General features: G+C 43.5%; 1 protein-coding gene and 1 pseudogene across 1 annotated transcript; both read right to left on the bottom strand.

Moving 5' to 3' along the window:
- Window positions 1-26,221: 26,221 nt before the first annotated feature.
- On the bottom strand, window positions 26,222-53,811 carry LOC142709506 (placenta-specific gene 8 protein-like). Its single transcript, XM_075848483.1, has 3 exons — window positions 53,700-53,811; window positions 26,641-26,819; window positions 26,222-26,553 (listed from the first exon to the last, which is right to left on the bottom strand). The coding sequence occupies exons 1-3, from the start codon at window positions 53,809-53,811 to the stop codon at window positions 26,371-26,373; spliced, it is 474 nt and encodes a 157-aa protein (XP_075704598.1). The 3' UTR covers window positions 26,222-26,370.
- On the bottom strand, window positions 50,461-53,149 carry LOC142709507 (uncharacterized; annotated as a pseudogene).
- Window positions 53,812-63,163: the final 9,352 nt, after the last annotated feature.

Raw genomic sequence — 63,163 nt, 5'->3', positions numbered from 1 at the left:
CCTGGACCGCTTCTGATGACGTCATCAAGGATTTTAAACCAAGCCAGGGGTCACACTCATTGTCTGGCGTGTGAGGTACAAACTGATCCTGGCTCCTGTGCGACTTCTTGTTCCTGATCCTCAGCCATGTTTCCAAGCTATTCTCCTGCCTTATCCGTGAGATACCACGCCTGGAGTTCTGCTACTGATCCTGACTACACCTGACTACGCTCCTGCCTTACCCGTGAGATACCACGCCTGGAGTTCTGCTACTGATCCTGACTACACCTGACTACGCTCCTGCCTTACCCGTGAGATACCACGACTGGAGTTCTGCTACTGATCCTGACTACACCTGACTCCGCTCCTGCCTTACCCGTGAGATACCACGCCTGGAGTTCTGCTACTGATCCTGACTACACCTGACTCCGCTCCTGCCTTACCCGTGAGATACCACGCCTGGAGTTCTGCTACTGATCCTGACTACACCTGACTACGCTCCTGCCTTACCCGTGAGATACCACGACTGGAGTTCTGCTACTGATCCTGACTACGCTCCTGCCTTACCCATGAGATACCACGCCTGGAGTTCTGCTACTGATCCTGACTACACCTGACTCCGCTCCTGCCTTACCCGTGAGATACCACGCCTGGAGTTCTGCTGCTGATCCTGACTACACCTGACTCCGCTCCTGCCTTACCTGTGAGATACCACGCCTGGAGTTCTGTTACTGATCCTGACTACACCTGACTACGCTCCTGCCTTACCCGTGAGATACCACGCCTGGAGTTCTGCTACTGATCCTGACTACACCTGACTACGCTCCTGCCTTACCCGTGAGATACCACGACTGGAGTTCTGCTACTAATCCTGACTACACCTGACTACGCTCCTGCCTTACCCGTGAGATACCACGCCTGGAGCTCTGCTGCTGATCCTGACTACACCTGACTCCACTCCTGCCTTACCCGTCAGATACCACGGCTGGAGTTCTGCTACTGATCCTGACTACACCTGACTACGTTCCTGCCTTACCCGTGAGATACCACGCCTGGAGTTCTGCTACTAATCCTGACTACACCTGACTCCGCTCCTGCCTTACCCGTGAGATACCACGCCTGGAGTTCTGTTACTGATCCTGACTACACCTGACTACGCTCCTGCCTTACCCGTGAGATACCACGCCTGGAGTTCTGCTACTGATCCTGACTACACCTGACTACGCTCCTGCCTTACCCGTGAGATACCACGCCTGGAGTTCTGCTACCGATCCTGACTACACCTGACTATGCTCCTGCCTTACCCGTGAGATACCACGCCTGGAGTTCTGCTACTAATCCTGACTACACCTGACTCCGCTCCTGCCTTACCCGTGAGATACCACGCCTGGAGTTCTGCTACTGATCCTGACTTCACCTGACTACGCTCCTGCCTTACCCGTGAGATACCACGCCTGGAGTTCTGCTACTAATCCTGACTACACCTGACTCCGCTCCTGCCTTACCCCGTGAGATACCACGCCTGGAGTTCTGCTGCTGATCCTGACTACACCTGACTACGCTCCTGCCTTACCCGTGAGATACCACGACTGGAGTTCTGCTGCTGATCCTGACTACACCTGACTACGCTCCTGCCTTACCCGTGAGATACCACGACTGGAGTTCTGCTACTAATCCTGACTACACCTGACTCCGCTCCTGCCTTACCCGTGAGATACCACGCCTGGAGTTTTGCTACTGATCCTGACTACACCTGACTATGCTCCTGCCTTACCCGTGAGATACCACGCCTGGAGTTCTGCTACTAATCCTGACTACACCTGACTCCGCTCCTGCCTTACCCGTGAGATACCACGCCTGGAGTTCTGCTACTGATCCTGACTACACCTGACTACGCTCCTGCCTTACCCGTGAGATACCACGACTGGAGTTCTGCTGCTGATCCTGACTACACCTGACTACGCTCCTGCCTTACCCGTGAGATACCACGACTGGAGTTCTGCTGCTGATCCTGACTACACCTGACTACGCTCCTGCCTTACCCGTGAGATACCACGACTGGAGTTCTGCTACTGATCCTGACTACACCTGACTACGCTCCTGCCTTATCCGTGAAATACCACGCCTGGAGTTCTGCTACTGATCCTCAGCCATGTTTCCAAGCTATTCTCCTGCCTTACCCTCTGGATACCACGCCTGGAGCTCTGCTGCTGATCCTGACTACACCTGACTACGCTCCTGCCTTACCCGTGAGATACCACGCCTGGAGTTCTGCTACTGATCCTGACTACACCTGACTACGCTCCTGCCTTACCCGTGAGATACCACGCCTGGAGTTCTGCTACTGATCCTGACTACACCTGACTCCGCTCCTGCCTTACCCGTGAGATACCACGCCTGGAGTTCTGCTACTGATCCTGACTACACCTGACTACGCTCCTGCCTTACCCGTGAGATACCACGCCTGGAGTTCTGCTACTGATCCTGACTACACCTGACTATGCTCCTGCCTTACCCGTGAGATACCACGCCTGGAGTTCTGCTACTAATCCTGACTACACCTGACTCCGCTCCTGCCTTACCCGTGAGATACCACGCCTGGAGTTCTGCTACTGATCCTGACTACACCTGACTACGCTCCTGCCTTTCCCGTGAGATACCACGACTGGAGTTCTGCTACTAATCCTGACTACACCTGACTCCGCTCCTGCCTTACCCGTGAGATACCACGCCTGGAGTTCTACTACTGATCCTGACTACACCTGACTACGTTCCTGCCTTACCCGTGAGATACCACGCCTGGAGTTCTGCTACTGATCCTGACTACACCTGACTACGCTCCTGCCTTACCCGTGAGATACCACGACTGGAGTTCTGCTGCTGATCCTGACTACACCTGACTACGCTCCTGCCTTACCCGTGAGATACCACGACTGGAGTTCTGCTGCTGATCCTGACTACACCTGACTACGCTCCTGCCTTACCCGTGAGATACCACGACTGGAGTTCTGCTGCTGATCCTGACTACGCTCCTGCCTTACCCGTGAGATACCACGACTGGAGTTCTGCTACTGATCCTGACTACGCTCCTGCCTTATCCGTGAAATACCACGCCTGGAGTTCTGCTACTGATCCTCAGCCATGTTTCCAAGCTATTCTCCTGCCTTACCCTCTGGATACCACGCCTGGAGCTCTGCTGCTGATCCTGACTACACCTGACTACGCTCCTGCCTTACCCGTGAGATACCACGCCTGGAGTTCTGCTACTGATCCTGACTACACCTGACTACGCTCCTGCCTTACCCGTGAGATACCACGCCTGGAGTTCTGCTACTGATCCTGACTACGCTCCTGCCTTACCCGTGAGATACCACGCCTGGAGTTCTGCTACTGATCCTGACTACACCTGACTATGCTCCTGCCTTACCCTCTGGATACCACGCCTGGAGTTCTGCTACTGATCCTGACTACACCTGACTCCGCTCCTGCCTTACCCGTGAGATACCACGCCTGGAGCTCTGCTGCTGATCCTGACTACACCTGACTACGCTCCTGCCTTACCTGTGAGATACCACGACTGGAGTTCTGCTGCTGATCCTGACTACACCTGACTACGCTCCTGCCTTACCCGTGAGATACCACGACTGGAGTTCTGCTGCTGATCCTGACTACACCTGACTACGCTCCTGCCTTACCCGTGAGATACCACGACTGGAGTTCTGCTACTAATCCTGACTACACCTGACTCCGCTCCTGCCTTACCCGTGAGATACCACGCCTGGAGTTCTGCTACTGATCCTGACTACACCTGACTACGTTCCTGCCTTACCCGTGAGATACCACGCCTGGAGTTCTGCTACTAATCCTGACTACACCTGACTCCGCTCCTGCCTTACCCGTGAGATACCACGCCTGGAGTTCTGCTACTGATCCTGACTACACCTGACTACGCTCCTGCCTTACCCGTGAGATACCACGCCTGGAGTTCTGCTACTGATCCTGACTACACCTGACTACTCTCCTGCCTTACCCGTGAGATACCACGCCTGGAGTTCTGCTACTGATCCTGACTACACCTGACTATGCTCCTGCCTTACCCGTGAGATACCACGCCTGGAGTTCTGCTACTAATCCTGACTACACCTGACTCCGCTCCTGCCTTACCCGTGAGATACCACGCCTGGAGTTCTGCTACTGATCCTGACTACACCTGACTATGCTCCTGCCTTACCCGTGAGATACCACGCCTGGAGTTCTGCTACTAATCCTGACTACACCTGACTCCGCTCCTGCCTTACCTGTGAGATACCACGCCTGGAGTTCTGCTACTGATCCTGACTACACCTGACTATGCTCCTGCCTTACCCGTAAGATACCACGCCTGGAGTTCTGCTACTGATCCTGACTACACTCCTGCCTTACCCTTGAGATACCACGACTGGAGTTCTGCTACTAATCCTGACTACACCTGACTCCGCTCCTGCCTTACCCGTGAGATACCACGCCTGGAGTTCTGCTACTGATCCTGGATCCTGACTACACCTGACTACGTTCCTGCCTTACCCGTGAGATACCACGCCTGGAGTTCTGCTACTAATCCTGACTACACCTGACTCCGCTCCTGCCTTACCCGTGAGATACCACGCCTGGAGTTCTGCTACTGATCCTGACTACACCTGACTACGCTCCTGCCTTACCCGTGAGATACCACGCCTGGAGTTCTGCTACTAATCCTGACTACACCTGACTCCGCTCCTGCCTTACCCGTGAGATACCACGCCTGGAGTTCTGCTACTGATCCTGACTACACCTGACTATGCTCCTGCCTTACCCGTGAGATACCATGCCTGGAGTTCTGCTACTGATCCTGACTACACTCCTGCCTTACCCTTGAGATACCACGACTGGAGTTCTGCTACTGATCCTGACTACACCTGACTACGCTCCTGCCTTATCCGTGAAATACCACGCCTGGAGTTCTGCTACTGATCCTCAGCCATGTTTCCAAGCTATTCTCCTGCCTTACCCTCTGGATACCACGCCTGGAGCTCTGCTGCTGATCCTGACTACACCTGACTACGCTCCTGCCTTACCCGTGAGATACCACGCCTGGAGTTCTGCTACTGATCCTGACTACACCTGACTGCGCTCCTGCCTTACCCGTGAGATACCACGCCTGGAGTTCTGCTACTGATCCTGACTACACCTGACTACGCTCCTGCCTTACCCGTGAGATACCACGCCTGGAGTTCTGCTACTGATCCTGACTACACCTGACTATGCTCCTGCCTTACCCTCTGGATACCACGCCTGGAGTTCTGCTACTGATCCTGACTACACCTGACTACGCTCCTGCCTTACCCGTGAGATACCACGACTGGAGTTCTGCTACTAATCCTGACTACACCTGACTACGCTCCTGCCTTACCCGTGAGATACCACGCCTGGAGTTCTGCTACTGATCCTGACTACACCTGACTATGCTCCTGCCTTACCCGTGAGATACCACGCCTGGAGTTCTGCTACTGATCCTGACTACACTCCTGCCTTACCCTTGAGATACCACGACTGGAGTTCTGCTACTGATCCTGACTACACCTGACTACGCTCCTGCCTTACCCGTGAGATACCACGCCTGGAGTTCTGCTACTGATCCTGACTACACCTGACTACGCTCCGTCCTTACCCGTGAGATACCACGCCTGGAGTTCTGCTACTGATCCTGACTACACCTGACTATGCTCCTGCCTTACCCTCTGGATACCACGCCTGGAGTTCTGCTACTGATCCTGACTACACCTGACTACGCTCCTGCCTTACCCGTGAGATAACACGACTGGAGTTCTGCTACTGATCCTGACTACACTCCTGCCTTACCCTTGAGATACCACGACTGGAGTTCTGCTACTGATCCTGACTACACCTGACTACGCTCCTGCCTTACCCGTGAGATACTACGACTGGAGTTCTGCTACTGATCCTGACTACACCTGACTACGCTCCTGCCTTACCCGTGAGATACCACGCCTGGAGTTCTGCTACTGATCCTGACTACACCTGACTACGCTCCTGCCTTACCCGTGAGATACCACGCCTGGAGTTCTGCTACTAATCCTGACTACACCTGACTATGCTCCTGCCTTACCCGTGAGATACCACGCCTGGAGTTCTGCTACTGATCCTGACTATGCTCCTGCCTTACCCTCTGGATACCATGACTGGAGTTCTGCTACTGATCCTGACTACACCTGACTCCGCTCCTGCCTTACCCGTGAGATACCACGCCTGGAGTTCTGCTACTGATCCTGACTACACCTGACTACGCTCCTGCCTTACCCGTGAGATACCACGCCTGGAGTTCTGCTACTGATCCTGACTACACCTGACTCCGCTCCTGCCTTACCCGTGAGATACCACGCCTGGAGTTCTGCTACTGATCCTGACTACACCTGACTACGCTCCTGCCTTACCCGTGAGATACCACGACTGGAGTTCTGCTACTGATCCAGACTACACCTGACTCCGCTCCTGCCTTACCCGTGAGATACCACGCCTGGAGTTCTGCTACTGATCCTGACTACACCTGACTATGCTCCTGCCTTACCCGTGAGATACCACGCCTGGAGTTATGCTACTGATCCTGACTACACCTGACTATGCTCCTGCCTTACCCGTGAGATACCACGCCTGGAGTTCTGCTACTGATCCTGACTACACTCCTGCCTTACCCTTGAGATACCACGACTGGAGTTCTGCTACTGATCCTGACTACACCTGACTACGCTCCTGCCTTACCCGTGAGATACCACGCCTGGAGTTCTGCTACTGATCCTGACTACACCTGACTACGCTCCGTCCTTACCCGTGAGATACCACGCCTGGAGTTCTGCTACTGATCCTGACTACACCTGACTATGCTCCTGCCTTACCCTCTGGATACCACGCCTGGAGTTCTGCTACTGATCCTGACTACACCTGACTACGCTCCTGCCTTACCCGTGAGATACCACGACTGGAGTTCTGCTACTGATCCTGACTACACTCCTGCCTTACCCTTGAGATACCACGACTGGAGTTCTGCTACTGATCCTGACTACACCTGACTACGCTCCTGCCTTACCCGTGAGATACCACGACTGGAGTTCTGCTACTGATCCTGACTACACCTGACTACGCTCCTGCCTTACCCGTGAGATACCACGCCTGGAGTTCTGCTACTGATCCTGACTACACCTGACTACGCTCCTGCCTTACCCGTGAGATACCACGCCTGGAGTTCTGCTACTGATCCTGACTACGTTCCTGCCTTATCCGTGAAATACCACGACAGGAGTTCTGCTACTAATCCTATACTAATACATAATCATAATCAACCCTCACCACCACCATTACCATCACCACCATAATCATCATCATCATCATCATCACCATTGTCATCACAATTACCACCTAAGTTACTGCCCCATAGGTGTGGCTTGCCTCCGTGAGGTGAAGACGTGCCACAGGGAGCTCCGCTGGGGAAGATCTTTATCCTCCTCCATCCTCTCTCCTAGTTCCCTCCCAGCAGTGACAGCTTTCCCTCCGCATTCCCGCTACTGCGGGGGACATTTTGAGCCCTTTCTTGCCCGGATCTGCTAACCGGGAGTTTCGGGCCTAGTACCACAGCTGGATCCCCGGCCTAAATTTGTGGCTGGAGCCGGATGGCAGCTCCTTCTGGCCAGACCGGAGTAGTGCATTACACTGCAGCTGAGGCCTCTGAGAAAGGCCCACAAGCGTCTGCCCTGGTGCAAGCGGAAGCCAGACCACAGTGAGCCCGCTGCAGGAGCCAGCGCTCCAGAGAACACAGCTGCCATTTTAAGAAAGGTATTCCTGATGGTCCCATCTTTCCTCTGCATCTCTTCGTTGGCTGTGCACTAGTCTGAGTTATCTCTCTGCTCTTACATAATCCTGCTGATTGGAGTAATCCCACAATGGCCCCCTCCAAACAGTCTAAAATTACGGACAAAATAGATAAATCCACTGGTCCAGCATCCCGGCCCCGCACATCGCGGTCTTCTGAGCCCTCCACCTCTCCTTCCTGTTGAGTCCAAGAAACGTTTGCGAGAGAAACATATGGTGTATTCTATAGTTTACCCCGCGAAACTCAGATGGGTGCACAAAGGCTCCGCAATGTTCCTGGGAAAACCGGAGGTGGTCTTTGCCCGGATAGAACGTCATGGACTCTGATTCCTCTACTCTTGTGGCATCGTATCTCCCTATACTGCAAGGAAAAATCCTCAAAGGAAGTGACTCCGTATCGTGGAACATGTTCCTGACTTTGCTCTTCTGTCAAGACTTGGATTTCCCTCAATGAGGTCTCCAGCTGTGGTGGGTGTCAGGAGATATACTCCGACTTGGATATATTGCCGGGACACCTTTGTCTTCCATGTTGTTGCTCTGTTGAGCCTGTTAAGTATCTTTACTGCCCCTCAGGGGAAGTTGTCCCCTTTCACTAACCATTTAACTATACCCTGTAGTTCTGTTTTTTGCTACATGCTGTATATGGGAATCAAGTCTCGAGTTGGGTAGGGTTGGGTTTCATTGTTTAGGGATTTCATACTTGTCTGCTTATTAATATTTGCTTTATCTGACCATGTGGACTGGTGATCTGGTCTCGGGGAGCGCTGGAGTTGATAATTCCCAAAGGGGGCGCAACTTATACATCCAACCCCTGTCTATTGGTATCTTCCAGATCTGTACTGTATTTAATATCACTCATGGAGACGCTCCGCCATCTTGGAATTACCTCCTGGAACGTGAGAGGACTTAATGACCAATTTATAAGGTCCTTCGTTTTTAATTTTCTCTCTAACTCGGTTCCAAACTTCGAGCTCTGACACGGCCATGGTCAGGTATGGTTATCCTGCCTCTGATTCCAGTTACTCCTGTGGGGTCTCGTTACTGGTCCACAAGACTTTACAATGTGAGGTTACAAGTGTTAAGACGGATCCTCGGGAGAGATTAATTGTGACGCCATGTCACATCCTTTATCATTGGTAATGTCTATAATCCTCCGGCCGCTGTCCTATTACTCACGGAAATAATGAGGCCGATGACTGAATTTGGCCTTGCTCCGCTCTGCTACTCCGGGATTTCAACCGTTTGCTGCGCTCTGAATTAGATAAACTGGGGGGAGTCCCGGGGTGTGGTCCCCTTTGGCTAATTGGGCTGCAATTTATAATTTACGGGAAATTTGGAGGACTCGTCACCCTCATTCATTAGCTTATACGTGCCATTCACCCACTTATAGGTCCTTTTCCAGAATCGACCTGGCATTTGGGAATCATGCTTATTAGTATATGTGGTGGGTGCACAGTACCTTCCCCGAGGTATCTCAGACCACTCTCCCCTCATGATCACTCTTGGGTTCCCTGAAGTTGGAAAATATGGTGATTGAGTCCCCAATGGCTCTACTGCATTGAGGTCGCAACTTCCTTAGAACAAGAAATGACTGGTTTCTGGAATACTAACCCAGGATCGACTGATGGCTATCTGGTATGGGATGCCTTCACGGGTGGTTATTCGAGCAATATCCTCACATAGGAAGGGTCTACCTAAATAACGTATAGGATTGGAGACTGAACAGGTTGTAGCGGAGGAAGAACATCTCAGAACCACTCGGTCTTTACTACGTTCACAGCAAAGCAACGGGAATATGACCTTCTACTTACTGAGCTCATCAGGAAAAAAACATATTCCCAACAGAGGGTTTTTGAGCAGGGGGATAAGAATGGCCTCTTGTTGGCCTACTTGGCAAGAGAGGACACCACGCCGAATCCTATTTTACGATAAATGCAAGAAAGAACAAATGGGATCTATGTCGGCGCTGCTGCGTGGTGTGGACAAGGTACAGATCCAGAAGACCAGTTTATGTAAACTGTTTTATTGCTATATTTGCAACACGTTTCAACGCCGAACTGGCGTTTTCGTCAGGCATAAGGGGTACAGAAAGAAAGATACATGTTTATATACACACATGAGGCCATCTGGTTTGGGCCAGTTCAGACTGATCAATTAGGTAAAAAAACGTGAAAAAACTCGGGCGGGTCAAAGTTCAAAGGGAAGGATCTATTACAATAGCAGTTAGTAAAAGTTTTAATATGAACACATAACTAAACAAATAAAAGTCTATACGTAATAAAAGTCGTGGTGTCACGTCAGAGAATGATTTTGGAGCGATATAAAGGGGTGGATAAAAACGTTGTGTCGTGTCTAAGGGACAGCAACGTTTGGTTGCTTGAATCGTTAGTTGGTGTCATCGGGAGAGGAAGGTGAGCAAGTCATATCTGGTTTTTATTATTGTTTGTTAAGTCATAAGGATGTTAGTTATGTTTGAGAAGTGAACGGTTCTATCTGGTGGTTTTTGCTGTTTACACGTTGCCAAGGAGACCAACTATGTTACGGAGGCCGATGCGGTCCAAAAGGAAATGGAACGCATGGTGAACCGCATAACGCGAGGGATCGCTGGGCTGCTCAGAAGGGACAGTGAACAGGGAGAGTATCTGCCAAAAAGAAGAGAGGGACGGGGGGTGAGTATAAATGAAGAACCATAAGTGGATATAGACAAAATGCCTTGGTTAGTATGATGATATGTTCAATGTAAATATTAGTTTGACGGAACACAGAACAATATTAAAGGGTAAGGATGACTTTGTTAAGGTGGTCGGAACAGCGCCTATATTCTTGAATGAATGCATGACTTATGGATTTACTTTAAAAGTGAGAGTTTTTATCAAAAAGCGTTAAGTGTATTTGGTTTTGTGTGTGAAGAAACCGCAAATGTAACAATGGTTTATTATATAGATGTTACTGGAAGGCAAGGATGAAGATTAACTGAATATTAGAATGCTGTTAGGGGATGCGGAGAGAATTATGATGTCTTGATTTGCGTTCTAGTAGTTTATGGGGATATCATAGTTCAATATACAGACCGTTTACTTGATCTGTGTAGCGTTATAGTTGTTGAATTTTTATATAGATTCGCGTGGGTGCAGAAGGGGTTGGTTGTTGGATATTTTTCAATGTTGGGGTTGGTCAAACAGTTAGTCCAAAGATGACTCTGTGATGTCATTCAGACCCAAAGGGTGTAATGTATTCATTTTAAAAATCCAGTCGTTTTCCCTTTGTTTTAATTTGCTGAATCTGTTTGGGACGTCAAAATGAATATGTTCAATGGGTGTGATTTTGATTTTGTTAAATTGGCAATCATGTACCTGAGAGAAATGACGGGATATACTGTGTTTGAGGTAACCGGTGTTTACATTGAACCGATGGTTGTTAACTCGGGTTCTTAGACATTGGGTGGATCTTCCGATGTACTGCAACTGGCACGGGCACTCCATTAGGTAGATGACGTACGAGCTGCCACAGTTGAGGAGAGTTTGAATTGTGAATGTTTCGTTGGTGACTGTGGACGTGTAGTTATATTTTTTGTGGCTGATGGAATTGCAACAAAGGCAGCGTGAGTGTCCACATTTATAGGACCCTTTGAGGTTGGAGAGAAAGTTTGCTTGGGGTGTTGGATGTTTCTTTACTCTGCTGGGGGCCAGAATGTTTTTGAGGGTTAAAGACCGTCTGAATGTGATGTTTGGTTTATCTGATAATGTGTCTTTTAGGTGCGGATCATTTTTTAGGATGTGCCAATGTTTGGAAAGGATGTTCCTAATCGTTTTATTACCTCTGTTGTAGGTGGTGATGAAGTTGAGATTAGAGTTGGTAGAGCCTGATTTGGGTTTCTTGAGGGGGGGGGGTTAAACAGGACTTTTGTGTGAGTTCTGAAGCTTTTGATCGTGCGCCTTTTATGAGATTGGTGGGAAAACATTTGTCTTTGAATCTTTTTTCAAGGACTAGGCACTCCTTGTTGAAGTCTTTGTCGGTGCTGCAATTTTTCCTTCTCCTCCTGAACTGCCCAAAAGGTATATTTTTGAGCCAGGGGCGGTAGTGGGCACTTCTGAAGTCAATGTAGCTGTTAACGTCTACTAATTTGAAATGTGTTTTCGTTATGAATTTATTGCTGTCGTTGTCGTAGCTAATGGTGAGATCTAAAAAGTCTATAGAGGTGGGGGAGAATGTATGTGTGAATGATAGGTCATAGTTGTTTTTATTTAGGGTTTCGATGAAACGGACGGCTTCCTCCTCGGTGCCATTCCATATTATAAACAGGTCATCGATGTACCGTTTATATAGCAGTATGTTATTTTTGTAGGGGTGTTCACCATGGATGTGTGTCTTTTCGAAGGATCCCATATATAAGTTTGCATAGGAGGGTGCAAAGCGGGTGCCCATTGCACACCCTTTGATCTGATGGTAAAAACTGCTGTTGAAACTGAAAATATTGTGTTTGAGAATGAAATCGATACAGTTGGTTAGGAAATCTACCTGAGGTTCAGGGATGGTGTTATTTGAGGAAAGGAATGAGTGGGCTACTTCTATGCCCCTATTGTGAGTGATGTTACTGTACAGTGCGGTTACGTCCGCTGTCAGGAAACAGATTGGGGATGTCGATGAATCAAAGTTTAGGTCGTTTAAGTCTCTAATTAATTGTGTGGAGTCCTTGAGGTGGGATGGTAGGGTAAGAACAAGGGGTTGGAGGTGAAGATCTATGAAATGTGAGAGATTGCTAGTGAGGGAGCCTATTCCCGAGATGATGGGACGTCCGGGGGGGGGGGGGGGTCTATTAGTGATTTGTGAATTTTCGGTAAATGGTAGATGAAGGGCATATTGGGAAAAGTGACAGACAGAAAACGTTTCTCTTTTTTATTAATCAATCCTGATGTGGCAGCTGACTATGAGATTCTGATATTCAAGAGTGTACATAGATAATGGGTTAGTAGTCAATTTGCTATAGAGTCTCATAGAGTCAGCTGCCACATCAGGATTGATTAATAAAAAAGAGAAACGTTTTCTGTCTGTCACTTTTCCCAATATGCCCTTCATCTACCATTTACCGAAAATTCACAAATCACTAATAGACCCCCCCCCCGGACGTCCCATCATCTCGGGAATAGGCTCCCTCACTAGCAATCTCTCACATTTCATAGATCTTCACCTCCAACCCCTTGTTCTTACCCTACCATCCCACCTCAAGGACTCCACACAATTAATTAGAGACTTAAACGACCTAAACTTTGATTCATCGACATCCCCAATCTGTTTCCTGACAGCGGACGTAACCGCACTGTACAGTAACATCACTCACAATAGGGGCATAGAAGTAGCCCACTCATTCCTTTCCTCAAATAACACCATCCCTGAACCTCAGGTAGATTTCCTAACCAACTGTATCGATTTCATTCTCAAACACAATATTTTCAGTTTCAACAGCAGTTTTTACCATCAGATCAAAGGGTGTGCAATGGGCACCCGCTTTGCACCCTCCTATGCAAACTTATATATGGGATCCTTCGAAAAGACACACATCCATGGTGAACACCCCTACAAAAATAACATACTGCTATATAAACGGTACATCGATGACCTGTTTATAATATGGAATGGCACCGAGGAGGAAGCCGTCCGTTTCATCGAAACCCTAAATAAAAACAACTATGACCTATCATTCACACATACATTCTCCCCCACCTCTATAGACTTTTTAGATCTCACCATTAGCTACGACAACGACAGCAATAAATTCATAACGAAAACACATTTCAAATTAGTAGACGTTAACAGCTACATTGACTTCAGAAGTGCCCACTACCGCCCCTGGCTCAAAAATATACCTTTTGGGCAGTTCAGGAGGAGAAGGAAAAATTGCAGCACCGACAAAGACTACAACAAGGAGTGCCTAGTCCTTGAAAAAAGATTCAAAGACAAATGTTTTCCCACAAAACTCATAAAAGGCGCACGATCAAAAGCTTCAGAACTCACACAAAAGTCCTGTTTAACCCCCCCCCTCAAGAAACCCAAATCAGGCTCTACCAACTCTAATCTCAACTTCATCACCACCTACAACAGAGGTAATAAAACGATTAGGAACATCCTTTCCAAACATTGGCACATCCTAAAAAATGATCCGCACCTAAAAGACACATTATCAGATAAACCAAACATCACATTCAGACGGTCTTTAACCCTCAAAAACATTCTGGCCCCCAGCAGAGTAAAGAAACATCCAACACCCCAAGCAAACTTTCTCTCCAACCTCAAAGGGTCCTATAAATGTGGACACTCACGCTGCCTTTGTTGCAATTCCATCAGCCACAAAAAATATAACTACACGTCCACAGTCACCAACGAAACATTCACAATTCAAACTCTCCTCAACTGTGGCAGCTCGTACGTCATCTACCTAATGGAGTGCCCGTGCCAGTTGCAGTACATCGGAAGATCCACCCAATGTCTAAGAACCCGAGTTAACAACCATCGGTTCAATGTAAACACCGGTTACCTCAAACACAGTATATCCCGTCATTTCTCTCAGGTACATGATTGCCAATTTAACAAAATCAAAATCACACCCATTGAACATATTCATTTTGACGTCCCAAACAGATTCAGCAAATTAAAACAAAGGGAAAACGACTGGATTTTTAAAATGAATACATTACACCCTTTGGGTCTGAATGACATCACAGAGTCATCTTTGGACTAACTGTTTGACCAACCCCAACATTGAAAAATATCCAACAACCAACCCCTTCTGCACCCACGCGAATCTATATAAAAATTCAACAACTATAACGCTACACAGATCAAGTAAACGGTCTGTATATTGAACTATGATATCCCCATAAACTACTAGAACGCAAATCAAGACATCATAATTCTCTCCGCATCCCCTAACAGCATTCTAATATTCAGTTAATCTTCATCCTTGCCTTCCAGTAACATCTATATAATAAACCATTGTTACATTTGCGGTTTCTTCACACACAAAACCAAATACACTTAACGCTTTTTGATAAAAACTCTCACTTTTAAAGTAAATCCATAAGTCATGCATTCATTCAAGAATATAGGCGCTGTTCCGACCACCTTAACAAAGTCATCCTTACCCTTTAATATTGTTCTGTGTTCCGTCAAACTAATATTTACATTGAACATATCATCATACTAACCAAGGCATTTTGTCTATATCCACTTATGGTTCTTCATTTATACTCACCCCCCGTCCCTCTCTTCTTTTTGGCAGATACTCTCCCTGTTCACTGTCCCTTCTGAGCAGCCCAGCGATCCCTCGCGTTATGCGGTTCACCGTGCGTTCCATTTCCTTTTGGACCGCATCGGCCTCCGTAACATAGTTGGTCTCCTTGGCAACGTGTAAACAGCAAAAACCACCAGATAGAACCGTTCACTTCTCAAACATAACTAACATCCTTATGACTTAACAAACAATAATAAAAACCAGATATGACTTGCTCACCTTCCTCTCCCGATGACACCAACTAACGATTCAAGCAACCAAACGTTGCTGTCCCTTAGACACGACACAACGTTTTTATCCACCCCTTTATATCGCTCCAAAATCATTCTCTGACGTGACACCACGTCTTTTATTACGTATAGACTTTTATTTGTTTATTTATGTGTTCATATTAAAACTTTTACTAACTGCTATTGTAATAGATCCTTCCCTTTGAACTTTGACCCGCCCGAGTTTTTTCGCGGTTTTTTACCTAATTGATCAGTCTGAACTGGCCCAAACCAGATGGCCTCATGTGTGTATATAAACATGTATCTTTCTTTCTGTACCCCTTATGCCTGACGAAAACGCCAGTTCGGCGTTGAAACGCGTTGCAAATATAGCAATAAAACAGTTTACATAAACTGGTCTTCTGGATCTGTACCTTGTCCACACCACGCAGCAGCGCCGACATAGATCCCATTTGTTCTTTCTCGCATTTATCGTACCCAAGCGGTCACCTCGGTAACCGGCTCGGATCTGGCAGCAGCTATCCCGTGGACACCTCAATTCAACTCTCCTAACCTCACGGTGAGCATATATATCTCCTTTTATCCCTCACCTCCATCTCCTTTGATCCACACCAAGTGGCGCCGTGGTTTTTTGCTCTCTTTCCTGAATCCTATTTTAGAAATCACCTCGTCTACTGGGATGCCGGTCAGTGACCCCTTGGCCATCAATGACGTATTTGCTAAGTTCTACTCGGATTTGAACTCTTCTTACGCCTCATGCACACGACCGTTGTGCCACTTGGGCAGTTTTTGATGGCATCCAAGTGGCACCCGATAGTCTTCACGGACCCATTCACTTTAGCGGGTGAATCGGGTCCGTGAAAAATGGTCCAAGTCTCCGATATGAGGAAAGGTAGAACATGTCCTATCTTTCTTCGGATCACTGACAGGACTCGGACGGCGCACTTGGTCGTGTGTATGAGGCGTAAGATTTCAAATAATCCATCTGAACTGGAGGCGTACTTAGATAACTTTGTGTTCCCCACCCTGGATAGTGAGGATGTCGATTTTTTGGAAGCTGATCTGACCATAGAGCAAATTGCAGAGGCTATTGGCTCCTTTCCAAACAGGAAAACCCCAGGTCTGGACGGTCTGCAATAGAATAGTATAAATTGCATGTTGACCTGATTGCCCCTCATTTGCTGGCCCTTTTTCAGTCCTTCAGTGGTGGTGCTATCCTCCCCCCTTCTATGAGAGAGGACCTAATAGTGCTGATGCCCAAGCCCCGTAGAGAAGGCAACTGATGTTAATCTTCGAAGACTCTTTACCAGCATATCATCTAATATGGCGCCAGGGTTGTTGCCTCTTTGGGCCTTGAGAAAGCATTCGACTCGGTGGAGCGGTCCTATCTGCAGTCTGTTCTAGGCAAATTTGGATTTGGCCCCAGATTTATCCGCTGGGTACAGTTACTAATCTCCCAACCTACAGCACGTATTAAAAGTAATTGTCACCTTTCCCCTTCATTTACGTTAGCCCGAAGGACTAGGCAAGGTTGTCCACGGTCTTCCTCCCTTTTTGAACTGGCCATTGAGCCACTAGCAATAGCCATAAGAGTCTCTCCTGATATAAAGGGGTTTAGGATGGGGGAGCGGGAGGAGCGTCTCTCTCTCTCTAATAGACGATACACTTCTATTACTCAATGATCCGGGTCCATCTCTGCCGGTAATGTTATCTCTTAATTTATTTACATCCTTCTCTGGGCTGCATGTGAACTGGTCAAAATCTCTGGTAATGGCGATAGACGATGCGGCTCGGAGTGTCATACTTCCTTCCCCGATACAATGTGCGGATAAAATCTCCAGTATGGCCACCATTATCACTGTACTCCAATATTGACAAGGATCTAAGATCTTTTATTTGGGCAGGGGGTACACCTAGAATCGCTCCGGGCACACTACAACTACCCACTGACCAGGGGGGTACTGGCATTCCCGAGCCTATATCTCTTATTCCATGCTAGCCAACTGGTTTACGTGTGGTGGTGGTTTACCTATAGACACTTTAATCCTTTTACTGAGCTGGAAGCTTCACTTCACAGGTCCTATAAAGCACTAGTAAACTCTACTGCTAGACACCCCCCCCCTGGGACACACACTTACGGTCACAATGCTGACTACTCTGAGGGTCTGGCAGGGATCAATGCTGCTCTGTAACTCAGAGGAGGCGTCCTGGTCCAGAGTGGTCCTGAATACCGATCTGGTATAACCCGCTTCTGCCACAGTTACGAAGATTTCCTAATTCTAGTGAGTGGGCAGCCATGGGTTCATTAACCTTGGAGGATCTGGTAGTGGAAGACAAAGTAGCTACTTTTGCACAACTTAGGTCCAAACACCATATCCCGACTCATCTCAGGTTCCGTTATTTCCAGCTTAGACACGCTCTTTGGTCGCAATTTACAGGATATAATGTCAGACTATGTACGCCACCGGTGGAGGATTGGGTGACACAGGAGACGTTGGTTAAACTATTATCCATACCTTATAGACAGCTGTCAACTGCATCTTCCAGTAAACTTGATAGAGCCCAGGACAGATGGTCTGAGACTCTTTCCTCTGTATCTACTGACGATCATAAAGAACTGCTCTCCGCTCTAACAGTCCCCTTAATATCTACAAGAGACCGACTTACTCAATTACAATTTTTCCATGCCACATGTGTCCATCAAGCCCAGACCTCTGTAGATACCTGAGTTACTGTCCCATGGGTCCATCAAGCCCAGACCTCTGTAGTTACCTGAGTTACTGTCCCATGTGTCCATCAAGCCCAGACCTCTGTAGTTACCTGAGTTACTGTCCCATGTGTCCATCAAGCCCAGACCTCTGTAGTTACCTGAGTTACTGTCTCATGTGTCCATCAAGCCCAGACCTCTGTAGATACCTGAGTTACTGTCCCATGTGTCCATCAAGCCTAGACCTCTATAGTTACCTGAGTTACTGTCCCATGTGTCCATCAAGCCCAGACCTCTGTAGTTACCTGAGTTATTGTCCCATGTTTCAATTGAGCCCAGACCTCTGTAAGTTACCTGAGTTACTGTCCCATGTGTCCATTAAGCCCAAACTTCTGTAGTTACCTGAGTTACTGTCCACCTCAGACCTCTATAGTTACCTGAGTTACTGTCCCATGTTTCCATTGAACCCAGACTTCTGTAGTTACCTGAGTTACTGTCCCATGTGTCCATCAAGCCCAGACCTCTGTAGTTACCTGAGTTACTGTCCCATGTGTCCATCAAGCCCAGACCTCTGTAGTTACCTGAGTTACTGTCTCATGTGTCCATCAAGCCCAGACCTCTGTAGATACCTGAGTTACTGTCCCATGTGTCCATCAAGCCTAGACCTCTATAGTTACCTGAGTTACTGTCCCATGTGTCCATCAAGCCCAGACCTCTGTAGTTACCTGAGTTATTGTCCCATGTTTCCATTGAGCCCAGACCTCTGTAGTTACCTGAGTTACTGTCCCATGTGTCCATTAAGCCCAGACTTCTGTAGTTACCTGAGTTACTGTCCACCTCAGACCTCTATAGTTACCTGAGTTACTGTCCCATGTTTCCATTGAACCCAGACTTCTGTAGTTACCTGAGTTACTGTCCCATGGGTACATCAAGCCCAGACCTCTGTAGTTACCTGAATTACTGTCCCATGTGTCCATCGAGCCCAGATTTCTGTAGTTACCTGATTTACTGACCCATGTGTCCATTGAGCCCAGACTTCTGTAGTTACCTGAGTTACTGACCCATGTATCCAGCCCAGACCTCTGCAGTTACCTGAGTTACTGTCCCATGTGTCCATCGAGCCCAGACTTCTGTAGTTACCTGAGTTACTGTCCCATGTGTCCATCTTGCCCAGACTTCTGTAGTTACATGAGTTACTGTCCCATGTGTCCATCAAGCCCAGACTTCTGTAGTTACCTGAGTTACTGTCCCATGTTTCCATCGAACCTAGATGTTAAGGATCTGCCAGGCACAGCTTCTGTATTCACGCCCATAGGTAATCAGTCTGCACCTGCTTCTATGTCTGGGAGACTGACTCCATCTTCCACCACTCAGGATGGCAGGCTTAGGAGTGGGAGAGCCTATCACAGCCTGGCCAGACGGAGCTAGCTCCCGCCCTCTGTCTATTTATACCTGCCTTTCCTTTTCCTCCTTGCTTGTGATTCTTCTCTGTTGGTTTCCTGGCCCTGCTGCAGCTTCTTGATCTATTGACTCTGCTTCATATTGACCCTGGCTTACTGACTACTCTCCTGCTCTGCCTTTGGCACCTCGTACACTCCTGGTTTGACTCGGATTGTTTACTACTCTCCTGCTCTGCGTTTGGTACCTCGTACACTCCTGGTTTGACTCGGCTCGTTCACCACTCTTGTTGCTCTCTGCCCCTTTTCCCTTGCTTCTGTGTACCCTTGTCTGTTTGTCTGTCGTGCACTTATTGAGCATAGGGACTGTCGCCCAGTTGTACCCCATCGCCTAGGGCGGGTCGTTGCAAGTAGGCAGGGACTGAGTGGCGGGTAGATTAGGGCTCACTTGTCTGTTTCCTTACCCCCCGTCATTACATAATCACAAGCCTATATACCTAGTCTACCCTGGTCCCTGATACTACTATGGACCCCCTTGAGACCCTGGCTAAGCAAATGCAGGGTGTCTCCTTACAGGTCCAGGCCCTGGCTCAGAGGGTCAACCAGCCTGATGCTACCATGGTAGTGCCCTTCACCTCACCTCTTGAACCCCACCTCAAGTTGCCTGACCGGTTCTCAGGGGACCGGAAGACTTTTCTCTCCTTTTGGGAGAGTTGTAGGCTCTATTTTCACCTAAAGCCCCACTCCTCAGGTTCTGAGAGCCAGCGGGTGGGTATAATTATGTCCGGGCTCCAGGAAGGGCCCCAAGAATGGGCCTTCTCCTTGCCTCCTGACGCTCCTGAACTTTCCTCCGTTGATCTTTTCTTTTCCGCTCTCTGACTCATTTATGACGAGACTGACAGGACTTCCTTTGCCGAGAGTCAGCTGGTGACCTCACGTCAGGGTAAGAGACCTGTTGAGGAGTATTTCTCTGACTTTAGGAAGTGGTGCGTAGCTTCTCGGTGGAATGACCCTGCCTTAAGGTGCCAGTTTAGGTTGGGTCTGTCGAACACCCTGAAAGACCTGCTAGTTAGCTATCCCTCTTCTGACTCCCTAGATCAGGTTATGGCTTTAGCGATACGACTTGACCGACGTCTCAGGGAACGACAACGTGAACGTTTTTGTGTTTTCTCCTCTGACTCCCCCATGATGCCTCCCGAGGTTCCGTTGCTTCGTTCTTCCACGGAAGACTCGGAGGTACCTATGCAACTCGGGGCCTCCGTGTCCCCCCAACAACGTAGAGCGTTCCGCAGGAAGAATGGTCTCTGCTTCTATTGTGGGGATGACAAGCATCAAGTGAACACCTGTCCTAGGCGTAAGAATAAGCAGCCGGAAAACTTCCGCACCTAAGTGATCATCGGGGAGGTCACTTGAGCGCACAGGTATTTCCCGTAAATATGAAACGTAATAAAATCTTGCTTCCCTTTCAGGTCTCTTTTGGTGGTAGGTCTGCTACCGGCAGTGCCTTCGTGGATTCAGGGTCTTCTGCTAATATTATGTCTGTGGAATTTGCTATGTCTCTAGCTATGCCTTTGATTGATTTGCCTAAACCTGTCCCGGTAGTGGGTATCGACTCCACTCCTCTTGCTAATGGTTATTTTACACAGCATACCCCTGTTTTTGAACTCCTTGTTGGCTCCATGCATTTGGAGCAGTGCTCCGTACTGTTGATGCAGGGATTATCGTCCGATTTGGTTTTAGGCCTTCCCTGGTTGCAGTTGCATAATCCCACGTTTGACTGGAATACTGGGGAGCTAACCAAATGGGGTAATGAATGCTTGACGTCATGTTTTTCTGTTAATTCTATTTCTCCCCCTGAGGAGGTGAACACGCTACCTGAGTTTGTTCAGGACTTCGCTGACGTTTTCTCTAAGGAGGCCTCCGAAGTGTTACCTCCTCGTAGAGAATACGATTGCGCTATCGAATTGGTACCAGGAGCTAAGCTTCCTAAGGGTAGGATATTTAATCTTTCTTGTCCCGAACGTGAAGCCATGAGAGAGTATATCCAGGAATGCCTGGCCAAGGGTTACATTCGCCCCTCTACTTCTCCGGTAGGTGCTGGCTTCTTCTTCGTAGGGAAGAAGGATGGTGGTCTTAGGCCATGCATTGACTACCGTAACTTGAATAAGGTCACTGTAAGGAACCAGTATCCCCTTCCTTTGATTCCTGATCTCTTTAAACAGGTTCAGGGGGCCCAATGGTTCTCTAAGTTTGATCTACGGGGGGCGTATAACCTTATCCGCATCAAAGAGGGGGATGAGTGGAAGACTGCGTTTAACACGCCCGAAGGTAATTTCGAATACCTTGTCATGCCCTTTGGGTTGTGTAATGCTCCCGCGGTCTTCCAGAATTTCATAAATGAGATTTTAAGAGATTACCTGGGGGAATTTCTTGTAGTGTACCTTGATGACATACTGGTGTTTTCCAAGGACTGGTCCTCCCACATTGAGCATGTCAGGAAGGTGCTCCAGGTCCTTCGGGAAAACAAACTGTTTGCGAAGACCGAAAAATGTGTGTTTGGGGTGCAGGAGATACCATTTTTGGGTCAAATCCTCACTCCTCATGAATTCCGCATGGACCCCGCCAAGGTCCAGGCTGTGGCGGAATGGGTCCAACCTGCCTCCCTGAAGGCGTTACAGTGCTTCCTGGGGTTCGCTAATTATTACAGGAGATTTATTGCTAACTTCTCGGTCATCGCAAAGCCTCTTACGGATCTCACTCGCAAGGGTGCTGATCTCCTCCGCTGGCCTCCTGAGGCTGTCCAGGCTTTTGAGGTCCTTAAGAAGTGCTTTATCTCGGCCCCGGTGTTGGTTCAGCCCAACCAAATGGAGCTATTTATCGTGGAGGTTGACGCGTCCGAGGTGGGAGTGGGGGCTGTCTTGTCCCAGGGTGCCAGGTCCCTCACCCATCTCCGTCCCTGTGCCTACTTCTCCAGGAAGTTTTCGCCCACTGAGAGTAACTATGATATTGGCAACCGCGAACTCTTAGCCATTAAATGGGCATTTGAAGAGTGGCGCCACTTCCTCGAGGGGGCTAGGCACCAGGTAACGGTCCTTACCGACCACAAGAATCTGGTTTTCCTAGAATCTGCCCGGAGGCTAAACCCGAGACAAGCTCGATCGGCGTTATTTTTTACCAGATTCAACTTTTTGGTTACCTATAGGGCTGGGTCTAAAAATATTAAGGCTGATGCACTGTCGCGTAGCTTCATGGCCAGCCCTCCTTCGGAGGAAGATCCTGCTTGTATTTTGCCTCCAGGTATAACCATTTCCTCTATTGATTCTGATTTAGTCTCTGATATTGCGGCTGATCAAGTTTCAGCTCCCGGGAACCTTCCTGAGAACAAGCTGTTTGTTCCCCTGCAATTCCGGCTAAGGGTACTTAGGGAAAATCATGACTCCGCACTATCTGGTCATCCAGGCATCCTGGGTACCAAGCACCTCATTGCCAGAAACTATTGGTGGCCTGGGTTGCCTAAAGACGTTAAGGCCTACGTCGCCGATTGTGAAACTTGTGCTAGGTCCAAGACTCCCAGGTCCCGACCAGCGGGCTTACTACGTTCTTTGCCCATTCCCCAGAGACCTTGGACCCATATCTCCATGGATTTTATCACAGATTTGCCTCCATCTCAAGGCAAGTCGCTGGTGTGGGATGTAGTAGACCGCTTCAGTAAGATGTGCAACTTTGTGCCCCTCAAAAAACTACACAATGCTAAGACGTTAGCTACCTTGTTTGTCAAACACATCCTGTGTCTCCATGGGGTCCCTGTCAATATTGTTTCTGACAGAGGGGTACAATTTGTTTCATTGTTTTGGAGAGCCTTCTGTAAAAAGTTGGAGATTGATCTGTCCTTCTGCTCTGCCTTCCATCCTGAAACTAATGGCCAAACTGAGAGGACTAATGAGTCTCTAGAACAATATTTAAGGTGTTTTATCTCTGACTGTCAATATGATTGGGTCTCATTCATTCCCCTCGCCGAATTTTCCCTTAATAATCGGGTCAGTAACTCGTCAGGGGTCTCCCCCTTTTTCTGTAATTTTGGGTTTAATCCACGGTTCTCTTCCGTTTCACCTGGTAGTTCCAACAATCCCAAGGTAGAGGTCGTTCATCGAGAACTGTGCACAGTCTGGGCCCAGGTTCAGAAGAACCTAGAGGCGTCCCAGAGCATACAAAAAACTCAGGCAGATAGAAAACGTTCTGCTAACCCCTTGTTTATGGTCGGGGACCTGGTGTGGCTATCGTCAAAGAACTTGCGCCTTAAGGTCCCGTCCAAGAAGTTTGCTCCCCGGTTTATAGGGCCATACAAGGTCATTGAAGTCCTCAATCCTGTCTCCTTCCGACTGGAGTTGCCCCCATCTTTTCGAGTACATGACGTGTTTCATGCCTCCCTCCTTAAACGCTGCTCTCCGTCCTTGGCTCCCTCGAGGAAACCTCCTGTCCCTGTTCTAACCCCTGAGGGGGTAGAATTCGAGGTGGCCAAGATTGTGGACAGCAAGATGGTCCAAGGCTCCCTCCAGTACCTGGTCCATTGGAGAGGATACGGGCCTGAGGAGAGGACTTGGGTACCCGCCCGGGATGTTCACACTGGGGTATTGGTCAGGAGGTTCCACCTTCGTTTCCCCAATAAACCAGGTCCATCTAGAAAGGGTCCGGTGGCCCCTCATAAAAGGGGGGGGGGGTACTGTTAAGGATCTGCCAGGCACAGCTTCTGTATCCACGCCCATAGGTAATCAGTCTGCACCTGCTTCTATGTCTGTGAGACTGACTCCATCTTCCACCACTCAGGATGGCAGGCTTAGGAGTGGGAGAGCCTATCATAGCCTGGCCAGACGGAGCTAGCTCCCGCCCTCTGTCTATTTATACCTGCCTTTCCTGTTCCTCCTTGCTTGTGATTCTTCTCGTTTGGTTTCCTGGCCCTGCTGCAGCTTCTTGATCTATTTGACCCTGCTTCGTATTGACCCTGGCTTACTGACTACTCTCCTGCTCTGCGTTTGGCACCTCGTACAGTCCTGGTTTGACTCGGCTTGTTCACTACTCTCCTGCTCTGCGTTTGGTACCTCGTACACTCCTGGTTTGACTCGGCTCGTTCACCACTCTTGTTGCTCTCGGTGTTGCCGTGGGCAACTGCCCATTTTCCCTTGCTTCTGTGTACCCTTGTCTGTTTGTCTGTCGTGCACTTATTGAGCGTAGGGACTGTCGCCCAGTTGTACCCCCTCGCCTAGGGCGGGTCGTTGCTAGTAGGCAGGGACTGAGTGGCGGGTAGATTAGGGCTCACTTGTCTGTTTCCTTACCCCTCGTCATTACACCAGACTTCTGTAGTTACCTGAGTTACTGTCCCATGGGTCCATCAAGCCCAGACCTCTGTAGTTACCTGAATTACTGTCCCATGTGTCCATCGAGCCCAGACTTCTGTAGTTACCTGATTTACTGACCCATGTGTCCATTGAGCCCAGACTTCTGTAGTTACCTGAGTTACTGTCCCATGGTCCATCAAGCCAACTCCTCTCAGACTTCTGTCCTTCTCCATGTCAATTTTATCCTTATCCATGGCTCTCCTGACCTTCTCCATGTCACTCCTGCCCTTCTCCATGTCACTCCTGCCCTTCTCCATGTGATTTCTGTCCTTCTCCGTGTCACTCCTGCCCTTCTCCATGTCACTCCTGCCCTTCTCCATGTGATTTCTGTCCTTCTCCGTGTCACTCCTGCCCTTCTCCGTGTCACTCTTGCCCTTCTCCATGCCACTCCCGTCCTTCTCTATGTCAGTTCTATCCTCATCCATGGCTCTCCTGCCCTTCTCCATGTCACTCCTGCCCTTCTCCGTGTCACCTTGCTCTTCTCCATGCCACTCCCGCTCTTCTCCATGTCAGTTCTATCCTCATCCATGGCTCTCCTGCCCTTCTCCATGTCACTCCTGCCCTTCTCCATGTCACTCCTGCCCTTCTCAATGTGACTTCTGTCCTTCTCCGTGTCACTCTTGCCCTTCTCCGTGTCACTCTTGCCCTTCTCCATGCCACTCCCGCCCTTCTCCATGTCAGTTCTATCCTCATCCATGGCTCTACTGCCCTTCTCCATGTCACTCCTGCCCTTCTCCATGTCACTCCTGCCCTTCTCCATGTCACTCCCGTCCTTCTCCATGTCACTCCCGTCCTTCTCCATGTCACTCCCGTCCTTCTCCATGTCACTCCTGTCCTACTCCATCTCACTCCTGTCCTACTCCATGTCACTCCTGTCCTACTCCATGTCACTCCTGTCCTTCTCAATCTCACTCTTTCCCTTCTCCATGTCACTTCTGTCCTTTTCCATGTCACTCCTGCCCTTCTCCATCTCACTCCTGCCCTTCTCCATCTCACTCCTGTCCTTCTCCATGTCATTCCTGTCCTTCTCCATGTCACTCCCGCCCTTCTCCATGTCAGTTCTTCCCTCATCCATGGCTCTCTTGCCTTTCTCTATGGCTCTTCATTCTTTCGTGCCTCCCCTGCCCCTCTCCATGTCTCCCCTGCCTTTCCCTATGTCTCAATGGAAAGAAAAGTAAGCATTGCAAAATTAAAAGTTGTGACCCTCAGCCATCACCCTACTGCCCCCCACCAGAAGCAGGACCACTGGTGTCCCTATGTTACATAAATGTATGGCCATGGAAAGAAATCTTAAATAAAAAGATGAGCAATGACCACTACACAAAACGTCTAAAATACGCACTTTATTAGAAGTAGAGACTCAGGATACATTTCGTGGTGGTCTCATCCACTACATGGGGGGCCTAGGGTGATGTGTATATAAATGTGAAAACAGGAGACTAAAGCAAATGTTGGGGGTTGTGGTGCTTTGGCTGGATTAATATTGCACGAGGGGAGTGTAGCTATGGGCCTGGGGTATGACCGGGGCGTTACGTATCAGAGTGGTCTGGGCAGTGGTTATGGTGGAGGTGTTGCGCCTCAGCTTGACCTCCCGGGCGATCTGACACCAGGTGCAGGAATAGCAGCAGCAGGACTGGATGCAGTCATCACAGATGGAGCCCTGGAAAAAGACGATGGGGGTTATACCATTACAGTAGGAGACCCCCAGAGACCCCACAAAACCCTCAGCCATGATAAAAAACCATACCGGGATCTTGTGTCTCTCCCGGAGAGCGGCCCTCATAGCAATCGTTATAGGAGGACAGACTCCACTGCACCCAACGTATCCCATCACGCAGGGGTCCAAGAGCGGGAGGCAACAACACTCCCCAAAATCACTCACTGTGCTGCACTGCATGCAGGGAAAGCACCACAAGGCACAGCAACCTGCAGAGGAGATAATACACATATAACACAACCTGCAGAGGAGATAATACACATATAACACTACACAACAACCTGCAGAGGAGATAATACACATATAATACTACACAACACCCTGCAGAGGAGAAAATACACATATAACACAACCTGCAGAGGAGATAATACACATATAACACTACACAACAACCTGCAGAGGAGATAATACACATATAATACTACACAACACCCTGCAGAGGAGATAATACACATATAATACTACACAACAACCTGCAGAGGAGATAATACACATATAACACAACCTGCAGAGGAGAAAATACACATATAACACTACACAACACCCTGCAGAGGAGAAAATACACATATAACACTACACAACAACCTGCAGAGGAGATAATACACATATAACACTACACAACAACCTGCAGAGGAGATAATACACATATAATACCACACAACAACCTGTAGAGGAGATAATACACATATAATACTACACAACACCCTGCAGAGGAGATAATACACATATAACACTACCTGCAGAGGAGAAAATACACATATAACACTACACAACACCCTGCAGAGGAGAAAATACACATATAACACTACACAACAACCTGCAGAGGAGATAATACACATATAATACTACACAACACCCTGCAGAGGAGATAATACACATATAATACTACACAACAACCTGCAGAGGAGATAATACACATATAACACAACCTGCAGAGGAGAAAATACACATATAACACTACACAACACCCTGCAGAGGAGAAAATACACATATAACACTACACAACAACCTGCAGAGGAGATAATACACATATAACACTACACAACAACCTGCAGAGGAGATAATACACATATAATACTACACAACACCCTGCAGAGGAGATAATACACATATAATACCACACAACAACCTGTAGAGGAGATAATACACATATAATACTACACAACACCCTGCAGAGGAGATAATACACATATAACACTACCTGCAGAGGAGAAAATACACATATAACACTACACAACACCCTGCAGAGGAGAAAATACACATATAACACTACACAACAACCTGCAGAGGAGATAATAAACATATAACACTACACAACAACCTGCAGAGGAGAAAATACACATATAACACTACACAACAACCTGCAGAGGAGATAATACACATATAACACTACACAACAACCTGCAGAGGAGAAAATACACATATAACACTACCTGCAGAGGAGAAAATACACATATAACACTACACAACACCCTGCAGAGGAGAAAATACACATATAACACTACACAACAACCTGCAGAGGAGATAATAAACATATAACACTACACAACAACCTGCAGAGGAGAAAATACACATATAACACTACACAACACCCTGCAGAGGAGAAAATACACATATAATACTACACAACAACCTGCAGAGGAGATAATACACATATAACACTACACAACAACCTGCAGAGGAGATAATACACATATAACACTACACAACACCCTGCAGAGGAGATAATACACATATAACACTACACAACAACCTGCAGAGGAGATAATACACATATAATACTACACAACACCCTGCAGAGGAGATAATACACATATAACACTACACAACACCCTGCAGAGGAGATAATACACATATAACACTACACAGCAACCTGCAGAGGAGAAAATACACATATAACACAACCTGCAGAGGAGATAATACACATATAACACTACACACCACCCTGCAGAGGAGATAATACACATATAATACTACACAACACCCTGCAGAGGAGCTAATACACATATAACACTACACAACACCCTGCAGAGGAGATAATACACATATAATACTACACAACACCCTGCAGAGGAGATAATACTCATATAACACTACACAACACCCTGCAGAGGAGATAATACACATATAACACTACACAACACCCTGCAGAGGAGATAATACACATATAACACTACACAACACCCTGCAGAGGAGATAATACACATATAACACTACACAACTACCTGCAGAGGAGATAATACACATATAACACAACCTGCAGAGGAGATAATACACATATAACACAACCTGCAGAGGAGAAAATACACATATAACACAACCTGCAGAGGAGAAAATACACATATAACACTACACAACAACCTGCAGAGGAGATAATACACATATAACACTACACAACTACCTGCAGAGGAGATAATACACATATAACACTACACAACACCCTGCAGAGGAGATAATACACATATAACACAACCTGCAGAGGAGATAATACACATATAACACTACACACCACCCTGCAGAGGAGATAATACACATATAACACTACACAACACCCTGCAGAGGAGATAATACACATATAACACAACCTGCAGAGGAGATAATACACATATAACACTACACAACACCCTGCAGAGGAGATAATACACATATAACACAACCTGCAGAGGAGATAATACACATATAACACTACACAACACCCTGCAGAGGAGATAATACACATATAACACTACACAGCACCCTGCAGAGGAGATCATACACATATAACACTACACAACAACCTGCAGAGGAGAAAATACACATATAACACTACACAACAACCTGCAGAGGAGATAATACACATATAATACTACACAACACCCTGCAGAGGAGATAACACACATATAACACTACACAAGAACCTGCAGAGCAGATCATACACATATAACACTACACAACAACCTGCAGAGGAGATAATACACATATAACACTACACAACTACCTGCAGAGGAGATAATACACATATAACACTACACAACAACCTGCAGAGGAGATAATACACATATAACACTACACAACTACCTGCAGAGGAGAAAATACACATATAACACTACCTGCAGAGGAGAAAATACACATATAACACAACCTGCAGAGGAGATAATACACATATAACACTACACAACACCCTGCAGAGGAGATAATACACATATAACACTACACACCACCCTGCAGAGGAGATAATACACATATAACACTACACAACTACCTGCAGAGGAGATAATACACATATAATACTACACAACAACCTGCAGAGGAGATAATACACATATAACACTACACAACACCCTGCAGAGGAGATAATACACATATAATACTACACAACAACCTGCAGAGGAGATAATACACATATAACACTACACAACTACCTGCAGAGGAGATAATACACATATAACACTACACAACACCCTGCAGAGGAGATAATACACATATAATACTACACAACAACCTGCAGAGGAGATAATACACATATAACACTACACAACAACCTGCAGAGGAGATAATACACATATAATACTACACAACAACCTGCAGAGGAGATAATACACATATAATACTACACAACAACCTGCAGAGGAGAAAATACACATATAATACTACACAACACCCTGCAGAGGAGATAATACACATATAACACTACACAACACCCTGCAGAGGAGATAATACACATATAACACTACCTGCAGAGGAGATAATACACATATAACACTACACAACAACCTGCAGAGGAGAAAATACACATATAATACTACACAACAACCTGCAGAGGAGATAATACACATATAACACTACACAACACCCTGCAGAGGAGATAATACACATATAACACTACCTGCAGAGGAGATAATACACATATAACACTACACAACAACCTGCAGAGGAGAAAATACACATATAATACTACACAACAACCTGCAGAGGAGATAATACACATATAACACTACACAACACCCTGCAGAGGAGATAATACACATATAATACTACACAACAACCTGCAGAGGAGATAATACACATATAACACTACACAACAACCTGCAGAGGAGATAATACACATATAATACTACACAACACCCTGCAGAGGGGATAACACACATATAACACTACACTACACCCTGCAGAGGAGATAATACACATATAATACTACACAACAACCTGCAGAGGAGATAATACACATATAATACTACACAACACCCTGCAGAGGAGATAATACACATATAACACTACACAACACCCTGCAGAGGAGATAATACACATATAACACTACACACCACCCTGTAGAGGAGATAATACACATATAACACTACACAACACCCTGCAGAGGAGATAATACACATATAACACCACACTACACCCTGCAGAGGAGATAATACACATATAACACTACACACCACCCTGTAGAGGAGATAATACACATAGAACACTACACAACACCCTGCAGAGGAGATAATACACATATAACACTACACACCACCCTGCAGAGGAGATAATACACATATAACACTACACAACACCCTGCAGAGGAGATAATACACATATAACACTACACAACAACCTGCAGAGGAGATAATACACATATAACACTACACAACACCCTGCAGAGGAGATAATACACATATAACACTACACAACTACCTGCAGAGGAGATAATACACATATAATACTACACAACACCCTGCAGAGGAGATAATACACATATAACACTACCTGCAGAGGAGAAAATACACATATAACACTACACAACACCCTGCAGAGGAGAAAATACACATATAATACTACACAACACCCTGCAGAGGAGATAATACTCATATAACACTACACAACACCCTGCAGAGGAGATAATACACATATAACACTACACAACAACCTGCAGAGGAGATAATACACATCTAATACTACACAACACCCTGCAGAGGAGATAATACACATATAACACTACCTGCAGAGGAGATAATACACATATAATACTACACAACACCCTGCAGAGGAGATAATACACATATAATACTACACAACAACCTGCAGAGGAGATAATACACATATAACACTACACAACACCCTGCAGAGGAGATAATACACATATAATACTACACAACACCCTGCAGAGGAGATAATACACATATAACACTACACACCACCCTGCAGAGGAGATAATACTCATATAACACTACACAACAACCTGCAGAGGAGATAATACACATATAACACTACACAACAACCTGCAGAGGAGATAATACACATATAATACTACACAACACCCTGCAGAGGAGATAATACACATATAACACTACACAACAACCTGCAGAGGAGATAATACACATATAACACTACACAACACCCTGCAGAGGAGATAATACACATATAACACTACACACCACCCTGCAGAGGAGATAATACACATATAACACTACACAACAACCTGCAGAGGAGCTAATACACATATAACACTACACAACAACCTGCAGAGGAGATAATACACATATAACACTACACAACACCCTGCAGAGGAGATAACACACATATAATACTACACAGCACCCTGCAGAGGAGATAATACACATATAATACTACACAACAACCTGCAGAGGAGATAATACACATATAACACTACACAACACCCTGCAGAGGAGATAATACACATATAATACTACACAACACCCTGCAGAGGAGATAATACACATATAACACTACACAACACCCTGCAGAGGAGATAATACACATATAATACTACACAACACCCTGCAGAGGAGATAATACACATATAATACTACACAACACCCTGCAGAGGAGATAATACACATATAACACTACACAACAACCTGCAGAGGAGATAATACACATATAACACTACACAGCAACCTGCAGAGGAGAAAATACACATATAACACTACACAACTACCTGCAGAGGAGATAATACACATATAATACTACACAACTACCTGCAGAGGAGATAATACACATATAACACTACACAACAACCTGCAGAGGAGATAATACACATATAACACTACACAACACCCTGCAGAGGAGATAATACACATATAATACTACACAACACCCTGCAGAGGAGATAATACACATATAATACTACACAACACCCTGCAGAGGAGATAATACACATATAACACTACACAACACCCTGCAGAGGAGATAATACACATATAACACTACACAACACCCTGCAGAGGAGATAATACACATATAACACTACACAACAACCTGCAGAGGAGATAATACACATATAATACTACACAACACCCTGCAGAGGAGATAATACACATATAATACTACACAGCACCCTGCAGAGGAGATCATACACATATAACACTACACAGCACCCTGCAGAGGAGATAATACACATATAACACTACACAACAACCTGCAGAGGAGATAATACACATATAATACTACCTGCAGAGGAGATAATACACATATAACACTACACAACTACCTGCAGAGGAGATAATACACATATAATACTACACAACACCCTGCAGAGGAGATAATACACATAGAACACTACACAACAACCTGCAGAGGAGATAATACACATATAACACTACACAACTACCTGCAGAGGAGATAATACACATATAATACTACACAACACCCTGCAGAGGAGATAATACACATATAATACTACACAACACCCTGCAGAGGAGATAATACACATATAACACTACACAACACCCTGCAGAGGAGATAATACACATATAATACTACCTGCAGAGGAGAAAATACACATATAACACTACACAACACCCTGCAGAGGAGATAATACACATATAACACTACACAACACCCTGCAGAGGAGATAATACACATATAACACTACACAACACCCTGCAGAGGAGATAATACACATATAACACTACACACCACCCTGCAGAGGAGATAATACACATATAATACTACACAACAACCTGCAGAGGAGATAATACACATATAACACTACACAACAACCTGCAGAGGAGATAATACACATATAACACTACACAACACCCTGCAGAGGAGATAATACACATATAACACTACACAACACCCTGCAGAGGAGATAATACACATATAACACTACACAACACCCTGCAGAGGAGATAATACACATATAATACTACACAACAACCTGCAGAGGAGATAATACACATATAACACTACACAACAACCTGCAGAGGAGCTAATACACATATAACACTACACAACTACCTGCAGAGGAGATAATACACATATAATACTACACAACACCCTGCAGAGGAGATAATACACATATAACACTACACAACACCCTGCAGAGGAGATAATACACATATAATACTACACAACAACCTGCAGAGGAGCTAATACACATATAACACTACACAACTACCTGCAGAGGAGATAATACACATATAATACTACACAACAACCTGCAGAGGAGATAATACACATATAACACTACACAACACCCTGCAGAGGAGATAATACACATATAACACTACACAACACCCTGCAGAGGAGATAATACACATATAACACTACACAACACCCTGCAGAGGAGATAATACACATATAATACTACACAACACCCTGCAGAGGAGATAATACACATATAACACTACCTGCAGAGGAGAAAATACACATATAATACTACACAACACCCTGCAGAGGAGATAATACACATATAACACTACACAACAACCTGCAGAGGAGATAATACACATATAACACTACACAACACCCTGCAGAGGAGATAATACACATATAATACTACACAACACCCTGCAGAGGAGATAATACACATATAACACTACACAACAACCTGCAGAGGAGATAATACACATATAACACAACCTGCAGAGGAGATAATACACATATAACACAACACCCTGCAGAGGAGATAATACACATATAACACTACACAACACCCTGCAGAGGAGATAATACACATATAACACTACACAACAACCTGCAGAGGAGATAACACACATATAACACTACACAGCAACCTGCAGAGGAGATAATACACATATAACACTACACAACAACCTGCAGAGGAGATAATACACATATAATACTACACAACACCCTGCAGAGGAGATAATACACATATAACACTACACAACAACCTGCAGAGGAGATAATACACATATAACACAACCTGCAGAGGAGATAATACACATATAACACAACACCCTGCAGAGGAGATAATACACATATAACACTACACAACACCCTGCAGAGGAGATAATACACATATAACACTACACAACAACCTGCAGAGGAGATAACACACATATAACACTACACAGCAACCTGCAGAGGAGATAATACACATATAACACTACACAACAACCTGCAGAGGAGATAACACACATATAACACTACACAACAACCTGCAGAGGAGATAATACACATATAACACTACACAACACCCTGCAGAGGAGATAATACACATATAACACTACACAGCAACCTGCAGAGGAGATAACACACATATAACACTACACAACAACCTGCAGAGGAGATAATACACATATAATACTACACAACACCCTGCAGAGGAGATAATACACATATAATACTACACAGCAACCTGCAGAGGAGATAATACACATATAACACTACACAACAACCTGCAGAGGAGATAATACACATATAACACTACACACCACCCTGCAGAGGAGATAATACACATATAACACTACACAACAACCTGCAGAGGAGATAATACACATATAACACCACACTACACCCTGCAGAGGAGATAATACACATATAACACTACACACCACCCTGTAGAGGAGATAATACACATATAATACTACACAACATCCTGCAGAGGAGATAATTCACATATAACACTACACAACACCCTGCAGAGGAGATAATACACATATAACACTACACAACAACCTGCAGAGGAGATAATACACATATAATACTACACAGCAACCTGCAGAGGAGATAATACACATATAACACTACACAACAACCTGCAGAGGAGATAATACACATATAATACTACACAACACCCTGCAGAGGAGATAATACACATATAACACTACACAACACCCTGCAGAGGAGATAATACACATATAACACTACACAACACCCTGCAGAGGAGATAACACACATATAATACTACACAGCACCCTGCAGAGGAGATAATACACATATAATACTACACAACAACCTGCAGAGGAGATAATACACATATAACACTACACAACACCCTGCAGAGGAGATAATACACATATAATACTACACAACACCCTGCAGAGGAGATAATACACATATAACACTACACAACACCCTGCAGAGGAGATAATACACATATAATACTACACAACACCCTGCAGAGGAGATAATACACATATAATACTACACAACACCCTGCAGAGGAGATAATACACATATAACACTACACAACAACCTGCAGAGGAGATAATACACATATAACACTACACAGCAACCTGCAGAGGAGAAAATACACATATAACACTACACAACTACCTGCAGAGGAGATAATACACATATAATACTACACAACTACCTGCAGAGGAGATAATACACATATAACACTACACAACACCCTGCAGAGGAGATAATACACATATAATACTACACAACAACCTGCAGAGGAGAAAATACACATATAACACTACACAACAACCTGCAGAGGAGATAATACACATATAATACTACACAACAACCTGCAGAGGAGATAATACACATATAACACTACACAACAACCTGCAGAGGAGATAATACACATATAACACTACACAACACCCTGCAGAGGAGATCATACACATATAATACTACACAACACCCTGCAGAGGAGATAATACACATATAACACTACACAACACCCTGCAGAGGAGATAATACACATATAACACTACACAACACCCTGCAGAGGAGATAATACACATATAACACTACACAACACCCTGCAGAGGAGATAATACACATATAACACTACACAACAACCTGCAGAGGAGATAATACACATATAATACTACACAACACCCTGCAGAGGAGATCATACACATATAACACTACACAGCACCCTGCAGAGGAGATAATACACATATAACACTACACAACAACCTGCAGAGGAGATAATACACATATAATACTACCTGCAGAGGAGATAATACACATATAACACTACACAACTACCTGCAGAGGAGATAATACACATATAATACTACACAACACCCTGCAGAGGAGATAACACACATATAACACTACACAACACCCTGCAGAGGAGATAATACACATATAACACTACACAACACCCTGCAGAGGAGATAATACACATATAACACTACACAACAACCTGCAGAGGAGATAATACACATATAACACTACACAACAACCTGCAGAGGAGATAATACACATAGAACACTACACAACAACCTGCAGAGGAGATAATACACATATAACACTACACAACTACCTGCAGAGGAGATAATACACATATAATACTACACAACACCCTGCAGAGGAGATAATACACATATAATACTACACAACACCCTGCAGAGGAGATAATACACATATAACACTACACAACACCCTGCAGAGGAGATAATACACATATAATACTACCTGCAGAGGAGATAATACACATATAACACTACACAACAACCTGCAGAGGAGATAATACACATATAACACTACACAACAACCTGCAGAGGAGATAATACACATATAACACTACACACCACCCTGCAGAGGAGATAATACACATATAACACTACACACCACCCTGTAGAGGAGATAATACACATATAATACTACACAACAACCTGCAGAGGAGATAATACACATATAACACTACACACCACCCTGCAGAGGAGATAATACACATATAATACTACACAACAACCTGCAGAGGAGATAATACACATATAACACTACACAACACCCTGCAGAGGAGATAATACACATATAACACTACACAACACCCTGCAGAGGAGATAATACACATATAACACTACACAACACCCTGCAGAGGAGATAATACACATATAATACTACACAACAACCTGCAGAGGAGATAATACACATATAACACTACACAACAACCTGCAGAGGAGCTAATACACATATAACACTACACAACTACCTGCAGAGGAGATAATACACATATAATACTACACAACACCCTGCAGAGGAGATAATACACATATAACACTACACAACACCCTGCAGAGGAGATAATACACATATAACACTACACAACAACCTGCAGAGGAGATAATACACATATAATACTACACAACACCCTGCAGAGGAGATAATACACATATAACACTACACAACACCCTGCAGAGGAGATAATACACATATAATACTACACAACAACCTGCAGAGGAGCTAATACACATATAACACTACACAACTACCTGCAGAGGAGATAATACACATATAATACTACACAACAACCTGCAGAGGAGATAATACACATATAACACTACACAACACCCTGCAGAGGAGATAATACACATATAACACTACACAACACCCTGCAGAGGAGATAATACACATATAACACTACACAACACCCTGCAGAGGAGATAATACACATATAATACTACACAACACCCTGCAGAGGAGATAATACACATATAACACTACCTGCAGAGGAGAAAATACACATATAATACTACACAACACCCTGCAGAGGAGATAATACACATATAACACTACACAACAACCTGCAGAGGAGATAATACACATATAACACTACACAACACCCTGCAGAGGAGATAATACACATATAATACTACACAACACCCTGCAGAGGAGATAATACACATATAACACTACACAACAACCTGCAGAGGAGATAATACACATATAACACAACCTGCAGAGGAGATAATACACATATAACACAACACCCTGCAGAGGAGATAATACACATATAACACTACACAACACCCTGCAGAGGAGATAATACACATATAACACTACACAACAACCTGCAGAGGAGATAACACACATATAACACTACACAGCAACCTGCAGAGGAGATAATACACATATAACACTACACAACAACCTGCAGAGGAGATAATACACATATAATACTACACAACACCCTGCAGAGGAGATAATACACATATAACACTACACAACAACCTGCAGAGGAGATAATACACATATAACACAACCTGCAGAGGAGATAATACACATATAACACAACACCCTGCAGAGGAGATAATACACATATAACACTACACAACACCCTGCAGAGGAGATAATACACATATAACACTACACAACAACCTGCAGAGGAGATAACACACATATAACACTACACAGCAACCTGCAGAGGAGATAATACACATATAACACTACACAACAACCTGCAGAGGAGATAACACACATATAACACTACACAGCAACCTGCAGAGGAGATAACACACATATAACACTACACAACAACCTGCAGAGGAGATAATACACATATAATACTACACAACACCCTGCAGAGGAGATAATACACATATAATACTACACAGCAACCTGCAGAGGAGATAATACACATATAACACTACACAACAACCTGCAGAGGAGATAATACACATATAACACTACACACCACCCTGCAGAGGAGATAATACACATATAACACTACACAACAACCTGCAGAGGAGATAATACACATATAACACCACACTACACCCTGCAGAGGAGATAATACACATATAACACTACACACCACCCTGTAGAGGAGATAATACACATATAACACTACACAACAACCTGCAGAGGAGATAATACACATATAACACTACACAACATCCTGCAGAGGAGATAATTCACATATAACACTACACAACACCCTGCAGAGGAGATAATACACATATAACACTACACAACAACCTGCAGAGGAGATAATACACATATAATACTACACAGCAACCTGCAGAGGAGATAATACACATATAACACTACACAACACCCTGCAGAGGAGATAATACACATATAACACTACACAACAACCTGCAGAGGAGATAATACACATATAACACTACACAACATCCTGCAGAGGAGATAATACACATAGAACACTACACAACAACCTGCAGAGGAGATAATACACATATAATACTACACAACAACCTGCAGAGGAGATAATACACATATAATACTACACAACACCCTGCAGAGGAGATAATACACATATAACACTACACAACACCCTGCAGAGGAGATAATACACATATAACACTACACAACACCCTGCAGAGGAGATAATACACATATAATACTACACAACACCCTGCAGAGGAGATAATACACATATAACACTACACAACAACCTGCAGAGGAGATAATACACATATAACACTACACAACAACCTGCAGAGGAGATAATACACATATAACACAACCTGCAGAGGAGATAATACACATATAACACTACACAACACCCTGCAGAGGAGATAATACACATATAATACTACACAACACCCTGCAGAGGAGATAATACTCATATAACACAACCTGCAGAGGAGATAATACACATATAACACAACCTGCAGAGGAGATAATACACATATAATACTACACAACTACCTGCAGAGGAGATAATACACATATAACACTACACAACAACCTGCAGAGGAGATAATACACATATAACACAACCTGCAGAGGAGATAATACACATATAACACAACACCCTGCAGAGGAGATAATACACATATAACACTACACAACACCCTGCAGAGGAGATAATACACATATAACACTACACAACACCCTGCAGAGGAGATAATACACATATAACACTACACAACTACCTGCAGAGGAGATAATACACATATAACACTACACACCACCCTGCAGAGGAGATAATACACATATAACACTACACACCACCCTGCAGAGGAGATAATACACATATAACACTACACAACAACCTGCAGAGGAGATAATACACATATAATACTACACAACACCCTGCAGAGGAGATAATACACATATAACACTACACAACACCCTGCAGAGGAGATAATACACATATAACACTACACAACACCCTGCAGAGGAGATAATACACATATAACACAACCTGCAGAGGAGATAATACACATATAACACTACACAACAACCTGCAGAGGAGATAATACACATATAATACTACACAACAACCTGTAGAGGAGATAATACACATATAACACAACCTGCAGAGGAGATAATACACATATAACACTACACAACACCCTGCAGAGGAGATAATACACATATAATACTACACAACACCCTGCAGAGGAGATAATACACATATAACACTACACAACACCCTGCAGAGGAGATAACACACATATAACACTACACAACACCCTGCAGAGGAGATAATACACATATAACACTACACAACACCCTGCAGAGGAGATAATACACATATAACACTACACAACACCCTGCAGAGGAGATAATACACATATAATACTACACAACACCCTGCAGAGGAGATAATACACATATAACACTACACAACACCCTGCAGAGGAGATAATACACATATAACACTACACAACACCCTGCAGAGGAGATAATACACATATAACACAACCTGCAGAGGAGATAATACACATATAACACTACACAACAACCTGCAGAGGAGATAATACACATATAATACTACACAACACTCTGCAGAGGAGATAATACACATATAACACTACACAACACCCTGCAGAGGAGATAATACACATATAATACTACACAACAACCTGCAGAGGAGATAATACACATATAACACAACACCCTGCAGAGGAGATAATACACATATAACACTACACAACACCCTGCAGAGGAGATAATACACATATAACACAACCTGCAGAGGAGATAATACACATATAACACTACACAACACCCTGCAGAGGAGATAATACACATATAACACTACACAACACCCTGCAGAGGAGATAATACACATATAATACTACACAACACCCTGCAGAGGAGATAATACACATATAACACTACACAACACCCTGCAGAGGAGATAATACACATATAACACTACACAACACCCTGCAGAGGAGATAATACACATATAACACAACCTGCAGAGGAGATAATACACATATAACACTACACAACACCCTGCAGAGGAGATAATACACATATAATACTACACAACACCCTGCAGAGGAGATAATACACATATAACACTACACACCACCCTGCAGAGGAGATAATACACATATAACACTACACAACAACCTGCAGAGGAGATAATACACATATAACACTACACACCACCCTGCAGAGGGGATAACACACATATAACACTACACAACAACCTGCAGAGGAGCTAATACACATATAACACTACACAACAACCTGCAGAGGAGATAATACACATATAACACTACACAACAACCTGCAGAGGAGATAATACACATATAACACTACACAACACCCTGCAGAGGAGATAATACACATATAATACTACACAGCAACCTGCAGAGGAGATAATACACATATAACACTACACAACAACCTGCAGAGGAGATAATACACATATAACACCACACTACACCCTGCAGAGGAGATAATACACATATAACACTACACAACAACCTGCAGAGGAGATAATACACATATAATACTACACAACTACCTGCAGAGGAGATAATACACATATAACACTACACACCACCCTGTAGAGGAGATAATACACATATAACACTACACAACACCCTGCAGAAGAGATAATACACATATAACACTACACAACAACCTGCAGAGGAGATAATACACATATAACACTACACAACAACCTGCAGAGGAGATAATACACATATAATACTACACAACACCCTGCAGAGGAGATAATACACATATAACACTACACTACACCCTGCAGAGGAGATAATACACATATAACACTACACAACAACCTGCAGAGGAGATAATACACATATAACACTACACAACACCCTGCAGAGGAGATAATACACATATAACACTACACAACACCCTGCAGAGGAGATAATACACATATAACACTACACAACACCCTGCAGAGGAGATAATACACATATAATACTACACAACACCCTGCAGAGGAGATAATACTCATATAACACAACCTGCAGAGGAGATAATACACATATAATACTACACAACTACCTGCAGAGGAGATAATACACATATAACACTACACAACACCCTGCAGAGGAGATAATACACATATAATACTACACAACAACCTGCAGAGGAGATAATACACATATAATACTACACAACACCCTGCAGAGGAGAAAATACACATATAACACTACACACCACCCTGCAGAGGAGATAATACACATATAACACTACACAACAACCTGCAGAGGAGATAATACACATATAATACTACACAACACCCTGCAGAGGAGATAATACACATATAATACTACACAACAACCTGTAGAGGAGATAATACACATATAATACTACACAACACCCTGCAGAAGAGATAATACACATATAACACTACACAACAACCTGCAGAGGAGATAATACACATATAACACTACACAACACCCTGCAGAGGAGAAAATACACATATAATACTACACAGCAACCTGCAGAGGAGATAATACACATATAATACTACACAACACCCTGCAGAGGAGATAATACACATATAACACTACACAACACCCTGCAGAGGAGATAATACACATATAACACTACACAACACCCTGCAGAGGAGATAATACACATATAACACTACACAACTACCTGCAGAGGAGATAATACACATATAACACTACACAACTACCTGCAGAGGAGATAATACACATATAATACTACACAACAACCTGCAGAGGAGATAATACACATATAACACTACACAACTACCTGCAGAGGAGATAATACACATATAATACTACACAACACCCTGCAGAGGAGATAATACACATATAACACTACACAACAACCTGCAGAGGAGATAATACACATATAACACTACACAACACCCTGCAGAGGAGATAATACACATATAATACTACACAGCACCCTGCAGAGGAGATCATACACATATAACACTACACAGCACCCTGCAGAGGAGATAATACACATATAATACTACACAACACCCTGCAGAGGAGATAATACACATATAATACTACACAACAACCTGCAGAGGAGATAACACACATATAACACTACACAACACCCTGCAGAGGAGATAATACACATATAACACAACCTGCAGAGGAGATAATACACATATAACACTACACAACTACCTGCAGAGGAGATAATACACATATAACACTACACAACACCCTGCAGAGGAGATAATACACATATAACACTACACACCACCCTGCAGAGGAGATAATACACATATAATACTACACAACACCCTGCAGAGGAGATAATACACATATAACACTACACAACAACCTGCAGAGGGGATAACACACATATAACACTACACTACACCCTGCAGAGGAGATAATACACATATAACACTACACAACACCCTGCAGAGGAGATAATACACATATAACACTACACAACACCCTGCAGAGGAGATAACACACATATAACACAACCTGCAGAGGAGATAATACACATATAACACAACCTGCAGAGGAGATAATACACATATAACACTACACAACACCCTGCAGAGGAGATAATACACATATAACATTACACAACAACCTGCAGAGCAGATAATACACATATAATACTACACAACTACCTGCAGAGGAGATAATACACATATAACACTACACAACACCCTGCAGAGGAGATAATACACATATAACACTACACAACACCCTGCAGAGGAGATAATACACATATAACACTACACAACAACCTGCAGAGGAGAAAATACACATATAACACTACACAACACCCTGCAGAGGAGATAATACACATATAACACTACACAACACCCTGCAGAGGAGATAATACACATATAACACTACACAACAACCTGCAGAGGAGATAATACACATATAACACTACACAACACCCTGCAGAGGAGATAATACACATATAACACTACACAACAACCTGCAGAGGAGATAATACACATATAACACTACACAACTACCTGCAGAGGAGATAATACACATATAACACTACACAACAACCTGCAGAGGAGATAATACACATATAATACTACACAACAACCTGCAGAGGAGATAATACACATATAACACTACACAACAACCTGCAGAGGAGATAATACACATATAACACTACACAGCAACCTGCAGAGGAGATAAAACACATATAATACTACACAACAACCTGTAGAGGAGATAATACACATATAATACTACACAACACCCTGCAGAGGAGATAATACACATATAACACTACACAACACCCTGCAGAGGAGATAATACACATATAACACTACACAACACCCTGCAGAGGAGAAAATACACATATAATACTACACAACACCCTGCAGAGGAGATAATACACATATAACACTACACAACACCCTGCAGAGGAGATAATACACATATAACACTACACAGCAACCTGCAGAGGAGATAATACACATATAACACTACACAACACCCTGCAGAGGAGATAATACACATATAACACTACACAACACCCTGCAGAGGAGATAATACACATATAATACTACACAACACCCTGCAGAGGAGATAATACACATATAACACTACACAACACCCTGCAGAGGAGATAATACACATATAATACTACACAACACCCTGCAGAGGAGATAATACACATATAACACTACACAACAACCTGCAGAGGAGATAATACACATATAATACTACACAACAACCTGCAGAGGAGATAATACACATATAACACTACACAACACCCTGCAGAGGAGATAATACACATATAACACTGCACAACAACCTGCAGAGGAGATAATACACATATAATACTACACAACACCCTGCAGAGGAGATAATACACATATAACACTACACAACACCCTGCAGAGGAGATAATACACATATAACACTACACAACAACCTGCAGAGGAGATAATACACATATAATACTACACAACAACCTGCAGAGGAGATAATACACATATAACACTGCACAACAACCTGCAGAGGAGATAATACACATATAACACTACACAACACCCTGCAGAGGAGATAACACACATATAACACTACACAACACCCTGCAGAGGAGATAATACACATATAATACTACACAACACCCTGCAGAGGAGATAATACACATATAACACTACACAACAACCTGCAGAGGAGATAATACACATATAACACTACACAACAACCTGCAGAGGAGATAATACACATATAACACTACACAACAACCTGCAGAGGAGATAATACACATATAATACTACACAGCAACCTGCAGAGGAGATAATACACATATAACACTACACAACAACCTGCAGAGGAGATAATACACATATAATACTACACAACAACCTGCAGAGGAGATAATACACATATAACACTACACACCACCCTGCAGAGGAGATAATACACATATAACACTACACAACACCCTGCAGAGGAGATAATACACATATAACACTGCACAACAACCTGCAGAGGAGATAATACACATATAATACTACAGAACAACCTGTAGAGGAGATAATACACATATAACACTTCACAGCAACCTGCAGAGGAGATAATACACATATAATACTACACAACACCCTGCAGAGGAGATAATACACATATAATACTACACAACACCCTGCAGAGGAGATAATACACATATAACACTACACAACAACCTGCAGAGGAGATAATACACATATAATACTACACAGCAACCTGCAGAGGAGATAATACACATATAACACTACACAACAACCTGCAGAGGAGATAATACACATATAACACTACACAACAACCTGCAGAGGAGATAATACTCATATAATACTACACAACACCCTGCAGAGGAGATAATACACATATAACACTACACAACAACCTGCAGAGGAGATAATACACATATAACACTACACAACAACCTGCAGAGGAGATAATACACATATAACACTACACAACTACCTGCAGAGGAGATAATACACATATAATACTACACAACACCCTGCAGAGGAGATAATACACATATAATACTACACAACAACCTGCAGAGGAGCTAATACACATATAACACTACACAACTACCTGCAGAGGAGATAATACACATATAATACTACACAACACCCTGCAGAGGAGATAATACACATATAACACTACACAACAACCTGCAGAGGAGATAATACACATATAACACTACACAACAACCTGCAGAGGAGATAATACACATATAACACTACACAACACCCTGCAGAGGAGATAATACACATATAACACAACCTGCAGAGGAGATAATACACATATAATACTACACAACAACCTGCAGAGGAGATAATACACATATAACACTACACAGCAACCTGCAGAGGAGATAAAACACATATAATACTACACAACACCCTGCAGAGGAGATAATACACATATAATACTACACAACAACCTGCAGAGGAGATAATACACATATAACACTACACAACTACCTGCAGAGGAGATAACACACATATAATACTACACAACACCCTGCAGAGGAGATAATACACATATAACACTACACAACACCCTGCAGAGGAGATAATACACATATAACACAACCTGCAGAGGAGATAATACACATATAATACTACACAACAACCTGCAGAGGAGAAAATACACATATAACACTACACAACACCCTGCAGAGGAGATAATACACATATAACACTACACAACAACCTGCAGAGGAGATAATACACATATAACACTACACAACAACCTGCAGAGGAGATAACACACATATAATACTACACAACACCCTGCAGAGGAGATAATACACATATAATACTACACAACACCCTGCAGAGGAGATAATACACATATAATACTACACAACACCCTGCAGAGGAGATAATACACATATAACACTACACAACACCCTGCAGAGGAGATAATACACATATAACACTACACAACACCCTGCAGAGGAGATAATACACATATAACACTACACAACTACCTGCAGAGGAGATAATACACATATAATACTACACACCACCCTGCAGAGGAGATAATACACATATAACACTACACAACACCCTGCAGAGGAGATAATACACATATAACACTACACAACACCCTGCAGAGGAGATAATACACATATAACACTACACAACACCCTGCAGAGGAGATAATACACATATAACACTACACAACTACCTGCAGAGGAGATAATACACATATAATACTACACAACACCCTGCAGAGGAGATAATACACATATAACACTACACAACAACCTGCAGAGGAGATAATACACATATAACACTACACAACAACCTGCAGAGGAGATAATACACATGTAACACTACACAACACCCTGCAGAGGAGATAATACACATATAATACTACACAACACCCTGCAGAGGAGATAATACACATGTAACACTACACAACACCCTGCAGAGGAGATAATACACATATAACACTACACAACACCCTGCAGAGGAGATAATACACATATAATACTACACAACACCCTGCAGAGGAGATAATACACATATAACACTACACAACAACCTGCAGAGGAGATAATACACATATAACACTACACAACAACCTGCAGAGGAGATAATACACATATAACACTACACAACTACCTGCAGAGGAGATAATACACATATAACACTACACAGCACCCTGCAGAGGAGATAATACACATATAACACTACACAACAACCTGCAGAGGAGATAATACACATATAATACTACACAACACCCTGCAGAGGAGATAATACACATATAATACTACACAACACCCTGCAGAGGAGATAATACACATATAACACTACACAACACCCTGCAGAGGAGATAATACACATATAACACTACACAACAACCTGCAGAGGAGATAATACACATATAACACTACACAACACCCTGCAGAGGAGATAATACACATATAACACTACACAACAACCTGCAGAGGAGATAATACACATATAACACTACACAACAACCTGCAGAGGAGATAATACACATATAACACTACACAACACCCTGCAGAGGAGATAACACACATATAACACTACACAACACCCTGCAGAGGAGATAAAACACATATAACACTACACAACTACCTGCAGAGGAGATAATACACATATAATACTACACAACACCCTGCAGAGGAGATAATACACATATAACACTACACAACAACCTGCAGAGGAGATAATACACATATAACACAACCTGCAGAGGAGATAATACACATATAATACTACACCCTGCAGAGGAGATAATACACATATAACACTACACACCACCCTGCAGAGGAGATAATACACATATAACACTACACAACACCCTGCAGAGGAGATAAAACACATATAATACTACACAACACCCTGCAGAGGAGATAATACACATATAACACTACACAACACCCTGCAGAGGAGATAACACACATATAACACTACACAACTACCTGCAGAGGAGATAATACACATATAACACTACACAACACCCTGCAGAGGAGATAAAACACATATAACACTACACAACTACCTGCAGAGGAGATAAAACACATATAATACTACACAACACCCTGCAGAGGAGATAATACACATATAACACTACACAACACCCTGCAGAGGAGATAACACACATATAACACTACACAACTACCTGCAGAGGAGATAATAGCAAGCAGGGCAGCCGCTCTATGAACTATCAAGGCGTCACAAATAGGCTTCTACCTGGCTATACACGTTGTGCTTTATGACTTACACACTATCCCTCCATGTGTCACACACTTGCACCCCATTATCCATTTATTTTTATTGAGGCACTTCACTCATTACTGCCCCCTATATTTCACTTATAGTATTACACTTGCACACACACTATTCATTTATTATTTCTTACTACACATCCCATGCACCACAAGCCCCTCCCCTCAAGACTAGTGGGAGTGGCTATTATTATTTACATGCACCACACACCACTCCCCTCAAGACTAGTGGGAGTGGCTATTATTATTTACATGCACCACACGCTCCTCCCCTCAGGACTAGTGGGAGTGGCTATTATTATTTACATGCACCACACGCTCCTCCCCTCAGGACTAGTGGGAGTGGCTATTATTATTTAAAGCACCTGCTCGCCCTTTCATCAGCGTTTCTGACCTGGCTGTGTCCATTTGTAAGTATGGCCTTTTTCTGTGGTTTTTTCATCACATGACCCTGTAACAAGCCATGCAGCAATGTGTCCATCACATGACCCTGTAACAAGCCATGCAGCAATGTGTCCATCACATGACCCTGTAACAAGCCATGCAGCAGTGTGTCCATCACATGACCCAGTAACAAGCCTGTTTGTCCATCACATGACCCAGTAACAAGCCATGCAGCAGTTCGTCCATCACATGACTCTGTAACAAGCCATACACCTGTGCGTCCATCATTTGACCCTGTTACAATCTCAGCACCTCTGTGTCCATCACATGACTCTGTAACAAGCCATGCAACAGTGTGTCTATCACATGACCCTGTAACAAGCCATGCAACAGTGTGTCTATCACATGACCCTGTAACAAGCCATGCAGCAGTGTGTCGGTCACATGACCCTGTAACGAGCCATGCAGCAGTGTGTCTATCACATGACCCTGTAACAAGCCATGCAGCAGTGTGTCGGTCACATGACCCTGTAACGAGCCATGAAGCATCGTCCATCACATGACCCTGTAACAAGCCATGCAGCAGTGTGTCCATCACATGACCCTGTAACAAGAGAACGGGGAGACGGTTCCCTGGATGGAAGGAGGACCAGGATGTATATACCGGATATTTACGACTATAAGACGCAGTTTTGAGCAAAAATAAATCTTGCTAAACAGTCCCTGCGTCTTATAGTCGGCAGTTAAGGGACCGGGGCCCCGTGACCACTCCCCTTCTTAACCCCTTCCCGACCCATGTTGTGCCGCACATCATGGAGTGGAGAGGGGGTGATGTTTGGGGCGAGCTCACGCACTGACCCCACTCCATGCACTGCAGGTGTCATCTGTGTTTTACAACCGACACTCGGCTCTAACGGCCATTGTATATTGTGCTGCATATAATATTGTTTTCCTGTAATGTATGTTGGTGGAGCGCAGTGTGTATTGCGCAGTGTGTAATGTGCAGCGCGTAATGTGCAGTGTGTAATGTGCAGCGCGTAATGTGTAGTGTGTATTGTGCAGTGTGTAATGTGTAATGTGCAGTGCGTAATGGGCAGTGCGCCGTGTGTATTGTGCAGTGTGTAATGATTAATATTCAATGTGTAGTGTGCAGCGTGTAATGATTAGTGTGTATTGTGCAGTGTGTATTCTGTCATGTACATTGTGTAATGTGCAGTGTGTAGCGTGCATTGTGTAGTGTGTATAGTGCAGTGTGTATTTTGAAGTGTGTAATGTGCAGTGTGTAATTATTAATGCGTAGTGTGTATGGTGCAGTGTGCAATGTGCAGTGTGTATTCTGTAATGTACATTGTGTAATGTGCAGTGTGTAGCGTGCATTGAGTAGTGTGTATAGTGCAGTGTGTAGCATGCAGTGTGTAATGTGCAGTGCGTAATTTTCAATGCGTAGTGTGCAATGCGTAATGTGCAGTGCGTAGTGCAATGTGCGGTGTGTAATGTGTATGGTGTATTGTGCATTGTGTAATGTGCAGTGTGTAATGTGTATGGTGCAGTGTGCAGTGTGTAATGTGTAGTGTGTATTGTGCAGTGTGTAATGTGTATGGTGTAATGTGTAATGTGCAGTGTGTAATGATTAATATGCAGTGTGTAGTGTGGTGCATTGTGCAGTGTGTATTGTGCAGTGTGTAATGTGCAGAGTGTAATGTGTATTGTGCAGTGTGTAATGTGCATGGTGCAATGTGTAATGTGCAGTGTGTATGGTACAGTGTGTAATGCGCAGTGTGTATGGTGCAGTGTGTATTGTACAGGGTGTAATGCGCAGTGTGTATTGTGCAGTGTGTGATGTGCAGTGTGCAATGTTTAATGTGTAGTGTGCAGTGTGTATTGTGTAATGTGCAGTGTGTAATGTGCAGTGTGTGATGTGCAGTGTGCAATGTTTAATGTGTAGTGTGCAGTGTGTAATGCGCAGTGTGTATTGTGCAGTGTGTGATGTGCAGTGTGCAATGTTTAATGTGTAGTGTGCAGTGTGTAGTGTGTAATGTGCAGTGTGTGATGTGCAGTGTGCAATGTTTAATGTGTAGTGTGCAGTGTGTATTGTGTAATGTGCAGTGTGTATTGTGTAATGTGCAGTGTGTATGGTGCAGTGTGTATTGTACAGGGTGTAATGTGTAATGTGCAGTGTGTAATGTGCAGTGTGTATGGTGCAGTGTGTATTGTACAGGGTGTAATGTGTAATGCGCAGTGTGTATTGTGTGATGTGCAGTGTGCAATGTTTAATGTGTAGTGTGCAGTGTGTAATGTGTAATGTGCAGTGTGTAATGTGTAATGTGCAGTGAGTAGTGTAGTGTGTAGTGTGCAGTGTGTAATGTGTAATGTGCAGTGTGTATGGTGCAGTGTGCATTGTGTAGTGTGTATGGTGTAATGTGCAGTGTGTAATGATTAATGTGTAGTGTGGTGCAGTGTGCAGCGTGTAATGTGCAGTGTGTAATGTGCAGTGTGTATGGTGCAGTGTGTATGGTGCAGTGTGTAATGTTTAATGTGCAGTGTGTATGGTGCAGTGTGTAATGTGCAGTGTGTAATGTGTAATGTGCAGTGTGTAATGTGCAGTGTGTATGGTGCAGTGTGTATGGTGCAGTGTGTATGGTGCAGTGTGTAATGTGTAATGTGCAGTGTGTATGGTGCAGTGTGTAATGTGCAGTGTGTAATGTGTAATGTGCAGTGTGTAATGTGCAGTGTGTATGGTGCAGTGTGTATGGTGCAGTGTGTATGGTGCAGTGTGTAATGTGTAATGTGCAGTGTATATGGAGCAGTGTGTAATGTGCAGTGTGTAATGTGCAGTGTGTAATGTGCAGTGTGTAATGTGCAGTGTGTAATGTGCAGTGTGTATGGTGCAGTGTGTAATGTGCAGTGTGTATTGTGTAATGTGCATTGTTTATGGTGCAGTGTGTATTGTACAGGGTGTAATGTGTAATGTGCAGTGTGTATGGTGCAGTGTGTATTGTACAGGGTGTAATGCGCAGTGTGTATTGTGCAGTGTGTGATGTGCAGTGTGCAATGTTTAATGTGTAGTGTGCAGTGTGTATTGTGTAATGTGCAGTGTGTAATGTGTAATGTGCAGTGTGTAATGTGTAATGCGCAGTGTGTATTGTGCAGTGTGCAATGTTTAATGTGTAGTGTGCAGTGTGTAATGTGTAATGTGCAGTGAGTAGTGTAGTGTGTAGTGTGCAGTGTGTAATGTGTGTATGGTGCAGTGTGCATTGTGTAGTGTGTATGGTGTAATGTGCAGTGTGTAATGATTAATATGCAGTGTGTAGTGTGGTGCAGTGTGTAATGTGCAGTGTATATTGTGTAATGTGCAGTGTGTAATGTGCAGTGTGTAGTGTGTAATGCGCAGTGTGTAATGTGTATTGTGCAGTGTGTAATGTGTAATGTGCAGTGTGTATGGTGCAGTGTGTAATGTGCAGTGTGTATTGTGTAATGTGCAGTGTGTATTGCGCAGTGTGTAATTCTCATCTGTACTGTGGCCTTTGCTCCTGTACTACACAGTATGTGAGTATTCTTTGTAGGATTACCCAGCATGCACCCTGTTGCTGATTCTTATAACGTTTTCTTACTGAAACCTTCTAAGCCTGCAACCCCAGCAATGTCCACCAGAGGCCGCACTGACACTGTGTGCAGGAGGAGAGGCTGTATATGAGGATGGGCAGCAATCAGGTCTACTGCACCTGCATTATACTTATGTAGCAGAGCTGAGCTGCTTTATGTCGCTATTTCCTCTGTGCACTTTTAATCATTTACCTGCAGTCCCATGTAACACCCAGAATAAAGCTACTCACACACTCCGCAGTCGTCACAGCAATCACACAGGCCGCTGCTCCATTGTGGACCGTGCGACACAGTCACCGTCTGCGTGGTGATGACCCCCGGCTGAGAGATAATGGTCTCCATCTGTAACGGGAAAGACAGAGAGAGGGTCACACAAGTTGGCGGCGTCACCATAAACAATAGTCCTGACCCTCACAGGACGCAGATCACAGATTTGGTACCATTTATGTGAAGGTGCCCCTTCACACAGCGATCCGGGGGGGAATATAAGAGAGTCACAGGGTGAGTGTAAGGGTCAACGGGCGGGGACGAGATTCACTGGGCAGAGACGGGGTCACTGGGCAGAGATGGGGTCAACGGGCGGGGACGGGATTCACTGGGCAGAGACGGGGTCACTGGGCAGAGATGGGGTCAACGGGTGGGGACGGGATTCACTGGGCAGAGACGGGGTCACTGGGCAGAGATGGGGTCAATGGGTGGGGACGGGATTCACGGGGCAGAGATAAGGTCACTGGGCAGAGATGGGGTCACTGGGCAGAGATGGGGGTCACTGGGCAGAGATGGGGGTCACTGGGCAGAGATGGGGGTCACTGGGCAGAGATGGGGGTCACTGGGTAGAGACGGGGTCACTAGAATGATGAGTAGATGTATGTGGCTGATGAGTAGTTGCATGTGGATGATGAGTAGTTGTATGCGGATGATGAGTAGTTGTATGTGGATGATGAGTAGCTGTATGCGGATGATGAGTAGTTGTATGTGGATGATGAGTAGTTGTAGTTGTATGTGGATGATGAGTAGATGTATGTGGATGATGAGTAGTTGTATGTGGCTGATGAGTAGTTGTATGTGGATGATGAGTAGCTGTATGTGGATGATGAGTAGCTGTATGTGGATGATGAGTAGATGTATGTGGATGATGAGTAGTTGTATGTGGCTGATGAGTAGTTGTATGCGGATGATGAGTAGTTGTATGTGGCTGATGAGTAGTTGTATGTGGATGATGAGTAGCTGTATGTGGATGATGAGTAGATGTATGCGGATGATGAGTAGCTGTATGTGGATGATGAGTAGTTGTATGTGGATGATGAGTAGATGTATGTGGATGATGAGTAGTTGTATGTGGATGATGAGTAGATGTATGTGGATGATGAGTAGCTGTATGTGGATGGTGAGTAGTTGTATGCGGATGATGAGTAGTTGTATGTGGATGATGAGTAGTTGTATGTGGATGATGAGTAGATGTATGTGGATGATGAGTAGTTGTATGTGGATGATGAGTAGCTGTATGTGGATGATGAGTAGATGTATGCGGATGATGAGTAGCTGTATGTGGATGATGAGTAGTTGTATGTGGATGATGAGTAGATGTATGTGGATGATGAGTAGTTGTATGTGGATGATGAGTAGTTGTATGTGGATGATGAGTAGTTGTATGTGGCTGATGAGTAGTTGTATGTGGATGATGAGTAGCTGTATGTGGATGATGAGTAGATGTATGCGGATGATGAGTAGCTGTATGTGGATGATGAGTAGTTGTATGTGGATGATGAGTAGATGTATGTGGATGATGAGTAGTTGTATGTGGATGATGAGTAGATGTATGTGGATGATGAGTAGCTGTATGTGGATGGTGAGTAGTTGTATGCGGATGATGAGTAGTTGTATGTGGATGATGAGTAGTTGTATGTGGATGATGAGTAGATGTATGTGGATGATGAGTAGTTGTATGTGGATGATGAGTAGATGTATGTGGTTGATGAGTAGTTGTATGTGGATGATGAGTAGTTGTATGTGGATGATGAGTAGTTGTGTGTGGATGATTGATGAGTAGTTGTATGCGGATGATGAGTAGTTGTATGCGGATGATGAGTAATTGTATGCGGATGATGAGTAGTTGTATGTGGATGATGAGTAGTTGTATGTGGATGATGAGTAGTTGTATGTGGATGATGAGTAGCTGTATGTGGATGATGAGTAGATGTATGTGGATGATGAGTAGTTGTATGCGGATGATGAGTAGATGTATGTGGATGATGAGTAGTTGTATGCGGATGATGAGTAGATGTATGTGGATGATGAGTAGATGTATGCGGATGATGAGTAGTTGTATGTGGATGATGAGTAGTTGTATGCGGATGATGAGTAGATGTATGTGGATGATGATTAGTTGTATGTGGATGATGAGTAGTTGTATGTGGATGGTGAGTAGTTGTATGTGGATGATGAGTAGTTGTGTGCGGATGATGAGTAGTTGTATGCGGATGGTGAGTAGTTGTATGCGGATGATGAGTAGATGCATGTGGATGATGAGTAGTTGTATGTGGATGATGAGTAGTTGTATGTGGATGATGAGTAGATGTATGTGGATGATGAGATGTTTGTGGATGATGATTAGCTGTATGCGGATGATGATTAGTTGTATGCGGATGATGAGTAGTTGTATGTGGATGATGAGTAGATGTATGTGGATGATGAGTAGATGTATGTGGATGATGGGATGTTTGTGGATGATGAGTAGTTGTATGTGGATGATGAGTAGCTGTATGTGGATGATGAGTAGTTGTATGTGGATGATGAGTAGCTGTATGTGGATGATGAGTAGTTGTATGTGGATGATGAGTAGTTGTATGTGGATGATGAGTAGTTGTATGTGGATGATGAGTAGATGTATGCGGATGATGAGTAGTTGTATGCGGATGATGAGTAGTTGTATGCGGATGGTGAGTAGTTGTATGTGGATGGTGAGTAGATGTATGTGGATGATGAGTAGTTGTATGCGGATGATGAGTAGATGTATGCGGATGGTGAGTAGATGTATGCGGATGATGAGTAGTTGTATATGGATGATGAGTAGATGTATGCGGATGATGAGTAGTTGTATGTGGATGATGAGTAGTTGTATGTGGATGATGAGTAGCTGTATGTGGATGATGAGTAGCTGTATGCGGATGATGAGTAGTTGTATGCGGATGATGAGTAGTTGTGTGTGGATGATGAGTAGTTGTGTGTGGATGATGAGTAGATGTGTGTGGATGATGAGTAGATGTGTGTGGATGATGAGTAGTTGTATGCGGATGATGAGTAGTTGTGTGCGGATGATGAGTAGTTGTGTGCGGATGATGAGTAGTTGTGTGCGGATGATGAGTAGATGTGTGTGGATGATGAGTAGTTGTGTGTGGATGATGAGTAGCTGTATGTGGATGATGAGTAGCTGTATGTGGATGATGAGGAGTAGTATGTGGATGGTGAGTAGATGTATGTGGATGATGAGTAGTTGTATGTGGATGATGAGTAGTTGTATGCGGATGATGAGTAGTAGTGTGTGGATGGTGAGTAGATGTATGTGGATGATGAGTAGTTGTATGTGGATGATGAGTAGTTGTATGTGGATGATGAGATGTATGTGGATGATGAGTAGATGTATGTGGATGATGAGTAGTTGTATGTGGATGATGAGTAGTTGTATGCGGATGATGAGATGTATGTGGATGATGAGTAGTTGTATGTGGATGATGAGTAGTTGTATGTGGATGATGAGTAGCTGTATGTGGATGATGAGTAGTTGTATGTGGATGATGAGTAGTTGTATGTGGATGGTGAGTAGTTGTATGTGGATGATGAGTAGTTGTATGTGGATGATGAGTAGTTGTATGTGGATGATGAGTAGTTGTATGTGGATGATGAGTAGTTGTATGTGGATGGTGAGTAGTTGTATGTGGATGATGAGAAGTTGTATGTGGATGATGAGTAGTTGTATGTGGATGATGAGTAGATGTATGTGGATGATGAGTAGATGTGTGTGGATGGTGAGTAGATGTATGTGGATGATGAGTAGATGTATGTGGATGATGAGTAGTTGTATGTGGATGATGAGTAGTTGTATGTGGATGGTGAGTAGTTGTATGTGGATGATGAGTAGTTGTATGTGGATGATGAGTAGTTGTATGTGGATGATGAGTAGATGTATGTGGATGATGAGTAGATGTGTGTGGATGGTGAGTAGATGTATGTGGATGGTGAGTAGTTGTATGTGGATGATGAGTAGTTGTATGTGGATGATGAGTAGATGTATGCGGGTGATGAGTAGTTGTATGTGGATGATGAGTAGTTGTATGCGGATGATGAGTAGATGTATGTGGATAATGAGTAGATGTATGCGGATGATGAGTAGTTGTATGTGGATGGTGAGTAGATGTATATGGATGATGAGTAGTTGTATGTGGATGATGAGTAGTTGTATGTGGATGATGAGTAGTTGTATGTGGATGATGATTAGTTGTATGTGGATGATGAGTAGCTGTATGCGGATGATGAGTAGTTGTATGCGGATGATGAGTAGTTGTATGCGGATGATGATTAGTTGTATGCGGATGATGATTAGTTGTATGCGGATGATGAGTAGCTGTATGTGGATGATGAGTAGTTGTATGTGGATGATGAGTAGTTGTATGTGGATGATGATTAGTTGTATGTGGATGATGAGTAGTTGTATGTGGATGATGAGTAGTTGTATGTGGATGATGAGTAGTTGTATGTGGATGATGAGTAGCTGTATGTGGATGATGAGTAGATGTATGTGGATGATGAGTAGATGTATGTGGATGATGAGTAGTTGTATGTGGATGATGAGTAGTTGTATGTGGATGGTGAGTAGATGTGTGTGGATGATGAGTAGCTGTATGCGGATGGTGAGTAGATGTATATGGATGATGAGTAGTTGTATGTGGATGGTGAGTAGATGTATGTGGATGATGAGTAGTTGTATGTGGATGATGAGTAGTAGTATGTGGATGATGAGTAGTTGTATGTGGATGGTGAGTAGATGTGTGTGGATGATGAGTAGTAGTATGTGGATGATGAGTAGCTGTATGTGGCTGATGAGTAGTTGTATGTGGATGATGAGTAGTTGTATGCGGATGATGAGTAGTTGTATGCGGATGATGAGTAGTTGTATGTGGATGATGAGTAGATGTATGTGGATGATGAGTAGTTGTATGCGGATGGTGAGTAGCTGTATGCGGATGGTGAGTAGCTGTATGTGGATGATGAGTAGTTGTATGCGGATGATGAGTAGTTGTATGTGGATTATGAGTAGATGTATGTGGATGATGAGTAGTTGTATGTGGATGATGAGTAGTTGTATGTGGATGGTGAGTAGTTGTATGCGGATGATGAGTAGTAGTGTGTGGCTGATGAGTAGATGTATGCGGATGATGAGTAGATGTATGTGGATGATGAGTAGTTGTATGCGGATGATGAGATGTATGTGGATGATGAGTAGTTGTATGTGGATGATGAGTAGCTGTATGTGGATGGTGAGTAGTTGTATGCGGATGATGAGATGTATGTGGATGATGAGTAGTTGTATGTGGATGATGAGTAGTTGTATGTGGATGATGAGTAGTTGTATGTGGATGATGAGTAGTTGTATGTGGATGGTGAGTAGTTGTATGTGGATGATGAGTAGATGTATGTGGATGATGAGTAGTTGTAGTTGTATGTGGATGATGAGTAGATGTATGCGGGTGATGAGTAGTTGTATGTGGATGATGAGTAGTTGTATGCGGATGATGAGTAGATGTATGTGGATGATGAGTAGATGTATGCGGATGATGAGTAGTTGTATGTGGATGGTGAGTAGATGTATATGGATGATGAGTAGTTGTATGTGGATGATGAATAGTTGTATGTGGATGATGAGTAGTTGTATGCGGATGATGAGTAGTTGTATGTGGATGATGAGTAGATGTATGCGGGTGATGAGTAGTTGTATGTGGATGATGAGTAGTTGTATGCGGATGATGAGTAGATGTATGTGGATGATGAGTAGATGTATGTGGATGATGAGTAGTTGTATGTGGATGATGAGTAGATGTATGCGGATGATGAGTAGTTGTATGTGGATTATGAGTAGCTGTATGTGGATGATGAGTAGATGTATGTGGATGATGAGTAGTTGTATGTGGATGATGAGTAGTTGTATGTGGATGATGAGTAGCTGTATGTGGATGATGAGATGTATGTGGATGATGAGTAGTTGTATGCGGATGATGAGTAGTTGTATGTGGATGATGAGTAGATGTATGTGGATGATGAGTAGTTGTATGTGGATGATGAGTAGATGTATGTGGATGATGAGTAGTTGTATGTGGATGATGAGTAGTTGTATGTGGTTGATGAGTAGTTCTATGTGGATGATGAGATGTATGTGGATGATGAGTAGTTGTATGCGGATGATGAGTAGTTGTATGTGGATGATGAGTAGATGTATGTGGATGATGAGTAGTTGTATGTGGATGATGAGTAGTTGTGTGTGGATGATGTGTAGTTGTATGTGGATGATGAGTAGATGTATGCGGATGATGAGTAGTTGTAGTTGTATGTGGATGATGAGTAGTTGTATGTGGATGATGAGTAGTTGTATGTGGATGATGAGTAGATGTATGTGGATGATGAGTAGTTGTATTCGGATGATGAGATGTATGTGGATGATGAGTAGTTGTATGCGGATGATGAGTAGTTGTATGTGGATGATGAGTAGATGTATGTGGATGATGAGTAGTTGTGTGTGGATGATGTGTAGTTGTATGTGGATGATGAGTAGATGTATGCGGATGATGAGATGTATGCGGATGATGAGTAGTTGTATGCGGATGATGAGTAGTTGTATGCGGATGATGAGTAGTTGTATGTGGATGATGAGTAGATGTATGTGGATGATGAGTAGCTGTATGTGGATGATGAGTAGCTGTATGCGGATGATGAATAGTTGTATGTGGATGATGAGTAGTTGTATGTGGATGATGAGTAGTTGTATGCGGATGATGAGTAGTTGTATGTGGATGATGAGTAGTTGTATGTGGATGATGAGATGTATGTGGATGATGAGTAGTTGTATGTGGATGATGAGTAGTTGTATGTGGATGATGAGTAGATGTGTGTGTAGTTGTGTATTCTCGTATTGCACGTCTTATATGTATAACCTTCATTTGACCTTCCGGCTACTACAGTTTTTCTCACAATCTCTGGACCTTGGAATGTGTTTTGCGCTCTGCGTGGATTGTGTGGGATGTTGTTTAATATTCGTTGTATCGTGTACTGATGTGTGAGGATGATGGTGGTTGTAGTTTATGTTACTGGTTTTCTTTTATGAGCCGGAAGCTGCAGTCACGGGATTACACAATTACTGGACAGAAAGAACACGAGAAAAGAGAGAAACGAAACTGCGAGACACAAAACCAATCCAACCGCACAAATGAAGAACAGATGTGGCGGCCTCTTAAAGGGACAGGAAACCATATAATAAAACATGACAGATCTGCTTACCGGGGCGACAACTCAGGGTATGTGCACACACACTAATTACGTCCGTAATTGACGGACGTATTTCGGCCGCAAGTACCGGACCGAACACAGTGCAGGGAGCCGGGCTCCTAGCATCATACTTATGTACGATGCTAGGAGTCCCTGCCTCTCTGCAGGACAACTGTCCCGTACTGTAATCATGTTTTCAGTACGGGACAGTAGTTCCACGGAGAGGCAGGGACTCCTAGCGTCGTGCATAACTATGATGCTAGGAGCCCGGCTCCCTGCACTGTGTTCGGTCCGGGACTTGCGGCCGAAATACGTCCGTCAATTACGGACGTAATTAGTGTGTGTGCACATACCCTAACAGTGAATCAAGAAATGGAATCTGCACACCTTGTGTTCAAAAATATCTTTTTACTTATATCTCAGGATAAATGCCAGAGGCTATACGTGCCACGTCAACGTTTCGGTCGTGAGACCTTCGTCGGGCACTGAGCCGTACTGAGGACTCGATCAGCGTGTATATCGCGTTAGTAGTAGCGCTGCTATATATTGTATCTGGCGGCTTACCGCTCATATGGGCGCTCATATATATTATATATACACTATGCTGGTATTATATACACTATGCTGGTATTATTATATATACACTATGCTGGTATTATTATATATACACTATGCTGGTATTATTATATATACACTATGCTGGTATTATATACACTATGCTGGTATTATTATATATACACTATGCTGGTATTATTATATATACACTATGCTGGTATTATATACACTATGCTGGTATTATTATATACACTATGCTGGTATTATATACACTATGCTGGTATTATTATATGCTGGTATTATATACACTATGCTGGTATTATATATATACTATGCTGGTATTATTATATATACACTATGCTGGTATTATATACACTATGCTGGTATTATTATATATACACTATGCTGGTATTATTATATATACACTATGCTGGTATTATTATATATACACTATGCTGGTATTATTATATATACACTATGCTGGTATTATTATATATACACTATGCTGGTATTATTATATATACACTATGCTGGTATTATTATATATACACTATGCTGGTATTATTATATATACACTATGCTGGTATTATTATATATACACTATGCTGGTATTATTATATATACACTATGCTGGTATTATATATACACTATGCTGGTATTATATACACTATGCTGGTATTATTATATATACACTATGCTGGTATTATTATATATACACTATGCTGGTATTATTATATATACACTATGCTGGTATTATATACACTATGCTGGTATTATTATATATACACTATGCTGGTATTATATATACACTATGCTGGTATTATATACACTATGCTGGTATTATTATATATACACTATGCTGGTATTATTATATATACACTATGCTGGTATTATTATATATACACTATGCTGGTATTATATATACACTATGCTGGTATTATTATATATATACACTATGCTGGTATTATTATATATACACTATGCTGGTATTATTATATATACACTATGCTGGTATTATTATATATACACTATGCTGGTATTATTATATATACACTATGCTGGTATTATTATATATACACTATGCTGGTATTATATATACACTATGCTGGTATTATATATATACACTATGCTGGTATTATTATATATACACTATGCTGGTATTATTATATATACACTATGCTGGTATTATTATATATACACTATGCTGGTATTATTATATATACACTATGCTGGTATTATTATATACACTATGCTGGTATTATTATATATACACTATGCTGGTATTATTATATATACACTATGCTGGTATTATTATATATACACTATGCTGGTATTATTATATATACACTATGCTGGTATTATTATATATACACTATGCTGGTATTATTATATATACACTATGCTGGTATTATTATATACACTATGCTGGTATTATTATATATACTATGCTGGTATTATTATATATACACTATGCTGGTATTATTATATATACACTATGCTGGTATTATTATATATACACTATGCTGGTATTATTATATATACACTATGCTGGTATTATTATATATACACTATGCTGGTATTATTATATACACTATGCTGGTATTAT

The sequence above is a fragment of the Rhinoderma darwinii genome, unplaced genomic scaffold (genome assembly GCF_050947455.1).
Source record: "Rhinoderma darwinii isolate aRhiDar2 unplaced genomic scaffold, aRhiDar2.hap1 Scaffold_4104, whole genome shotgun sequence".
Taxonomy (NCBI): Eukaryota; Metazoa; Chordata; class Amphibia; order Anura; family Rhinodermatidae; genus Rhinoderma; species Rhinoderma darwinii.
This window is presented reverse-complemented; position numbering and strand designations above follow the sequence as displayed.

Coding starts and splice junctions, on each gene's coding strand:
- LOC142709506 (XM_075848483.1), bottom strand. CDS start 53,811: ATGGAGACCATTATCTCTCAGCCGGGGGTCATCACCACGCAGACGGTG. Junction 26,820..53,699: donor CTGTGACGACTGCGGAGTGT/GTGAGTAGCTTT, acceptor TCTCCTCTGCAG/GTTGCTGTGCCTTGTGGTGC. Junction 26,554..26,640: donor GGGAGAGACACAAGATCCCG/GTATGGTTTTTT, acceptor GTCTTTTTCCAG/GGCTCCATCTGTGATGACTG.